Below are 58,877 nucleotides of genomic sequence, written 5' to 3' on the forward strand. Positions count from 1 at the left end.
TTGCGCAGTTATGGTCAAGACGCGTACGGAGGTAGGACCTATGGCCGGGAAGCCGAAAAAATGGAAACAGGGACGACGCAATCCACGGATTCGGCCTCGGGTGCCCGTCGAAATAAATTTCATAGCCTAAGAGAACAAAAGTCCTCTGTATGAACTAAGTACAGAAGAAGTGTTGAGTGCCTGTGATTCTAATCTGTGCCGCTGCAGGAAACGTCACCAGCGAGCAACTGCTGAGGCGCGCTTTTCCCGAAGCAACGTTTCAGGAGTTCGAAGACGAAGACAAGATGGTGGCCGAAATGACCACGCGCACCGACCTCATGGGCCTCGCGAACAACTACGGCGTGGTTTTCGGGCAGGTCGAGCGGGGCCGGCTCAGTTACAAGCTGCGCTTCCCGTCGTGGCAGGAGTTCTACACCAGGCACACCACGGTGCCCTCGGATAACAGCCTGCAGCGACCGCCGTGGCTAACCGGTAGGCTTGGGAAAATCTGTCCTGACATTGGTATTCACTGAAAATTTAGCTGTCAATTTTTTTTCGCTTGGCAACACTGTAAACGGCCACGGGCATGGCCGAAGCGCCATGGACATGGCCGAAGCGCCACTTTGCCCGCACGCCGCAGAAAAAAAAAAAAACACCGGCATGCGTCGTCTGCTCCATTTAAACAAGCTTGTCAACGGTGGCGTCAACAGAGATGTTATTACTCGTACTCACATTGGAGTCGAGGCATTACTTTGCGATCGGTGGGGTAGAGTTTGGAACGTCCAACACGCATCCTGTGCTTAGCGCGGTCAGGTACCGCCATCCCGCGGAGCCTGACGCAACCAAAGACGACGCACTCACATGGTTGCCTACATGCGTGCCTCGCCAGTGAATACAACCTATAGTTAGTTTAATCATGGCAGCTTAAATCCTCCCAGCTTAGACAATATCCAGCAACTGATACTACCCGTTAAGAAGTTCTAGGCCCATAACTTAACTATTGTAACTGATGATGGTGAGATTAATCTGTGGATTCGAGGTGGCGCTTTACACTGACTATGTCTGATGTATACACTCGGCGGAATATAGCCCAAAGACAAAAGCATGAACAGGAACTATTTTCGTGTAGGTGTGATAAAACAGGGCATCTTTATCGTGTTATTGCAGGACCCCAGTGTCTGCGCTTAATTTATGTGGCCAATCCACACCCTTATTTATACGTGTGCGGAACAAAATTACGAAATTCATGCGTCCAAGTTCACAATTTAGCACCCAAAATTTCTCAGGAGAAAATAGACAAGCAGTAAGACGAAGTCTAAACGGCTCGTCCAGGCAGCCACCATGTCTACGAATATATTTGAAGCAATTTAGCCAAGTCTAAGGCCTGGTATAAATCCGAGCCTCATCTCCCAGCACCCCCACCCCCCTTATAACCGTAACCTCGCCCACTTGCAGCCAAGCCGTGAAAATAACAAATGTCTCGGTCTGCCTTAAATGCCTTACACGTGCACGGTCAAAATTATTCGATGTTCAAGCTAGGTCATGGTATTTTTTTCCTGCATTTTATTTCTTTTTTAACTAAAAGGGCGGCGGTTGGCTTGTGGAGCTTAGCTCATAATTTGATGCCGTGGCTTAATAGTCGAATTGGTTCTCCATTTTGGATCGAAAGCAAAACACGGAACGTGCATTTTTAACGCGAAGGCCTAAAGTTCCCGACTGTGCGAAAAACCAGCGTTTATACCTGCGTTTTAAAAAAAACAACCTTTACAGAAAATGGCCGCCGCTGTGAAGAGTGAAAAAAAAAAAACACGTTTGAGTTCGACTGGGATTTAAACACGTCGGAGCGCAGTGCGTTGCCATTTCGCTATCTCCCCATGTTGCCGGTGGTAAAAGAACATGAACCACTACGAACCGCGTGACAAGTGCCCGTGACAGCACGTAAGCAGAACAGGCGTACACCTGCAGCACAGAACTATTATTCTGCGGAAGCTGTGGGTTGTGTCACGTACCAGTCCACTTGTTGAAGTATTTCGCGCCAAAAGACAAAGGAACGAAATTAAAGAGCTCGTTAAAAAGTATCCCCAGGCTTTCACCTTCAATTCACGCAGGCAGATTCAGGTTCCCTGAGTGATTTGTTCTTTCCTTTGACAGAACGAAAACATTGGTTTTATTATTCAAAGTTTTTTGTGACTCCTGTTAACTGGAGAATACTTGCTCGGGTCGCTTGCTCTCAAGTTGGGCAAATCCCGAAGGAATTCGGGAATGTGCTCGCGCTCAGCAATTCGCCACTGTCCGCATTTCGTTTCCTCGAAGACTGCGTACGTGTGCATTGGTGGCTCACTTCTGCTATTACTCTACTTTCCTTTTCAGGCATCCTGCTGCCGATGATCACCAGGCTGAACTTAGCCGCGGCTCAGGTTGGGGAAGTCGAAGGCGCATCCGGCGGCGCGGCGCGCCTGCCGCCCGTGTACTTCCGCACTCGCAGATTTCCGGCACCCAAGTCCTACGACACTTCTAGGCGCATCGGCAAGATTACGGACGTCTGCGTCATCTACGGGTTCATTGTGCTCGCCCCCGTCCTCGTGAAACGTATCGCAGAGGAGAAATCGGTCGGGATGAAGGTACTACGCGCCTTGCACGCACTCGCTGCCGTGTGCAGAACGCCAAACAAACCAAACAGTTTGTAGAATTTCCGGATAGCTGAGAGAGAGAGAGAGATAGAGAGAGAGAGAGAGAGAGAGAGAGAGAGAGAGAGAGAGAGAGAGAGAGAGAGAGAGAGAGAGAGAGAGAGAGAGAGAGAGAGAGAGAGAGAGAGAGAGAGAGAGAATATTTGCCGAAGCGTTTCGCGTACGGCTTACAACGATACTAAAGTCAGCCCGTCAATAAGTATTTCAATGATTTTAGTCTCCCTCTTTCCGCGCTTATATATTCTTCAGAACCTACGACACATCGACTATTTTCTATCCTGCCTTTGACCGAGCGCAGTAATTTTTCATCCCTGCCTTCTCATACGGGGACAAACATAAAATGCAATTGTGGTTTCTGTGCTAAAGTAGGAAGGCCATCGTATACGATGGGCTTCATACCCCAGCATACACCGAGATAGCAAAGAGTGAGTTTACGACGTCTTTAACGTGAGCCTGAAATCTCGCAGACATGGGGTTTTTCGTTGTTCGTCCCAAATTAGAAAAAAAAAGAAACAAACCCACGTACGTGTGCCTTCATCCTCGGTAGCGCAATGTCTTAACCACTTAGCCAAGGCGTCGGGTAAAGCAAAGCCACATCCCTCACGCGATTTGTGTACGAATCGACTTGGAGCTTGAAAATTGTAATATTTCGCGGCAGAAAAAAAAAAAAGTCAGGTTTAGCATTTGTAACCATAGTTATGACGAGCAAAATGTTTGTTTGGCTTAGTTTTGCAACGACTACACATGTACACAGCGTTTTATAAAAGTTAAGCTACTGGATGATTGAGTTCAACCTGTCGTTCGCGCTTAAGCGCATGCACAGACGGCCAAGTCTGCGCGCCATCCATGGCGAGACTGAGCGACCAAGCATTGCCGAAGCAGCCGTTAAACCCTCGCCCACATAACGTGGTACCGCAGCGGCGAGGCTCCGAAAGAGCCCCGCTGCGCCGCTCCTCAGCAGCTCATTACGTGGCGGGATGTCACACCTGACACACTTGCTTTCCGGCAACTCAAGGTCATTGGTACGAGATGAATGACCTTGTGAGACATGTTGCAGTAGAGCTTTAGCTCTAAAACCAGCAAGTATCTTCTAAGGGCCTTCAGGGTTTGCGGCAGCGTTAACAGAAGCGTCCTGCATGGCCGCCACCGAAGGCCGACACCACTTGGAACGATGCGCGTCCCCCGTCAGGAACTTCTGCGCATCGCGGGCGTTCCCGACTCCGTTTACTGGCTGTCGGCGTTCTTGGGCGGCCTGGTGGTGATGGCGGCGGTCGCGCTGATCATAACCTCCCTCCTCATGCTGCCGGTGTTCTGCAGCCCGGCCATCATGTCCGAAAGCGACTTCACCCTCGTCTTCGCTACGGTCATGGTGTACGCAGCGCACTGCGACCTTTTCTGCCTGCTCATCAGCTGCGTCGTCAAGACACGTGAGTTCGCCCGCGCTGCTCACTCGCTCTCGGCATCACTTCTACCCTGTCGTCGCATTTACTATAGCTTCGTCGGGGCCTCGTGCCTTCTCATTCGACAAATCGGTTAGGAAACCTTTTCGTGTTACCAGGCGACCTTATATTGCACAATTGAGCGGGCTCATCCTGCAAGGAAATGTCACTCTCCTCCCTCTCTCCTCTTTCTTCCCCCCCCCACCTCCCCTTTCCTGGACTGGGTTGTATGAGGGTGAACTCCCCATTGAGTTCTAAAATAATATCCCCAGTTCTTTTCTCTTCCTGAACTCCCCATTGAGTTCAAAAATATCCCCATTTCTTTTCTCTTCCCTTCCTAAATAAACCACCGACCCCCCCTCACCCACACGTGCCGTCTGTTCCGGGATCACTGATCTACCTGGAAACTGCGCTGGTCGTACAGCTGCCAAACCAACCAGCGTGAATTGGTACAGTCTTTAGTGGTCGAGCTTTCCGCCGCAACCGCTGCCCCAAAGCGGAATGAAACTTGGAACGGCTGCAGTTTCTCTAAGGTACCAAACATGGGGCTGTCCGTTTCCCTCCTGCGCCGTAGTAGTCTTACTGTCTGTGTAACCCACCAACCGATATCGCTCGACCACGGAGGAGAGCTGTCAGGTTGCATCGAACCGCGACACGTCCACGTTTAAATCTCCCTGCCTGCGCGTGCACCTGCCCGTGCGCGTGCACCTCTCCCTAAACACGCCTAAAATGGCAGCTTGGAGTGAGTTAGTCTTTTATTAACACAAGGAGGGCCCAGGGGCCAGAAGAGGGAGGAGGGGGGAAAGGGGAGGGGAGAGGTGGTCACGAGGTGATGTTCATTTGAAGATCCTGGAGAGGAATAGTCAGTTCCTGAATGCACAGATAGGGGTGGTAGACCCCGGCTAAACTACTTTTGCGAGGCCACTCTCGAGAGCGAAGCGCCCAAGGGCAGCAGGAAATCGGGGTCACTGAGTGTCGTGGGGGGTATCTCCCTTGGATTGGGTAGGGCATTATTGGTACGCAGAGCAGTGCCAAATAAGGTGGGTCAGGTTTGCTATTGTAGCTGTGTTGCAATATGGGCAGTAGGGCGGAGGATCGCCGGTGGGGCGATGCCATTTGCAGTATACACGACTCGGAAAAAAGGCGGTGGCGGTGGAGAGGAGTACAAAGAGAAGCTGTAACCACACTCCCTCCGTAGAAGGCCATGCTTCACTGCGAGGCTCACATTGTGGGACAACCAGCTTACGAAAACCGGGCTTACCAATTGATTTAAAGTCGGCTTCACCTCGAAGCGCGAATGCATTGCTGTTAAGACAATTTTTAGGTGCAATATAAGGCGTATCAAAATATTGCTACCCGCTACGCCATCACACGTGCACTCCGTACGAGCTGCGCTACCGATGTCGCCGATTTTTGCTTCACTGTTCCCTGACCGTGGCAGGTTAGTTGCTCACAGTTGCGTCAGTTGTTCGCAGTTCCGTCAATTGCTCACTAACCATGGTTGGTACTTTTTGTCACAGGTTGTCGACGGCCTTTTGCGCTCTTATGAAACAAAGCACAAACTGACAACCGCATACCACCCTCAAACAAATGACCTTACTGGGGAGCTCAACAAAACGCTCACTGACATGCCTGCAATGTACGTCTCCAACGACCACAGGGATTGGGTGTTACACTAACTCATGTCACATGTGCATATAGTAATTACTCTCGGCATAACACTGCTGGATATTCTCCGTTCTTCCTTCTCTTTGGCCGTGAGCCTATCTTACCGTTCGACACCACGCTGCCTGCTTCGACTCAGCCGACACTGCGCATGCTCGTGACGCCATCGCCCGCGCCCGGCTCTTGGCATGACAAGCATCCCAGAAGTCTTGATACGATGAGCGCCACCGCCCTGCAGACGTTGCTCCGGGCTCCTCGATTCTCTTGTGGACCGCTTCTCGCCGCATTGAACTCTCTGAGAAGCTCATGTCCTCATTCACTGGCCCTTACCGCACCGAGTGTGCCGTCACCCCCGTTACCTACGAAATCGGGCCTATGGCGCCTTCAACATCGCCCCTGCACTCAGCACCTCAGCTCGCCCACGTGAGCGGCCTCACCCGATGCTGGGCTTCCGCTCGCGGCTGGGAACGCAGGACGCGATGTTGCTGCTGCAGCGCGAGGTGCTGGCTCCGCCGACGAGACCGACCTCGGACAACCGCGCCATCCTGGGCCTGGACCTGCAGAGCGCCTTCGACAAGGTGAAGCACTCGGCGATCCTGGCCCAAGTGTCCCGGCTCGGCCTGGGACAGCGTTCCTACAATTACATCCGGACCTTCCTGACCGGTCGCACGGCCCGGCTGGAGGTGGGCCAAACTCAACTCGAGGAGCGAGAGCTGGGCAGCGTCGGCACGCCGCAGGGCTCGGTGATCTCGCCGCTGCTATTCAACTTGGTAATGATCGGCGTGGCCCGTCGCCTGGACGAGCTGCCCGATGTGCGCTACACCGTCTACGCCGACGACATCACGCTGTGGGTGCCGGGCGGCAGCGACGGCCACATCGAGTCGGTGCTGCAGGAGGCGGTGGACGGCATTGAGGAGAGCCTGCGCGGCACGGGTCTGCGGTGCGCCCCACAAAAGTCGCAGCTCCTGATCCTGCCCCCAACGGGACGTTACCGCAAGAAGACGTCGGCCGAAGCGGAGCGCAGCATCGTGGTGCGCGGGAGCGACGGCTTGGCGATTCCCGAAGCGACGAGCATCCGCGTCCTCGGCATGCACGTCGACGCGAGCCGCCGCTTCAACAACACCACGGTAGAACGACTGGTAACGAAGATGGGCATCGCCACGCGCCTCGTCAAGCGACTCGCAACGCGCGCGCGCGGCATGAGAGAGGCGAGCCTGCTGCGCCTGCTGCAGGCGTTCGTGGTAAGCCAGGTGGCCTACGTGGGAGCATTCCACGACTGGCGGACCCCGGAGCGAGCCAAGATCGACGCGGCGATCCGCAAGTCGTACCGGGCGGCCCTGGGCCTACTCAACAGCACGAGCAACGCGGCCCTCGCGTCTCTGGGAGTGCACAACACGCTCTCGGAGATCAGCGAGGCGCAGAGAACGTCGCAACTGGAACGCCTGGGGTCGACCCGGACGGGCAGAAGGCTGCTGCAGCGCGTGGGACTGAGCTGCCCCTTCGACGAGGAGGACGAGCTGGTCCCGCTGCGCGACGATATCGCCAACAGCTTGGTGGTGCCGCCGCTCCCGAAGAACGTCGCGCCGGGACGGAACCCGGAACGGAGAATGGCGCGGGCGTGCGCGCTCGCCAAAGAGTACAACGAGAGGAGCGACGCCGTGTACGTGGACGCTTCCAAACGTCGCGACAAGGAAGACACCTACGCGGTGGTGGCGGTGCGTGCCGCCACGGGAGAACTGCTGAGCTCGGGCAGCGTGCGCGCCAAGTCCGCCAGACAGGCGGAGGAGGCGGCGATCGCGCTGGCCCTGCTCCACCCCGGGACGAGGACGGTGTTCAGCGACTCCAAGTCAGCCATCGCCAACTTCGCCAGGGGCACGGTCTGCAGGACGACGATGCGCATCCTTTCCGGCATCGGGGAGGGAGCTCGCACGAACATCGCAACGACCGTACGGTGGTTCCCGGCCCACATGGGACGGGAGCTCCGCAACGGCCACCGAAACGTCAACGAGGCAGCCGACGCTGCGGCCCGTGATCTCGCCGCGTGCCGGGCCGCGCCAGCGACGGACGCCGACGACGACGAAGACTCGAGCAACGACGAAGAGGACAACGACGCAGAACCCCTGACTACGTACGGTGCGACGCTGTGCTGGTACAGGACAGAGAGGCAGGCCTACCCTCCGCCCCACCCGGGGCTCGTGAGGAGGGAGGCAGTGCTTCTACGACAGTTGCAAACCGGGACGGTGCTAACGCCGGCGCTCGCGCGCCACGTGTACCCGGACATGTACGAAGACGCGGTGTGCAGTGTTTGTGCGCGTGTGAATGCGGACTTGGCCCACTTGATGTGGGGATGCGACGAGCACGACCCGAGTGACGGGAGGCCGATCCTCCCTCCGGACGTTACGAACTCGATCCGCTCCTCGGAGCGCGAAAGCCAGCTGAGGGCCATCCAGCGGCTCGAGGCTGCCCTGGGCAAGCAACGGCGAAAGGGGAACCCGCACTCCTCTCGGCCTCCTCCCGCGGGAGCGAGGGCTAGGGGCGATCGCGGTGGCACTCCGAGTAGCCCGCGCCGACCGGACGCAGTCCTCGGGGTCGGCCCGACGCCGCGGTGAGCGGAGAAGACTACGGGACGGTGAAGCCCTGCGCGGCCTGATCCGTCCCCGACTGCAGGAATCTCAATAAAGTCCTTTCTCTCTCTCTCTCTCAAGCCGTACTACACACGAAATCCACCTACCGCTGCTCCGCCCTCATAACAGGCACCGGAGCGGTGCTACTGCGGATGAGAAGTTGTGTCACAGACAGTAACTGGAATCATTTTCTCATGACAGACGTCGGGCTGCCCACGAACAGCGCGAAACTTGTAAATCCAAGGAACCCAGAGCCTGGAAAGCTCATGCTCTACACATTGGCATAGAATAGCTACAAGTTTAAACGCATGCGCTCTCGCATTCGTCACTATAATCTTAATTATGTGACCTCTAACACTGAAGACAGGTGTAGATACTGCGTCATTAACACTTTGCTCGCATAGGTTGAGGGTGGGTGTCAGCCTTCACCATAACTCCAAAATGCAAAGCCTGTGCATAGGGAGAGCTGAATGTGCACCTTGTTAGACATAGGTGCTGACGTAAATATTGAAATACTGAACCGACTTTTCTCTTCCCTGCTTTACGCGTGCCTTATTCCAAGCGTAATTAATAACATGCACCAATCGTACAGAATGGGTGCACTGGTCGCGAAGTCTGGCCAGGTGTCGTAACAGTGATTCTACCCCTGTTCCGGCGCAGCGGTGTACGCGGTGTTTGCGACTGTGAGCGTATGGATGCTGACGTACGAGGTGCCCATCTTCTTCATGGACGTGCCAGGCTACCTCCCGTACGAAAATCTCTCTCTCGGCCAGAAGATACTGACGTCCATCTTTCCCAACATGGCTCTACACTGGATGTTCCGCATCATCAACTTGCACGAGGAAAACAGTTGAGTGTGTGCCCGCCTCTGGAGATCGTATACGAGGTTGCACGGCTTTCTCCCGCTTCCCTCGAACCTCTAAAGCAGGCTCTTATCTTATATATCAGTGAGATAATATGTTACGTTGATCGCAGTGACTGCGAACACAGCATATCAATGAAACTCTAAAACCATTGCCAGCAACGAATGCCATTTTATGTTTCCACAAGCTGACTTCGCCCTAAAGGGACAACATGCTTTGAAAAGGGCCTTTCCAATCATTTACACGTTGATGAGCGGTATGACCATGAGCTGGCTTGCCGTTGTAGCAGAGCCAAATGTGAGGACGCCCAGGCGCCTCACATTTGAGCGGGAAACATTATGGCCTGATCGGGAGTTTCCTACAGCTCTGCCTTAATACCCCAGTAAAATGAGGGGAAAAAATGTGCCCGGGCTCTCCTCCGATTTTACCAGTATATTTATTAATTTGATACACATTGAAACTAGGGCTGTGCATGCGCGTGAGCTTCAGTGCGTGATTCCGCGGAAAGCGTTTTTCAAGCGTGATCGCTCACAAAAGTTCTGAGCGTCAACGGGCGTGTCCAGCGAGTTTTTATCTTCCCCCAGACCAAGGGGCTCACTGGAGCAATCTGCATCTTACGGGGACGCCGTACGACAACGTCACCCTGGTGGGACTGATGAGCGTGGTGCTGTGCTACTGCCTGCTTTACGCGCTGCTCGTCTGGTACCTGGACAACGTGTGGCCCTGGCAGTACGGCATCCCCAAGGAGCCCCTGTTTTTCACCAAGGTGGGGAGCGCACTGAGCGGTGAGCCGGGTGTATCGGCCATATTGCTGACGAATTCCCAAAGAGAGCGGCTAGGACCGTTCGAATGATCATAGTAACCCGAGCTTTGAATCAGTAACGAGATTTGACTCAATATTTAAAATCCCGCCCGGTTTGGTTTCGAATCATAAGCATGCTGGGTAGGCGACATCGATGAAGTAAAGGGGTGAACCTGGTTTTTTGCTCATTGGGCTTCTCGGTAGGAGCCACCTGAGCAAGAAGGGTAGAAAACAAAAGTACGGGATTAATTTCTCTCACGACAAGAATGTGATGATGCCTGGCGGGGGGGGGGGAGAAAATTGCAGGCGGAATCGCATTATGTAATAAAATAACGTCACCACATCCGATGGACTTGCAATTTAAAACGGCCAGGTTCAGCTAAACCTGCATCAGGAATTCGCTCAAAGCTCCGCAGTTAACCGCCCTAGTATAAATTTTTGAATGCAACCTTGTCAGCGGCTTATTGCAGTGTCGCGAGCGCACTGGCCTCTTGACAATCTCAAAGTTGCTGAGACTGGCGAAAAGTGGAAACTTCGAAAACTAAATGTAGTTGTGCTCGACAGCCCAGCCAGCTACAAGTTCTAAGTGAACACTAATATCACGCTTGCTCAGAAACATCCGCTTTCATTGATGCTAATTTAGGTTCTTTAGCGTCGCTTTTGCCCACGAAACTGAAACACCACACCGTAGAGTTTTCATTACGTTAATGAGATGTCATAAGGGGTCGGTCAGCTTTCTCAATTAAGATTGCATTTTTTGTACACTTGTATGCACACTAAAGAGCGGATAATTAACGTGTAGTATCACGTAAAACTCCCGCTTTTGCTTTAGTGCCCACATCAAAATCTCAATTTTTTTTTTCACCGTGCGCCTTTTACACCGGCGTCAACAGCTGCCCACGTTGTGCTAAATTCACCCACACCATTTTCTTGCTTTTGTGATGCAGAGAAGCTACTGGAATCCCAAGGCAGCCAAGAACTTGGAAGAAAAAGTCCAGAATGCCGGTGAAGAGACCATTCCAATCGAAGGTGTCCGAGAAGGCGTCACTGCTGGCATAGTAATTGACAATGTCACAAAGGTTAGAGAAAAGGGAATACGTGACCTTGAAGTTTTGGTCGTTCTTTTACACCGCTGCTGTATTTGGCTCACTCCTCGGCATTGCGCATTGCGAATGCGCTGAAATCGCAAAGCCAAAATTTTCGCGAATGCGCTGCAGCTCTTCATCGAATGGAGAAAAATCATTCCGCAGTCAGCCGCGGAGACGACTATATTATTACGACGAGTTTAATTTGTTTAGAATAATTACTTCATTGTGCAGTTGTAAACAATTCTGAATAACCATCTTCTGTCAATATGTAGGCTGGTGGGGAAGGGTTGTACCTGGCTGTACCAGGGTTGTACCAGGGTTGTAACTGGCTGTACCTGGCATTTTATCGAAACTATCCAAACCCAATCTTTATTGCGCTGGACTGCCCGGACGACTACAGAACCATGATAATTTTCATCTTAGCAAATGTCAAGAATAACTTTCAGTCGTAGTAGTAGTACGAATGACACAAAGCCGCCGTTCCTGATCCATTCCAGCAACTTCACAAAGCCGCCGTGAAACGGACAGCCTCATATTCTAGAGCGTTTTAGCACTCCGTATGCTCCGGCTGCTCAGTGCTTACCGTGTTGACCGGGAACCGACTGCGCCTCCTGGGTGGATGATGGCCTAATTTTTTTATTATTGACGTGAATATTTTCAAGGTACTGACCAAGAGACTGGTATATGCGTTTTCTGTGGATGTCAACCTATTGTGAGGAGGGAAGGAAAACCCCCTCTGCAGGTTCTTGAGTAGGGTGTGTTCGGTGGCGACTGGGGCTAGCCACAGTCGCCAGTTAATCAGACGAGGGCGCTTTGAGGGGTTACAAAGAAAACATGTATTATAGAACAAAGCACAACGCAGACAATAATACTTAGACGAGAGACTACCAGAGAGCTAACGAAACCCCAAAAGGAATAACTATCCTACAAATGTGACACCAAGAAACCCAAAACTTCCAACTAATGTACAGAAAAGCCTATAGACCTAAACGCCAGAAAAATGTCACAGAAAAGTTCAGAAAGAGTTCACCATGGCGTGGCGTAGTACTCGGGGCGTCGGGGTGTCGCGTTGCGTTGCGCTGAGGGCTGCGTCGGGAAGTATTGCGTGCTGGGCCGTTGACGATGCAGCTCCGTCGCTGCTCTTCCAGGAACGGTACTTGCAGGAACGGTAGTGACCGGAACCTGGTCACCACCAGGCGCCACGTCACGGAAGGCCGAGGGCAGTCGGCACCCGGTAGCCGCCGGTAGACGATGATCTCCAGGCCGTGGTCGTTCAGGACCGGGGCACGCCGCAGCGCGTGTGCCTGCCACGGGCCAGGACACTGGGGGATAGGATGCTGGTCAGGGGAGGCCTTGGCGTCAGGTAGATCCCTCTGAGCTTGGGTCCCCGAGACCAGATGAGCTCTCGATCTGCGACTGGACGCCGCTCTCCTCGAACCGTGCTCTCGGAACTCCTCCACTGCAATCGCCGTCCTTCCTCGTTCCCGTCTGGCCCCGTCACCGCTGCGTTGTGGCCGGCTCTCATAGGCCACTCGCGTTCACCGTCATCGGCTCGTGTGGCCTGCCACTCCTTCTTTTTCGGCCGTGCCGAAACGAGGACAATCCCTTCACGGGCATGTGTCCGCGACGTCGTCGTCGTCGTCCCCGCCGACTGAGCGCTTCACCTCACATCTATCAATTTAGACCAACTTCGGTTTTGCCTTCAGTGTCCCTTTATTTCTACTAATATGTCTTTAACACGCGTTTGTTCCCTGACCCACTCCGCTCCCTTCTTGTCCCTTAACGTTACACCTATCCTCTCCCTTTTCATTGCTCGCTAAGTGGTCCTGAGTTTAAGTTGAACACTGTTAGTGAGCCTCCAAGTTTCTGCCCCGTAGGTGAGTACTGTTAAGATGCAGCTGCTATACACTTTCCTCTTCAGGGACAATGGTAGGCTGCCATTCATTATCTGAAGATGGCTGCCGAATGAACTTCACCCTGTCCTTATCCATCTAGTTATCTCTGCCGCATGGTTGGTATCGGGGTCACTACTTGGCCTAAGTAAATATATTCGCTTACCACTTCCACTGCATCGCCTATCATCTCAAATATGATAGATGTAACGTTGAGCAACAAGAAGAGAGCGGAGTGGGTCAGGGAACAAACGCGTGTTAAGGACATATTAGTAGAAATTAAGAAGAAGAAATGGACGTGGGCAGGACATGTAATGCGAAGGCAAGATAACCGTTGGTCACTAAGGGCAGCAGGTTGAATCCCTAGAGAAGGCAAGCGTGGCATGAAGGGACCGGCTGAAAGTCAGGTGGGCAGATGAGACCAAGAAGTTTGCACGGATAAATTGGTCGCAGTTAGCACAGGAGCGGGATAATTGGAGATCTACGGAAGAGGCCTTTGCCCTGCCGTGGGCGTAGACAGGCTGATGATGATGATAGTTGAATTCCTGTACCCATTCCTCAACCCATTCTTTGCGGCCTGAAATTTGGCAGAATAAAGAAAGAAATAGAATAAAAGCCAAGGCGAAATCACAGTGGTGTGTTAAGTTCTTACGGTGTGAAACTCCCTTCCTCTTTCAACCAGCTGCTACTCCGCGCATATATTTTCTATGGTGTTTGGTCCGCTTGTTTTGTCGAATCATGAGTGAGCAGAAGCTTTCCATTTCTTACGTGAAAACACACGGAGGATCACCTCCTTTCCGGGGGGTCTGCTGAGCAGGCATCCAAGAAATTAGCAAGTCCGCATTCATCAATTTACTTTGCGCGTTTATCTATACCCACCCCGCGAAAGGAAATATAACTGTTTGTACAACATAAAATACGGACAAAAATTTAGAACGGACTTCTTATAGGGTCACGCTTTGTGTGCTGACAAGTTATTGTTGCGACCAAAAGGTGCATTCACAAATTGCAACGTAATAAAGAGTTCCCGACCGTTCTTTCGCACACTTCAGTTGAACACTGGCGCCTATTGTAGAGCCCCCGGCCCTTGTAGCCAAATAGACATTGTACCACGTGGGTCCTGAAACACCTTTGTGTGGTTGTTGGTACTATCCGTTCCCTTCTCTAGACAATGGTTCGCGAGTCAAGTTCTATGGTAGCTCCAAATTGTTTTTGTGTAAGTGTATACCTTCTATCTTGCAGGCCCACTCAAACAAGAGTGTGGCCATCTTGAACGTCAGTCTCAAGGTTAAATACTCGTGGGTGCTGTTGAGTCCCCATGTCATCAAATAGACATTGCACCTCGTGAGATCCGAAATAACTGTGTGAGGGCGGCGGTATTCTTCGTTGATACCTCTGGACAGACACTTTCCCGAGTCAGGTTCTCACTAACCCAAAAAGGTGTTCGTGTAACTGTATTAACATTGCAGGTCTACCCGAACGAGACTGTGGCCCTCGTGAACGTCAGCCTCAAAGCGTTCCCCGGCGACGTGACCGTGCTGTTGGGCCGAAACGGGGCGGGAAAGACGACGCTTCTGCGTCTCATTACGGGCCTCGAGGAGGCCTCCAGGGGCAGCGTGTACGTTGCCGGCCGAAACGTCGCCCTCGACACGGACGCGGCGCGCCAGTCCATGGGCTTCTGTCCGCAGGAGAACATCCTCTTCCTCGGCCTCACTGTTCTCGAGCACCTGCAGTTCTTCGCAAGGGTGAGTCACTGTGCCCTCGCGTAGATGTACGCGGGCGGGGGAAGGGGGGGGGGGGGGGCGAGTATCGAGATTTCAGATGCAGTATCGCTTTTATCTCAAGCAGGATGGCCAATTTAGTCGCACCCGTAATAGAGTTCTATTTTAGGAACCTTCATTTTACCTATTCCGGCCTAAAGGTCCGGCAGAATTAAACTTTGGGGGCGCACAGAATGAATGACGCAAATCTAAAAACATACAGACATAAAAAAGGTAACAAAAGCAGTAGTAGTAGTAAACATTTAATGGAGCGAAAGGAAAGGGGACAGGGAGGTGGTGAAGCGTCCCTAGTCCAGAATGCCTCTTGACCGGACCAACTAGATGACCCGGGAAACCAAGGACCTCAGGCGGGCTGGGTCCGAGCTCGTCAGCTCAGTCTCCCACTACTCAGTGGTGGGGGAGGGGATTGGGTTAGTAGGGTGGGGACAGGAGTATACGAGGTGGAATGTGGTGAGTGGGGTGTCCCAGTGCTGACATTGAAGAGGGTAGATAGTTGGTGCGATCTGGTGGAGGGTAACAAAAGAATTGGAGAAAATAAGAGAAACACAAAGTACTGAAGGACAACAGCTTGGTGCAGGAACAACAGCTGATAGGGAACGATTTCAGTTTCCGGCAGTGCCCAATGTAATGTCCACCCACTGCGCACAATGCCCACTGTTAACGCGCCGGAGCTGTCATGCAGCCTGGGTAGAGTCGCCATATACGAGAACGCTCTGGCCCCGATCAGTGGTTAAGGCCCTGTGCTGCTGTGCCCAACTTAGCTAGATCGATTCCCGGCCGCGGCGGCCGCTTTTCTGATGGAGAGAAAAGCGAAAACACCCGTGTGTTCGAGATTTAGGCGCACGTTAAAGATCCCCAGGCAGTCAAAATTAGTCCGGAGCCCTCCACTGCGGCGCGCCTCATCACTTGTGAAGCGTCGGCGCGTTAAACCTCAAAATCAATCAACCTATCATTTACTTACTCACGTTCGGTACCCCCTCTACGGCCCATCGGGTAGACTCATAAGTCCACTCAGTTGTTCTTCTGGCTGTGCAGATCCGCACCGGCAGTTGGGCGACAGCGCACGAGGCGATCGAGGAAATCTTGGTGGCTTTCAATCTATCCGAAAAACGAAACACTGTTGCCAGCTCGCTGTCTTGGGGCACCAGACGAAAACTGCAGCTTGGTATCGCCATCGTCGGCAGTCCAAAGGTACGCAGGGAGTATATAGGCTCTTGAAAATTTCATACTTCCTGAAAAAGCCCGTAAGTATAAAAGAAAAGGGCATGGCCCAAGCAATTTTTTTTCACTTCACAGAACGCTCCCGCATTCTCATAGACTCACAATGAAAAAACTCTTTATGGCAAGTTTAATGTAACAGGCTTCAGTTTTGAGATGCTGTAATTTTCTTAGAATTGTTATAGATATTGCATTTTAGTCAAGCAAACAAGAAACATGGGTACAATACTTCCGATTAAGATATCGTTGCAGTTGATCGTTGCCCTTTTGAAACTCAGCTATATTTTTCGATATTTTGCTCCAGGAGTCACTGATTCCTTGCAGTCTTTGTCGACAGGAGTGTCTCATGGAGCGCAAATGTGTCTTTCTTCAAGGGGAAACTCGCACACAGTGCCCACATCTTCAAATTTCTGGGTCACGGGGGTGGAGGAACGTTGGTCAGAGCAATACTACCGCTGTGAAATATGCATTTCTTCGTCTTCTTTCCTTACAGTTGTATTGAGATCTCTAATACATGTCCGACTAACCTGGCAATTCAAAGCCTCCAAGCGAGGGCTTCGCGCACGTATCTTGGTTTGCGCAGCAGTGGGCGCTGAGAGAGGGAACTATTTGCTTTGCTAAAGACTACACAATAGCAGGTTATGTTGTTACTAAAGTAATGAAGGCAAATTTCCAAGAACCGGTAGCCCAGAACAGATTGTTGGGGAGATGTTTCCAAGGTTATCTGAACATAAGCTGTCGCGAGGAACATTGTTCAGGTCGTCAACCAGCCTCGCCTCCAACCGTACTCTCAGTAGTTGGAGCGAATGTTGCATGCCGAACACAAGCTCATAAAGTGTCGTGAATTTTGGGAGGTATCCTCTGCAGAACGAGCAAGTGATGGTGTCGGGTAGACCTCGGAAGCGGTGTGTGAGATATTCGGTGGGTAGTCTTTAAAGCCTGGCGGAGGACGGACTGCCGAGTCCCGCTTTCTATGTCCAGGATCGCCGACTTCAGCGCCCTCTGTAGTTTGCCCTCTCTCGACCTACTTTGTTGACAGCGGTTGGTTCAATTCTTGTTGAAAGTAGCCCTCATAAAGAAACACTCCTTCTACAATGGGATGTGAAACAGCATCTATAGCTACACCTATGGTAAAACATAGAGCCCGCGCACTCTGTCGTGTGTAATCCGCCGATTCAAGCAGACTGGACGATTGGACGATTGAACGTTCACGCCTACCGGGTCTTGCAACATTGCCCACGACCGTCTCTTTAACAGAAAGTGGCCAGAGCTCTTCTTCATTTTCTCAAAACTCAGGTCTCGAACGTTTGTGTAACTCAAAGATTAGGACTTTATACATGCCTCCGTTCCATTTCCCTCTCTTCCTCAAGAGTGGCCCTCAATCCCGGTCTCCCAGTCAGCAGGTGCACAGCGAACGGGGCTGCTCGCCTGTTTTCACTTGCTGCTTTGTATTCGCTCTCTACCTTTTTTGTGCTTTACTGCGGGCACCTTGCTTGTTTATAAGATCTTACAGAGCCAAAAGATGGCTGCTGTGTTATTTGTGATCAACTACAGCGTATTTTTTTCTGCCAAGCCCTCAGCGGCCTACTAATAATAATCCCGACCAATTGCTCTGCCCAGATCGTGGTTCTGGACGAGCCGACGTCTGGCGCGGACCCCGAGTGCAAGGGCGCCCTGTGGGAGTGCGTGCTGCGCTTCCACGAGGACAAGACCATGCTGCTCACCACGCACAGCATGGAGGAGGCCGACACCCTGGGCGACCGCATCGCCGTGCTGGCCGCCGGAAGGCTGCGCTGCTGCGGCTCGCCGCTCTTCCTGCGCCAACACTACGGTAACGTGCACACCGAGGCGCACACATATGCACAAAAAAACCAGTGCCATTCCAGTCTGACAGTGGATTACCAGCGGAGCCATTTGCGGGTTTTTGGTTGGCCTCAAACTTCCGCTCAAACCACGCCGTCGCGCCGGTAAAGCGTTCAGCGGGGACTGTGGCCACGCTGACGTCTTGCGTCTTCCGCTTCGCAGTGTTCGAGGTCCCGGCGGGCATCGCGCTTACGCTTGGCGTCCGCACCCCGATCGTCGTCGGTGGTCTCATTCCGCCGCGTTCGCGCCTTTTTCCGCCTACCTTAGGGGCAAAGCCCCTTAGGGGCTAAGGCTGTCGTCGTCGTAATCGTCGTCTCATGTAGTCACGGTACTAAAACACGAAGAAACTCGTTTACGCCTCGCGCTGGATCATAACGCGTACTAAAAAGCACCGGGACAACCGTTTACGCCTCGCGCTTAGAGAGCTTCGCGCTTCAAAGATATGAGACTTTTAAGCAAAGCTGTATACCTCTACCCCCAACGGCTTCATCTCCGTTGGTAAAAAAACCGAGCTGCCAAGAATACACTTATGCACTGCATGCTTCGATCCTCCAAGGTTTCACGTTAGTGGAGATTGCCCATGATTTTTTTTTCTTCGGTAGTAGCCTTCACTGCAGCATACGATGTGGGAAAGATAGCTTATAAAGAGCAAACTTACATGTATCTCGTTAAAGTCGGCTTCACTACTAAACACAAATGCTTCGCTGAGAAACAATTTTTCTAGCGCAATATACGCCATCTCATTTCAAAGTATGGAATGCCGGAAGTGAACAGGGGACCGAAAAGGAGAGGGTGTGCCGAAGTGAGGTGGAAGAGAGCTGCATTTCTTGGCCTACGCGTGCAAAAAACAGAAGCGTAAGCCCCCAACAGCTACTCTGTAAGAAAACCTGGTAAAGAGAGGAAGAGTAGTAAAGTTCGGAATAGCTCCCTGTTCTCAAGTAATTGACAAAACATCGAATCTTAATACAGTTACGGGTGTGCTCGTACACTATGAACGTACACAAACGCCCCTTCTCAATACCGAACGCGTGAGGAGCAATTGACACGCTACCCATAACGAGAGGGATTCCGCTCTGCATAGATGACCCCCCACTAGGGAGAGATGCCGCGAGGGACAGTAATGCGGTGTCTACGCTAACCATCCACCGCCGCCACCGCCACCACCGCCGCCGCAGGATTCCGTTTCTCGTTTCGCTCCGCACATTATGACGTCGTTTCACACTTAAGGACGAGCGAACTTAAGGACGAGCGAGCGAGTATACGGATGGGCCAACTTCTGCTTGGAAAAGAGTGTCTATATTGATAAGTACAAGCTGGCGTGGCTTACTGACTCAGTAGAGAGGGAGGGAGGGAGGGAGGGAGGGAGGGAGGGAGGGAGGGAGGGAGGGAGGGAGTGGGTGAGTGAGCGAGTGAGTGTGACTGAGCTAGTGTGAGTGAGTGAGTGAGTGAGTGAGTGAGTGAGTGAGTGAGTGAGTGAGTGAGTGAGTGAGTGAGTGAGTGAGTGAGTGAGTGAGTGAGTGAGTCTTTACAACTAGCCTACTCACTCTGCTCTTTTCCAGCCGCGAAAGACTTTTTTAAAGAGAAAATATAAAATATGTTAGGAGAGTTCCAAGTTTCGCGCTACACATCAAGAGGAACGTAAGGGGGGCGGGGGGGGGGGGGGGGCACGAAAACAGTTATCAGTGTGTTAACTCCACATTATCAGCCAACTGTTACTATCAGACATAATTAGAGACACTTTTGCCACCGCGCAGTAGTGTCTTGGCGGTTGCATTGATAGACGGCATCAGTCGCATGAAGAAGTCGCTGTGACGTCGTAATGGTGAGGAAAGACAGTAGTAGGAGTAGCATGAACTTTACTTTTCCCAAAAATTGTGGTAATTGTGTACCACTGAGTTCTTCACTCAGCCCTCTAGACAGCGGTTCTTCCGCTGTTTTGAGAGCTGGGTGTGTTCAGCCAACTGGGCGAGGGCTTCTTGCACGAGGGGAGCTGGGCTAGAGATGGCAGCCTCCCACATCTGTGGCTGGGGAGCCGCCACTGCTTCATAGTGCAAATTTAAAGCGCAACAAATTTAGACAGAAGACGAACGACACAAGGACCGTCTTCTGTCTAAATTTGTTGCTCTTTAAATTTGCACTATGGAGTACCAACTAGTTAGAACCCTCACGTTGTTAAGTCACTGCTTCGTCTGTTTGCCTTAACATCCAGTATAGTTGTTTGTAATTTGCGTTAAAATCGACGTAATTGTTATTTGGACAAAGGAGTCTTTTGAATGAACCGAACTTTCCTTCATGGCCACGTTCGGGTCAGCGCTTTTGCAGCACCAACTTGCGCCAATTGTTTTTATCCGCAGCCACGGGATACTGCATACGCGCGTCAATGAAGAAATCAGTGCCGACGAAAGGAGTAGCCCGGATAATACTGACGCACGTGCCTAAATCCCAGTTACAAGTAGACGACTTTGATACGCTGAGCGCCAACCTGGGAGACATCGACGTGCACACACTCATCAAGGTGAGCGTAAGCCGCTGCAGCTGTACGAAAGCGTTCCCTCACTTAGAATTCATAATATTGCAATGGACGACGTCATTGTTTTGGTAATAATGGTTTGATACGGTCGTCAACCTATGATATGAAATCCCGGTATTTCGAATTTTCATCACGATAAACTCTAAAATCGGAGAACAATTAAGTTCAGAAGTGTTCATAAGTTCAGAAATGTCTGTAAGAAGTATCACTTGACAATGTGTGTGCGTGCGTGCCTGCGTGCTTGTGTGCGCACGATTTTCAAACAGATACAGTTGGGAGTTCGTGATCCCGTTGATTACACGCAAAAAAGTAGCTTCTGCAAAAGGCATGCCTAAGTCGCATTCTATGATACATCCCGGGGAGGAGAAAGCTTTACTTAACAGTGAGATCGAGTTGGTTAGTGTGCGGGGTCCTCAGACTGTGACTCCGTTGGCGCGGCCTGCCCTCTTCGCCCTTTCAGTGAGCCAAGGCTGCTCACATTGGTCCGAGCTGGCAAGTTCACTCTTCCGCTGCTCGAATGCAGGAGAACGTTGTACTTTTCGTATTACAGATCCTCATGCGTCTCGTGATTTTGCCACAGAATTTGGTGCGTACTTCTTTGACTCTACGTGTATGCACGTATACTACGCATATCTGTAGGTCCCGAAGTTACTGCAGTGCGACGTTCTACACGGGAATCTGGCCTGTGAAACCCGCCGTGTACTGGAAGAGCAACTTCACTTGTTTGGTGTTTCTAGTACAAGCGGTTGTTTTTAATTCACAAAATCAATAAACGGTCCATGGAACGAAAAATCCGGCGTTGGCGTCGTCGTGGGAAGCCGGAAAATGGCTGACACGGGACTGCGAGGTGTGTCACACCCCGAGCTTCGTTCGCATTAATAAAAACACAAGTAAAGGACCGCGCTTCGAGGCAGCGTTTGGGCCTGCATGCGCAGAGCCAGCCAGCCAATCAATCAATCAATCAATCAATCAATCAATCAATCAATCAATCAATCAATCAATCAATCAATCAATCAATCAATCAATCAATCAATCAATCAATCAATCGATCGATCGATCGATCGATCGATCAATCAATCAATCAATCAATCAATCTTTATTTGGTACGTGGTAAGCGGGGAAGCGGGGAAATCGGGGAGCGAAGCTGTAGCTGTGAGCGCATTGTTCGGCTGGATATCAAAGACAGTTCCGCTGACCTAGCACAGCGGCGCAGCAGCTACAATTACCCGCAGCGCAAAACTGAAGGGAGCCCTCAGGGGCGTTCAGTTGGGGGCAATAGTCCTTTCGCATTTACAACTCATAAGTAGTTCACCGGTGTCCCCGAAATGTTGTTTTCTCACTGTTTAGTGAAAACAAAACACCTGCAGGCCCGCAACAGAACTTGTCAACTCGTGCTCAGCAACGCAGTGAGGCTCATCGGGAGGCACGATACCAGCTGCAGTTTCGTTGCCGCGCGCAGCTGCTGCACAAGCTGGAGGAGGACCGCGGGGAACTCGAGTGGCTGTCCGTGTACGCGGCGGCGCTGGAAGACGTGCTCCGCAAGGCTGAATGTGGTCTGCCCGAGTCGGCCGAGCAGCAGCCGAACCCGCCGGCCCAGTTATCGCCGGCCCATTCGGCTCCTGACGGGACGCCACCCTCGCAAGAGCACGCCGTGGAGCAGCACCTGTCCCTGGTCCAGGCAAACCGGACGTCGGCAGCCGGCATGCGGCCCAACGTCAAGCAGCAAGTGGGTGCACTGGTACTCAAGAAGCTGCAGTACGCACGCCGGGACTTCAAGCTGCCCGTGCTCATGCTCCTTCTGCCGCTGTCGGTGAGTTCTCTCACTCCCGGGAGGTGGAACTGGGGCGTCACATCGCTCAAGACGAAAAAAATGGAGGAAGCTCACACTAACGCGGAAGACTTGAAGGTAGCGAAGCTGTACACAACCTGCATGACCATCACGATGCTTTAAGTCCGCGATTGCAGCCTATTTGCTTCTTCTTCGCTGCCGCAACGACCTTTACTCCTCTTTGTTGGTGTAACGGTGAAGAAGATGGAAATCGAAGAGGCAGAACGAACGAACGGAACGCGCACATCTAAACTAGGCACCAGCAGGTGCAACGTGTACCCGATCACGTGTTCTGTGTCGAACAGGTGGCGTGATTGCTCTCCCCACAGTCACAGCCGAGTGAGTAAGCCATTTTACTGTAGGTATAACCTCACGGTCTTATATAGCTGAGTGGCAATGGAGAGTTATAGCAGAGCGGAGAAACGGTCCCGGTACGGTACCCGGTAGGCGACCGGCGCTACTGCGCGTGCGCAGAGGCGGAAAAAAATGGCTGTGCGCATGCGCGGGTGTACCGGGTATCGTACCGGGACACTGCTGTAACTCTCTAATAAAGAAAAAAGAAACGGTCGTAGCTGAGTGGGTAAGACGACTCTTTTTACCGATCAGATACAGGTTCGAATCCTGCCAGTGCCGGTGTTTCTTTTCTTTATATACTGTTATACTGGGTTTTGTGAAACGCCGGAATCAACGAATTTCGAAACAGCTTCACTGTTCAAAAGTAATGTGTTGCACCGGCTAGCGCGTCTGCATTAAAGTGGAAAGACACAGGTGACGAAAACGGGAGCGCCTGCGGTCAACGTTCGTTGCCTACGGTAGTACCGGCATGACAGTTAAATGTCGAATGTTTACTTGGGCCAGCATTATTTTCTTCGCACCGACGCACAGCGGTGCCAGTGCAGATGCGCCCCCGGTATAGAAGTTACGGGAAGTTATTAAACAAAGCAATAGTGAAGATGTATAAAGACAAGACGAGCTGTTTTGCTTCATTCATGCTCGTCACAGCTATTTCACTTAACCCCCAGGAGATCTTCGGCCTCACGAAAGAAATCGTTGTACAGTTGTTCCCGACAGCGTGACGTTGGTTGCACAATGTCCCAATAGAGATGGGACCTCGGCAGCCACCCGGCAGAATTGGCAACAGGTATATATAGTTACAAATTAAGCGAACATATTACGGAATTCTACCCAGTGTTTGTGCAACGTTCATATTCAAAAAGACCTTGCTGTATACGTACACTATCACGTTACTGAAATTCTACGAAATTTGGTTTGAGGGGTGAACGAAGTTGCTGAAGATGCTATGTTTTTGCCCCGTAGGGCAGTTTAAAACGTTCAAAACAAGAATTCACTTACTCTGAAATTCCAAGCATTAGACAAAGTCGCTGGTCGCAATCGTGGGCCAAGCAGTACCTGATTGAACTCTTTATTTACCCGTGAAATCTCAGCTTTAGCATCAGTTCCGCGCACCTCATATCATGGGCGTCGGAAGGATTTTGTCTTGAGGAAGAGGGGCAAAGTTGCATCGCGGGGTAGAGAAAGGGGGTGATGGGAGGGGGCGGGCGCTGGTGTGGCTTGTGGGGTAAGGGAACGTAAGTGCCCCTTTTGCACCCCCTGCCGACGCCCATGCCGTATGTTTTTACCGCGTACCATTCTTTGCCGAGCACCCCCACAATCAGTACAGACGTCCAGGAGGGGGCGGGCGGGCCTTCCAGGAGGGGGCGGGCCTTCAGCCGGTTACCTGCCACCACCATTTGGACTTCGATTCTCCTCGAGACACTTTCTCAAAATAGTCTCTCTCTCTCTCTCTCTCTCTCTCTCTCTCTCTCTCTCTCTCTCTCTCTCTCTCTCTCTCTCTCTCTCTCTCTCTCTCTCTCTCTCTCTCTCTCTCTCTCTCTCTCTCTCTCTCTCTCTCTCTCTCTCTCACACACACAAAAATGCAGATAACGCGGAAGTTCCACCTGTAACCGTTATAATAGGATAAATGGAGATAATTGGTCGGGCAGGACTTGGAAAAACAAAAAAATTGGCTGTAAAGAACTTACACTCAAGAGAAGCAGTTCTCTGAATTTCTGCAGAATTTTTTTCTCCCTCGCAATTGCTTCACGAGTGCGCACTACAGCGTACCGAACACCGTTGCAGGTCCTTCTGTTGTTTGTGTTCATCAACCAGACGCTCATCTCCCGGATTATGATCTACTCCGGCCCTCTGGAGTACTCGCTGCTCAAGATATTCGGCCACACAGTCGCCTTTTTCACCGCGGACGAGAACATGAAAGTCGATCAAGAATACAAGAGGTATACCCACGTGTAGCACAACGTCTGTCGGGAAACACTCCGATGGTGTTTATAACAAAATGCGTTACTCTTCCGATGATGGCTATACGCACAGGAAACTCAGCAGCTATACAAAGAGCCTCCCACAAATAATAAATACAATCCAGTGGTCTATACATAGGGATCCAGACGATGTTACTGCCAGAGTGTCAGAACCGGAACCGAACCGGAACCGAATTTGAACCGAAAACTGGGGTCTAATCGGTATTTGTAGTAGAACCGAACGAGACTTGAAGCGTTTTTTTTCCGCCTTGAATTTCTCAATGAAATACGCACAAGATTAAGTCACGCCACAAAGAGCCACGTTGAAAAAAAAAGTCGAGACCCGAGACAACACTCGCACGCACACGCGGTGGACTGATTGCGTTGGTTAGCCGCTGTCGGTTTTCGCCAAGGGTATACGCTTCGGCTGTAATGTAATTTTGTGCGTAGGAGCCCTGTGGCCCAAATGTGCGCGTGTGCCACCACCGCTTTTAGGTACCTGACCGAGGAGGAAGGTGCTGATGTGCGGGACCTGGGCAGTGACGATCCGAGCGAGTGGATGCAGGACGTGGCGCAGAGCAACTACCGGCGCTACCGGGCCCGCTACGTCATCGGGGCCGAGTTCCGCTCCATTACGAACGTCTCGCAGCTGCCTGCTGGCGCCGTCGTCCCTGCCGACCACACCATCGAGGATGGCGACGAGGTCACCGAGGTGCGCTCTCACTGCAGCCATTACGCACGCTACCGACGAATCACTGCGAGTTACGTTGTGCCTAGTTTTCACACCCTTCTTCGCGGAAGCCACCTTATAGAAGTGACTAACTACGTGACCAGCTACAGTTCATAATCAATTCCTTTCAGGACACCCACTCACTCTTAGCATCAACAGTGACGACCAATCAAGCCAGGCGACATCTGCTTACTCAGATTGTGCCAGCGTGGACGCACGCAGCCTCCCGATTTCAGGTGCCAGCCAGCTTTGTGCGTGCGGCGCAGGTGACCGCGTGGCACAGTGCGTATTCGCCCCACTCCATGGCGGTGTCCGTGGTGGCGGCGTCACGCGCCTTCCTCCCCGGGTGGCGGCTGCGCGTGGTGAACCACCCGCTGCCCAGGGAAAACCCCAAGCCGGAGCCGAACCCCGTGATCGTAATCATGACGCGCCTTATGTGCGCCGTCTTCATCCCCGTCGGACTCGCCTTCCTCGCGGCCACCTACGTGCTCTTCCCTGTGCAGGTGCGCGCACGCATGCCCCTTCTTCACCCCGCATGACATTGTTACACACCATGCTCTGCGAGCAACTACGCGTTTTCGAGTGCAAGCACAGCGCTCCTTTACGCCGGTTTCATAAATTGACGTCTGCTCCCTTTTTCTTTATTGAGCGGATTATGCTCTGCACGCCGTGGCACGTAACCACGGAAATAATTAGACACTAGTGGAATACAGTCACATTATTGTGAAACAAGTTTTGTACAGTGAAGTTTCCATGGAAAGGACCCAGCAGATCGTCTCCAGTGACAGACGAGGGTAGACGAACATTTTTAACGTATGAAAAACTTTATAAAGAACTCCAGAGCCCTTCGACCCAAAAAGAGGTACGTTCAGCGAAGCTGGCGCTCTGGTGGGACTTTCTATGTTGGGGTTTAGCAAGATTGGGGATTTGGTATGTTGAATTATGAGAACAGTGGCGCGATTTCTAGGTCACGGACAAAGGGCACGCACGATTGGTGGGTAGAGACAATGACGTTTTATTGTAGCGTGGCTACGCCAAACAGGGAGCAGGCTCTAGTGCGCCGGTCAGGTTCCCGCCGAAGAGCGCGCTGCATTGCGCAATTTCAGGGTGCAGAGAGAGGCCGCGCATAGAAAGGAGTACACTCGAATCGCGAAAAAGGATACAGGTGTCGACAGCCCTTGTCAGACAGTTTCGGGCACCTTACCTCCACCTACCCCTTCCCAAGAACCTCGTAGCACAGCATAGCGGCGGCGATGGAGAAAAATTCACGTGAATCATGACGAGTGGGCGAAGCACTGATGATCGTTCTTATCGTAAATCACCCGTGGCATTGCCCACTCGCGCATGTAAATGAGTGACAATGCGTGTGCACAGTATATACAATTCCAATGCAATCCAACCCTATACAATTCAATTTATTCCAATCCAAACCAATCCAATCCAATCTAATCCAAATCCAATCCAATCCATTTCAATCCATTCCATTTCAACCCAATCCAATCCAATCCAATCCAATGCTCCTCGCGCATGCGAAACACTGTGCCAAGACCCGGATAGAACGAGGTCCTAAGGTGCTTCACCCCTAAAAGTATGAAGTGGAGCTTAACCACCCTCCCTCTGTAGATGACTATGCTTCACCGTGCAACTTATAATGTGAAAAAGCCAACTTACAAAAACGAAGCTTTAAAAGTTGGCTCCACCTCTAAACACAAATGGGTGGCTCGAAAGACACTTCTCAGGGACAATATAGTAAGGTTGTTCATTTTCGGAATTTTTTTTTCTTTCAAAATCGGGGGGTAAAAATCAGGTGGTATTGTTCGAAATGATATTCGGGAAGAAATCGGGTTTTTTTGTCAAACCATTCCGAAATTCTGCTTTTTTCGGCTTAAATCGATGATGTACTAAGGTTGTTTTAATAACTCGGTTTATTTTAGGGGGTATCACGAGCTTTTTGACTCTAACGCGTTCAAATTGATGTTTATTTCAAGCTGGTAGTCGGAGTGACTTCACGGTTTTCTTCACAATTCTCTCGGAAATCTGGCCTTTGTTGGGAAATGAATAAATAGTGACAGTAAACAGCATCGATAACTTCCAACAAATGAAACATTCTATTCACGAAAACCTGCTCATCGATTGTTCCCCCATCCTTGTTTACATACATTATTGTGATCTGATTGCGCAACTTGCCGCTCTTCATTCGAGGCCTGTCCGATCGCTCAACGTATCTCAACTGGGAGAAGGTTCTCGAAACAACAGTTTCCTTTAGCAAGGCACAACGCTGGGCCCCCTCGATTATAAGTCCCGGATCGTCCGCGGACTGCCCGTTGCGCGATCCGGCGCTCGATTTTCCCATGTATTCCTATGGGGCTTCCGGTCCGACCGCAGTCCTCGGACTGCCCGCGGACCATCAAGGACTGGTAAATCGAGGATGCCCAATGTCAGGGTAGCATTTGTCAGCTTGAGGTTACGGGTGGTAGAGTCATTCCAATACTCAATGAGTTCGGAAGGTGTGTTTGTGGGGCTTGCTTCCAGCAGGTACTGGTGAGAACGGCGGAACGTCAAACCGCAATTGTGCAGATCGCTCCTTTGAAGAGGTCCATTCGGGGAGAAATTGGGTTTCTCCCGAATCTCCTTTAACATGTTCGGGGTGTAAAAACCGCGTAAAATCGTGTTTTACCCGAAAACGAACAACCTTAAATATAAGCCGCCTTGTGTCAAAATATGGAGGCCCTTTAGAGGCGCCGCGGGCCGCTGGTGCTATGCATAATTCGGGGAAAAGGCGGCGAGGGTGGACAGGGTTATAAAGTGGGGCTGAAGCATACTCCGTCCACAGATGGTCAAGCTTCACTGTGCAACCCTCAGTGAGGGAAAGCCTTCTTACGGGTACCAAACTCACACCTCGAGTTTTTTTTTTTTTTTTTTTTTTTGTGGTATAGTTGGTTTCACATCTAAACATTAATATTTTGCTAGAAAGACCAATTTCAGGGGCAACCTAAGCCTTTTTATGATCCCATCGTGCCCACGACTCTACGAGCAACCATTACGAATGCATATCCGCACGACGCCCATGTTCCCGGTGTGCGGGTCGGAAGCGTGTTGTCGCTGCTTTGGCCAACGCCGTGCAGGAGCGTGTGAGGAACGTGAAGCTCCTGCAGCTGCTGTCCGGCACGAGTCCGGCCGTCTTCTGGGGTACGTCGTTCGTGGTGGACTTGGCGCTGCAGGCGTTCTGCTCGCTCGTGCTGCTGCTGCCCTTCGTCCTGCTGGATCGGCACGGCCTTTACTCGGACTTCCCCACGCTCGGTGAACCGTCCCACTTGGCTATAGCATGCTTGCCTCGGACGCTGTTATGCAGTCCCGGCCGCGATCGAGTGTTTTCTTTACCATTGAATACGGCAAGAGTTTGTTGCCACGCATACAGTCTTTGTCAAAAGTTCCTAGGCCAGAGGGACTTTGGCCGCAGCAACTGGTGGTGGTGGCGTTGGTGGTGGTGATTTATTAAGAAAGGAGACTCAACGGGGAGTTCACCCTTATACAAACCAGTCCAGGGAAGAGGAGGGGGGTTTCAAAGGATGGGAAGAGAAGGAAGAGGAGAGAGGGAGGAGAACAACTGCGCCCCGCATACTGCGTCGCCTCTCTCGCCTTCCCTCGCACGCGCGCGCTAGTTCCAGGGGTAACGGGAAGAAGGGAACGTGCATCGCTCTCACTCTCCATCGTTGCTTGGAGATCTGCTTCGAATCACTTGTATCTGCCAATGGTGGATGTCAACTCTGGCGTGTACACTTGCCGCTGGAATGTTCTGAAAGCGCCTGGGATTTTGCACGGATGAATGAAGCACCGGAGTTAAAGCCTTTTTTTTTTTTCAGCGCAAAACCGAGGCAGTAGAGTACGTAGGTAGCATCTGTGACCTCCCTGTACAGGCTCCATCTTCACTCTGACGCTGAGCTACGGCTTCTCTTCAATACCCCTTGCCTACGTGGTCTCCCTTCTCTGCGACCAACCGTCGACAGGATACGTGACGATCGCCAGCATCAGCATTGTGGCCGGTAAGTTTGGTCACACTAGCAAGCAACGCGCGACACTGCTTGGGGTACGCGAAAGCTGAATGGTTTTGTGAGGAGCGTTAAGTTGTAAGCACGGTATATTCCTCCACCGTGGTTGTAAATCACATCTTTTTTTTTGCACCGCAGCCGCCAGTCTACGGCTTGTGCTAACGCAACAATAACTGCACGGAAGTGGACTAGATCTCGCGCAGTTTACCACAATCGAGAGTGTCAATTAAATTTAGATTTAAGTTGGGACACTTCATCAGGTGACATAACCTATAAATCGTTTAAATTAGTTTTCGTGTTACCTTTTCTTCTCTGCTATGGGTGCCTACCAGTCCACTCATCATGGAATGGCACATAAGACGGTCGATCGCAGCGTAAACAATCATTTACGGCATCGTTTATTCGGGTCAGTTTCGGTATCGACAAAACGAACGCCGAGAGGCCGCCATGACAGGGGGGCGCTCGTGACGTCACCATTCTTGTCGCACCTCTGCCGATCTGGACGCGCGCGCGAGCGAGAGCACGTGCGCTTTTAGACCAGCCAGCGCCTCGGCTACATCACGGGAGCCCCGACGTCGGCAGTTTGGGGCAAGTAGCAAATGATGTCATGCTGGCCCACTCTGTGCTTTCTCGTGCGGGCAAATATTAAAACGAATTTATAATATATTATACAGGACGGCTACTGTTGACACTTTCTGGGAGCTATCTCCTGATAAAAAGGAAGCATTTTACATAGTAATCTCAGCTTTGACATTTTGTGTCATTACTCCTTTAAGGCCCTGTATTTTAAGGCGGCTCCATTTATTGAGCTACCCCTGTTATTCTGCATCAGGGTTTTGGATCTTAAAGCCGGGCATGTAAAAAAAAAAAATAGAAAAAACTGGGATTCCTCTGGTCCTGCATTTTTACTGGTCCAAGTTCGGTAGGAAGAAAAGCAGAGGGCTTCAGTAGTTCAAAAGTGGTCAGCCTGAAGCCGGGTTGTCCCACCTTGATGAGGTCCGTTCCGACAACTTCTCCTGGGGGTGGCTCTAACGCCGACTGTGACGAGGACGTGGCCATCTCATTGCCATGCCCCACTTGAGTTGATGTGCGCCTTGTGCCCCTCTCCTGTTGAGCAGGCTACATGAGAGCACTTGGTGCGGAGTTACCCTTTCCTGCCAAGCCTACGCCTCGTGTGCCTGCCTTCTGCGGCCCGCCCCCCGGCCGTCCTCCATACTTCTTCGCATGGATGCAGGGTCCGCATCATGGCCCCGTGTTCCAATTTTTTAGCACCTGCCGCGGTGGCTCAGTGGCTAAGGCGTTGTGCTGCTGAGCACGAGGACGCGGGTTCCATTCCCGGCCGTGCAGGCCGCTTTTGTGATGGAGGCGAGAAGCAAGAACGCCCGTGTGTACGAGGTTTCGGCGCACGTCAAAGATCCCCAGGTGGTCAAAATTAATCCGGAGCCCTCCACAACGTAGCGCCTGATCGCCTGCGTTGCGTCGGCGCGTTAAACCCTACAATCAATCAATCAATCAATCAATCAATCAATCAATCAATCAATCAATCAATCAATCAATCAATCAATCAATCAATCAATCAATCAATCAATCAATCAATCAAATTTTTAGCGAATCTGGAGTGTATGTGTAATGTAGTTTTCTATGTGCTGGATAGCAAACTTCTTCAGTAAAAAAGGGGAAGTCTTTTAGGCCCCTACTTTTCACAGCAAGCCCAGCACTTATTCGTGTAAACAATGTAATACATTGCGATTCCACTGAAATCGCCATTGCGATTACATTCTTTCTCCAATGCGACCTCGCATCATATTCTTTCTCCAGTGTGCCCGTGCGCGTGTGTCCGCACTTCATGCGCACACACGCGCACGGTTAGGAAGTCATCTGCTTTCATCTCGAGCCTCTCAGAAATGCTGTCAACACAGACTAAGAGACAATCTACAAACCTGAAAATCGTAACTGGTGTTAGTTCAAGGGCGGTCTTGTCCCATCGTCAAGTGTTAAATCATTGAGGATGGAAGCGATACAGGTCCATATAAGCACATTCCAGACTTTCAAGACTCACTGGTTATCACGCAGGACAAAATATGTCTAATATAAAACAATAAGAGCTTTAAATATGACAGGAAGAAGGTAATGCGTGCTTTAAGACGATAACGCCGTACTCGTGTAGCGTCGTTACGTCAGCTAGTGAATAGTTTCCCAACTTCAATTTACGCCCCCAGATATGGCAAACTGCGCGACACCGAGTGCAGATGGTAATACCATTACCGAGTTTGTTTTTCCCGCCCCTGTACCACGCACGTGACGCCACGACTCTCGTGCCCACAGGTATGATACTGAACGTGAGCATGACACTGCTGTACCTGCTGCCGGTGTTGACTGACCCTCCGAGCAACGAGACCAGGGACACGTCGGGCTTGGACGCCGCGCTGTGGGTCTTTAGGGGCATACCCTGCTTCTCCCTCGCCTGGGGAGTCTCCAATTGCCTACAGGTGGGCGTGCGAGTGCGCCGCCGAGCCGAAGAGGCTTCACTAAAAAGAGTAAAAGCAAGGTGGCCTATAGCCGGCATTCATTGAAAAGTTTAGCTGTCAATTCCTTCGTTTGGCAACACTGAAATGGCCACGGACATGGCCGAAGCGCCACGGACATAGCGCGGCTTGCGCCACTCCGGCCGCATGTCGAAGAAAAATATAACACCGGCGTGCGTTGCCTGCTCCGTTTCAACCCGATTCTCAATGGTGGTGTCACCAGAGTTGCCATTAATCACACTCACATTGGAGTTGAGGCATTACTTTGCGTTCGGCGGGCTAGAGCTTGGAATGTCCAACCCATATCATGCGCTAAGCACGGACAAGTACCGCCATCTCGCGGAGCCCAACGTAACCTGTGACGGCGCACTCACATGGTTGCCTGCATGCGTGCCTCGCTATTGAATACAGACCCGCCACGGTGGCTCAGTGGCTAAGGCGTTGCACTGCTGAGCACGAGGTCGCGGGTTCGATTCCCGGCCGTGGCGGCCACTTTTCTGATGGAGGCGAAAAGCAAAAATGCCCGTGTGTACGAGATTTCGGCGCACGTTAAAGATCCCCAGGTGGTCAAAATTAATCCGGAGCCCTCCACTACGGCGCGCCTCATCGCCTGCGTTGCGTCGGCGCGTTACACCCTACGATCAATCAATCAGCTATTCAATACAGGCTATATTGGTAGATGAACACAAATATACCACTCGCAGCGGCAGATGTTGCTTATTTGCATAGAAAGTGCGAAAACTGCGAAAAGAGGTATCGATGCCCTATGCACTTTCTCTTTCTAGAATGTCTGCCCTTCATACGTTGACATTCGACCCCTTACGTAGCTACTGGTATGTGCCAGTGCTGAAAACAGAGGTTCCGTTGTGGAGCCCGCTTTAAAGGGGCCGTGAAGACAAAATAAAACGTTGTTCTGTTTGAAAGAACTAGAATTTGATGGCTCACTCAGATGCATTACATCTACGAAAGACGCTTTTTATAAAAAAAACGCAAGAAATATTGAACAACTTTCAAAGTTTGCGCCATAGTGACGTAATACGGGCAGGAGTGCGCGTTAGCGAACGCGCACTGCTGTCCGTATTACGCAACTCCTGTCCATATTACGTCAATGCTTGCATTGAAGTGATACGATATAACGGAACTAAAGACTAAACTACAATTTCCCAGCCATGTTTTTGGCGGTGGCCTAGGTTGGCGGCCGCTAATCACACGAACCAGATTTTGTGACGTCATAAAAAAATTCCCCGAAGGTGGCCAGGGATTCGCAACTGTTAAATATCTTTTCTTTAATATCTCGATTATTTGTTCGAAGTTGGCGATAAAATTCGTAGTGTTGTTATAGGTTACAAAACAGCCTTTTTAATAAACCGAACTTGTATTTGTCTTCATGGCTCCTTTAAGCCTGATTAATGCCCTTGTGATTATAAAGAATTGCGGAAAAGCTAGGTTTTCATCATGCAGAAAAGGGATACAAGTCTGTAAAGGAAAGTTTGGCATCCACCTAAATGCAGCCATACGGCTACAAAGGAAAGCTATACAGCTTTCTCAGCAACTTTCTCATAAACAGCTTTCTCACAAACTTTCCATTACAGAAACTTACTCCACCTTGGGGATTTCCCCTAAATCTGGTCGATTAACACCTGTCCTTCTCTTCGAGTTGTTGATGAATTCGCTTTCGCGCTACTAACGACTAGCCTCCTGGTTAGCTCAGTTGGTAGAGCGACTGCTCCGGTTAAGCAGTGGTCCCGGGCTCGAATCCTGGACCAGGACAAATTTTTTTTCAACTGCGAAGTTTCTGAGAAAGCTGTATAGCTTTCCTTTGTAGCCGTATGGCTGCATTTAGGTGCATGTCAAACTTTCCTTTACAGAAACTTACTCCACCTTGGGGATTTCCCCTAAATCTGGTCGATTAATACCGGGATACAAGTCTGGGGAAATTTTGGAGTGAGAGATATTTACGGTAAAACGACTGAAAAAGAAACATTAATAAGGGTCAATCTTTCGAAATACTTCTAGTACTGCGGTAATTAATATTTGTTGTTCGTTCTTGTGGCAAATATTTTTTTTTCTATTCTATTGATTGCGGCTACAACTGAAACTGAAACTCATCGATGCGTCCCAGTTTCCGCTTGTTTTGGAGGTTTGTTTCCATGCTTGTGAAATTTCCAGCGTGTTGAATGTCATACCAAAGTATCTAAACACCTGTTTCTCTTGCAGATTTCAGAAGAAACCATAATGTGCCGCTACATGTCTACTTTCGACCGTCTGGTGTTTTGCAAGAACCTTATATTGACAAAAATCCCGGATCACCTTAATCATTTTATTGAATGCTGCCCAGGTAAAGCCCCTAGCATCTATTCTTTCAATTCCCACATGCGACTTCGTTGGCTTCAGTTTGTGCGAAATGGGCACTCTGCTTGTCTTATCACCCTAACAGGAAAAATTACGCCCATCTTCCCGCGAGGGAACCCTGGTGTGATGCGACGCATCGGGGGGTTCAATTGGTGTTTCCGTTGGGTTGATTCTTTAAATCGGGTGAATCGTGTTGTGACGCGGAGTCGAACGAGAGGGAGCGCTGACTGAACCGCCGCAGCGCGCTACCCGCTTTATATTCACAGCGCCTGAAGGAGAGGAGACAGCTGAGGAGAGTCGCGCATGCGCGCACTTGCGCGACGGGAGCGGAGCGAAGCGAGCGAAGCGCGCGCACGCAGCTGTTGTTTATGATAATGAGACGGCGTGAGAGTGTTGCGCACAGCTGTCGGAGAGAAGAGCGGAGGAGAGTCGCGCATGCGCAGGTGGCGTGCGGACGCCGCCGACGCCGACGCCGACGCAGGAGGGACATGCCTCAGAGCAAGGGATGCGTCGCATCTAATAACGCCCCTCATTACCCCGTTATAATGTTAGGGAACGGGACAGTCATGCCTTGACCGGCGGATAGCGAAAGCTGCTCCATTTCCCTTTCAAGCACTCTCGACTATTATTCTTAAAAAGTTAAAGCTTAATCGTGATAGCATACGCTTTCGGGAGACAGAATCAAGTAATTGCGTGAGCAATAGATGGGACACGTAGGGCACGTCGGCAAAAGTTTCGCGGAGCTCTGTTCGTTTCCCCATCGCTCAGCCAATAGAGCGAGCGATGCAGGAGTGCGAACGGCTGAGTGGGGATATTGCGTCGAGAGATCTGCCTTCGCAGCACTGGTGACGTTACCATGGCAACAACAAAAGTCAAACTGCGGCTGCCAGCAGCCTGTGCCTTTATACGGGTCTTGCGACTCCCGCCACCACTTGCAGGCGTGGTAGAATCGGTTCTGCAGCCATTGCTCGCGGCAAAAGAGGAAGAATGAAAAGAAAAAGCCTATACTTGAGAGCAACAAAAAAATTGGCCGCGTATCTGCTCCTTTCGTTGCAAATGCCGTCAAAAGACGATAGTCTTTATCGGCTTTTGCGAAGTAAATGCCTCCCTTCGCTTTCCCGCTCACCTCTCATGTTGTTCCTCTTGCGTCGCGCTCCTCCCAAGGTAAAGACGCCAAAGGTTTGCTTAAATCATTTTAAATTTTCCGCGTTCCACTGCTCCAAACCGGGTGTCTCGATGCGAACGCTGCCGTACGGCGAAGACGTGCGTTAATCGAGGCGCCCTACTTCAGCGTTTATAGAACCGCGTTTCCCTACTCCACGGGCGTTGCAAGCAGAACGTGGAACCTATCTAGTGAACCTTGCGTAACTGTTGCCGGTTGATTTCTTAAAATGGCGCCAGAAGCTATAGTGGCGCGGGCGACAGCAGGCGATGGCGGAGGGAATTCTTTTTCTGCAGTTGATGAAGTATTTAATTTCGCAAATTCAAGCATGTTTGATTTTTTTTATAAAGGAACACTGCAAATATCACTTCTGTATTGATTTGTTGTCTCATAATTGCGTAATGTCTTGTTCTTCTTCAACAATGTTGACAAGTATGAACATTACACCGGACATAGACGGGTAGATTTAGCTGTGACTATATAAGACTATTGCGCAGGCATTGTTTTACTTTGGCCGGGTGGCTGAATCGGGTCACAGACAGACAGACGGACAGACAGACATACAGACAGACCAAAATTTCTGGGTTTAAGTAGCCCAAGAAAGACTATCGTCTTTAAAAACGAAAGGAAGCCAGTGCCGCCGTTATAGCGAGCAAACGCGGCCACTGAGATAGTTCGAGCGCTAAGGTGCGTGCGAGAAACGGCGCGTTGCGGACTTCTGAGCCAGAGCAAGGCGCGCGCATCAAGCCAGCCTCAATTTAACGAGGGAGAATGATGAGATGGTCATGCATCCTTTAATATCCACCAGTGGATCGTCTTGCTTGTTTTAATGCCAGAAACTGCCGGAAGTTTCACGCCATGCCCCTGTTTGCTGCGCCGGCATTACTTCCCTGCTCATAGCGCCCTCCCCCCCAACAAGCTAACCAGCCAGACACACCCGTTTACTCCTGATGCTTGAAGATTCTTTCAAAGAAATCTTAGGAGCAAGCATCCATTTAACAGTACAACCTGCAAAATGTTTTCTGTCTTTCGTGTGAAGGTACTATCACTAACAAGAATGTGAGGCTGAAGCTGACCCTTGACGTAAAAAGACCTAGTAGCTGGCTAGCTGGTTCATGATCGTCGAAAATAACACTTCAACTGCGCGATTAGACGGGGACAGAGACAGATGTCTCACAGTACAAGCACTGTACTGTTGCACTTCTGTCTCTGTCCTTGTCTAATCCAATCGCGCAGGTAAAGTGCCATTGACTTTGCGATATCAGAAAAACACTGCGTATTTGATCGATTTATTTATTTATTTATTTATTTATTTATTTATTTATTGATTGATTGATTGATTGATTGATTGATTGATTGATTGATCGATCGATTGATTGATTGATTGATTGATTGATTGATTGATTGATTGATTGATTGATTGATTGATTGATTGATTGATTGATTGATTGATTGATTGATTGTAGGGTTTAACGCGCCGACTTAACGCAGGCGATGAGGCGCGCCGTAGTGGAGAGCTTTGGATTAATTTTGACCACCTGGGAATCTTTAACGTGCGCCGAAATCTCGTACATACGGGCGTTTTTTGCTTTGCGCCTCCATCAGAAAAGTGGCCGCCGCGGCCGAGAAGCGGACCCACGTCCACTGCGTATTTGAGGAGGAGGAGGAGGAGATAGCCTTTATTACATTAGGGAGACGCTAGGTCAAGTGGGGGAAGCGTATTTGAGAAAACCATTGGCCTTCACTTGTAAATATGGACGAGCTTACCTGAACAGTTGGCAGTTATTCCGCAACCATTACACGAAACTCATTCTAGAATAATTTGTATGCGCAATATTTTGGAGCTAACGAATTAATTGCCAGCCCAGAACGCGATCCGTTTCCTAGAATTTATGGTCAAAGGTACATAAACTGGTGCAATAAAAACACCGCGAGAAATGCTTGTGTCGTTCTTTGAGTCCACCCCGGCGTCATAACTGAAGGTTTAAAGAAAGGAAAACGCGGACTGTCCAGTTCTCGTGCAGTGTTTTATAAGCAGCGAACTTTGTACTCCGTGAGTACCCTGCATCGATCACACGAGAGGATTGCATAAGAATCGCCAGGGCCGCAGTGTTGTTGTCGTTTTTCGATTTAGAAGGACACGGGCAAGGAAGGATGCATTGCGAATGCTATTGCGCCCGGTCATGGAATGCACCTGCATATGACGCAGTGCGGGTAAGAGAGTATGGGGGAGAGATAGAAGACAATAAAGGGGAGGTAGCTGGTCCGTAGGGCCGCCTTGGCGGTGCCCCTCTCCATAGTGCAAACGCAGCGCCACCAGGGGGCACATGCGAGCGAAGCGAGCCCCGCAAAGAGTGAGCCGCGTTTCAAAGATTCACGATCCCTTCCGCGAGAAAGTGGAGACAAGCGCGAGAGCTTTCTCACACCAAAGCTGCGTCACAGGTCCGTCAAAACCTTCCCGAAAAGTGCGTTCAAACTTCGCTGAAAGTGCACGTCCAATAGATCGTCTAACCTCCGAAGACCCCAAATCGCAAACGAAGAACGAACCCATGCTACAAGTTTTCGCACACTAAGTAAGCGCGTCTACAAGCGATCTAAATGCATACCGATTCGTGGTTTATGAAATAAAGGTATACTATCGCATACTCCTCCTTCATGGTCGATGGGTGTATTGTCCTATCTAGAACCGTTCCTTTTTGGAGATTTTCAAGTAACGGTTTTTGACGCAATAGAAGCCCGGTTTCAGTCAGGCACGCGCCGTGTGTCAAGAGCTTTTCGGTCGATCAACCGGTCTATGGAGAAATGAATTAGTTTTTTTGACAGGACACCATCGGTCCCATTAAGAAAGCTTTCGCTTTAAGGAAATAACTCATGCGGCCCACTTCGCTTCTAGATGAATCAGCGTGAAGATGCTGTCGTATCGTCACGCCTTCGAAACATGACACTTTCAGCGCAGTTCTACGGCAGTGCCCGTTCTCCTCTGATCCGAGTCCTCCATAATGTAACCTAAAGCTTTCAAGGACTGTCTTCAATTTCTTAAAAGAAGTAATCCACGGATTCAAGTTTTACTCTTTTTTTTTCTTTCCTTTCGTCAATTCATCGACCACTTTAGTGTTCATAACCAATGTAACGTCTGTGACTGGTTCAGATCTGCCAAAAAATTCTCTGTCCATTTCCGATTGTTTATTTCAAATGACTTGTTTTAAGAAAAGTTCATTGCTCCCAACTTGTATTAAGAAAAGGTCATTGCTCCCAAATAAATTACACAAATACCGAATGTTTAAGTGAAATTCAAAGCATTTCATCAGCGCTACTGTTGGAACTAATTGCTATTTACTATATTATTTTGCCACTATGGTCTGTCCTCTTAAAAATACAACCTTGTATTCCCATTCTATAGCTTGCTTTTGAATGTTTACTTTCTGTTATAGCGATTCTTAGTTACCCCCCCCCCCCCCCGCAAACACACACACACCTACAACAATGTCGATCTATAAAGCCTGTAAGTATAAATTAGCGATACGACCCAACAAATGACGACCCTTTTGGGCAGAGACGTGCCGCGACTGCATCTTGTCCAAGCGCTACCTCTCGTGGGACAAGATGAGCGCCGGCCGCGACGTCTGCGTCATGATGCTCGTCGGGTTCGCGCTCCTGTGCCTGGTCGTGCTGGTCGACTCCGGCAAGGCGTCCGTGGCGTACTGGCGAACACGCTGCGCCAAGAGCCCTGCAGGTGGAACGGGGACAAACGAAGAACGGGCACGCCTTGCCAGACTCCTTTCGGATGGTCGCACCGAACAGGTAAGACGGCCGTGCATGCCCACCAAACGCGTCGTCCAAATGATTCAGCCCCGCAAAATTCCCACCGATACTACTAAGACCACCCCTCGGAGCATAAGAGGCCGCAACTTCATGCCTTGTTTATTGGCGCAGAATTACTTTTTTCAAGGGCGGGTCAATGGCTTAAGTGCCGAAATGGCCAACACGCAGTGCTCAATGTGTTTCATATGATTTTAATTGAGACTTCTCTTCCTTTTACCTCGTCTCCCAATAATCACGCAGGGCTTCAGGTCTAGTTCGAAATAAAGCCATTCATTAATTCTTCTCTTTTAACGCGGGGCATTATTTTTGGGAAGGTCTATTTCTAGTTTCTAATGCAGCGTGAGCTGTGTTTTAGGGGCGAAGCACGTTAGGGGCTTGGGCTGTTGGCGGCTTCCGTGGTGGTGGTCGTCGTAATCGTCGTCTCATGTAGTCATGGCACTAAAACACCGGGAAACTCGTTTACGCCTCGCGTTAGAACGTAACGCGTAGTAAAAAAACACCGGGACACTCGTTTACACCTCGCGCTGGAGCGCTTCGTTCTAAGACAAGAGACTTTTACAGCAAAACTCACTGTATATATACCTCTATCCCCCAACGGTTTCATCTCCGTTGGTAAAAATGCCAAGGTACCAAACATACACTCATACACTGCATGCTTCACCCCTCTCCAGGTTTCACGTTAGTGAAGATGGCCTGGAATTTTTTATGTTAATAAATATGATTGTTTTGGTATGCTACAAATCATCAGGTATATTTATATGACAATTACGTTTAAAGTATTTTTACATTTGTTGCAAATCCATGTTAATAAGAAATATACGCCTTGCATACCTATATTATTAAAAATAATGATAAAAGCCCCGTATTTGCGTCTAGACGTTAAATGCGCAAACACGCGCTTCCTGCAGGCCTAGAAGCGGCGAAGGAGTAGTCTCTATATTGTTTAACGCCGGCCTGTTCTCAATGGAAGAGTCGCAGTTAATTAACCGCGTGTACTTTAATTATGGTGTTTGCGTGACTGTTTACAAGAAATATACTGTCGCCCCACAAAGTCAAGCCATATTTCGCGCGAAGGTGCTTTTTCTCATTTCTGCTGTCATTGATTACCTAATTTTTTCCTTGGCTTTGATACACGCGTGACGCGAATCTTCAACATTTGGGAATATAGGCTCACGTGTCAAAATGAAAGCCATGCGGTGATTGCGAGTGGTATCGCTCGATAGGGTTTGGTTACGCAGGGTAGCAGCCGACACGTTCCGAAGGCACTGCCTGCAGCGCCACACGCCGGCTATTCTGGGTGTGGCCTAGCAGGGTGTTCTCTTTCTCGCGCGGAATTTTCTCTCCCTATCACCTTGACTGCGAGGCTTCCAGCCCTGACCGAACGACGGTGCCTAGTAACGCTTGCCTAGAAACACCAACAACGTGCTGTAGACCGAGTGCGTCGCGTACGAAGCGCGCTCACTCGCTTGCTTCCTTGCTTTTAGGGGCAAAGCATTTTAGGGGCTCGGGCTGTCGACGTCTCCTGTCGTCTCATGTAGTCACGGTACTAAAACACTGGGGCACTCGTTTTCGAACACCTCTCTCTAGAACGCATGCTGCGGCGTGTGACACGAAGACAACTTACGGCCAGTCTGTCTCTCATTTAATTGCTTAAATACGGTTCAACGCAAGAGAGGGCGCCACCGCCTCAGCAAGCGCACGATTGCCCCTCCCACCGGCGCTTCTCCGGCGGCCAATCGGCGCGCTCCGTGTCAAGAGAGAGACTTACAATCCTTGAATACACTTATACACTGCGTGCTTAGTCCCTCCCCATGCTTCACGTTAGTGGAGATGGCCCGGCATTTTTTTTAAATGCAGAGCATTTCAGTAACTCACGATGTCACCCGCGTTGACGTCCGTAGTCCGCAGCGCAGAACCTCTCCCTACTATATAAAAAAATACTATCCGGCGCCCGGTTTCGATCCCTCGACCCTGCGGGCGGAACGCAATGTACATGGTGCTCTACCCACTGCGCCACAAAGCCGACAAAGAATGGGACACTACGAACGCGCCTTATATCGTTGACTCATTCAAATTACTGCTGACGAGCGCTCTCTCGTCAGCAGTTGCCACAAGTGCAACAACATTAACGTAACGTAAACTACTTAACGTCGTGCGCCCCCGGAAATGCTCTGCATTTGATCGTGCCCCTCGCGAGGGGGATGTTTCACTGCGTCTTCTCTCGGTCGCGGGACCCGTGGCGCCATCTGGCGGAGGCGCGGCACAACTCGTAGCACTTTCTTTGAAAAAGCGCCTCGAAAACGCGGCAATTTTTTTTTTCTTTCACGTACCATCAGCTTCGTACCCGCTCGCGCACTTTCCCCTCCAGACAATTGAACATTATCACGCTGTATGTAACAACAGGGGAAATGAATGAGCACCAATGTAGCAATGGTCTGTTGCTGCTGAAAGCGCGAGCGTAGTGCAAGCTGACCAAACGAAATGTCATTCTCGGCAGCGTGGAGAGGATATAAAACGACTTTTCCCTTGCCTAGCCGCGACTTTATTGGAGCAATCAGGCTGCAGGAGTGCTCCACTGCGCAACAGCGAAAGCCCACACCCGATGTGGGCAAACTTTTTGCATTTCATATTTTTGTTCAAAAGGTCCAACACCTGCAAATTGTTAATACTTGACAAGTGTGACCGCAGGAGCTGCTCAGTGGCTAAGCCGTTTGCTGCTGACCATAAGTAGCCTCAATCTCCCTTCCCCACGACCGTTTTTCTGAAGTACATGGAAATCGGGAACGTCCGTGTATCGAGATTTTGATCTACGTTTAATATCACCAGCTGGTTAAAATAAGTCTGCTAGCCTGCAACATAAGTTGCGCCTCGGAGCAGAGATATAGCACGGGGCATCAAATGCGCCAGTTTTTTTGTGTGTGTGTTTACACGGAAAACGACAAAAAATAAAAGGCGAATCACGTTGTTTTAAAACATTACGCAAAAAGTAAATAAAACCGAATAAGTAAAAATAAACACCAAAACGTGGATATTGCTCTATACTTTTCTTTGCCCTGCCTTTCACAACCAAACTTTCATCAATGCGAAGGAAGTGAGTTCCGTGGTTCATTTATAGGGCAGTACAGCGGACAAGTTCTGTTTTTTACAGATACAAATAACAACAGGTATGTCAGGAAAAACTGTTAAGGTACGCACTTAATCCCTTGGCAAGAAACTGCGATCCTCGACCTTGTCTTGGAAGCAGAAACAGTAATAAAGCAGATGACACATACAGAAAGGCAGTCCGGTACCTCACATTGTCCCATTCGTCGAGCGATCATTTTTTCTGCATGTTCTGCAGTTTTGTCTCTTTCAGATCTGCTTTTTTTTTTTTGCTTTATCCATTGGTGCGGACCGTTGTGCCCGCTCGCGTGACGCTCCTCGCTGTGCGGCTCCTTCATTTGGTGAATACTGTTCTCTCACTCACCGCGCATGTTTTTTTTCCATTGTTTTGTCATATTTCCATAGATTTTTTGCTTTCACTGGTAAGAGCCTGCCGGGTAGCCACATAGCGAAATATATTTTAACTTGCTGGTAATTATCTCCGAAGCTGCAACGAATTCCCCCAATTTTGCGCATTCCCGTGGCTTCAACCTGCTCATAAATCAGGCTACGGAGGCCTACTTAGAAGACAAGATGCGTTTGTGCGACGACGTAGGTGATGAGCATGCGCTGTTGGCTGTTATTCCCAACTTCATCGCGCCAACGAGGGTGACAATGAAGACGAAATGAACGCAGACTCTGCGTCCTCTATTTCTTCCTGACCTTATCTTTCGTTCTACAGTTATCTTTCAGTCTGAACGCTAGCCCTCATTGCAACCACGTTGACTTCACCCGTGGGAATTTTCGGAGGCTAATTGAACCATGTCGTTCTGCATATATTCCCTGGCAGTCGGTACACGAGAGCCAAGGTTCTCACTTGACGCACGCGTCAAGCACGTCAGGTTCGGAAGCCTGCCAAGATGCTGCATTGACGGCCGCCAATGAACGCAGGCCGCCCTGGTCGTGGACAATCTCAGCAAGCATTACGGCCGCCTGCAGGCCGTGCGCGGCATCTCGTTCACAGTGCGCAAGCACGAGTGCTTCGGCCTGCTGGGCATGAACGGCGCCGGCAAGACGACCACGTTCCGCATGCTGGCCGGAGACCTGGCGCCCACGGCCGGCAACGCCTACATCGACGACGTCGATCTCGTCGGCAATAAAGGAAAGGCAAGCGCCTGGAACTAAACCACTACCACAGACATCAATATGCATCAGCGTAAAAAGGAGTTATTTTTCTCGTTTGCTGGCCCAGGTGCAAACGTGTGTTGTTTTCTTGTTGAACCAGAAATTTCCTCCAGCTAGAAATATTCTAGCTAGAAATAGCAGTATTTTTAGCGGGAAATTCGGTTTCGAGTTCATTTCTGGCTGGATTGATATTTACTTCCAGCTAGCATTTGTCAGTCCAGCTAGAAGGAAAAAAAACCCCGCAGGCTGGAAATAATCGTCTCTAGCTAGACTAAGGATTTTTTAGTTATAAACTGCCGATTCCAGCTAGAATCTAGCAGTCTAGTCAGAAATGAAGCCGAAAATTTTCTTGCTAGAAATGCTCTTTCCTTTTTCAAAGGGGGGGAACAGATCGTGCTAAAACGTAACATTAATCTACTATGCGTAGTTCTTCTATGAGCTGAACTAAAGCCTGGCCGCCTTGGCACTTATCAAAGGTTTTGAAATCTGCATGCGTGTCTCAGTTCCGAGTGAGCAGCGGGAAGGAAAGTGCTACACTCGCTTACAGAAGACCCGCTTAGTGCTCAGTTCACTAGTGCCAGCGTCAGAACTGCGCGGGTCCAAATATCCAGGGTCAGAATTTTCAGATATGCACAGGACACCAAGCCTATTACTAAGATTTGTGATCAGAGGCTTCAGTTTAGTATAGAAGACAATGAATTTGCGGGACGTTGGCCACATCATGAAGGGCGTATGACCCCCTGTTATGGTGCAGTACCAGGCCCGGATTGGCTACTGCCCTCAGACTGACGTGGCCCTGGATTTCCTGACGGGCCGCGAGATGCTGGCGCTCTTCGGTCGGCTGCGGGGTATCAGCGAGAAAGACCTCGCTGATGTCATCGGCCGGACGCTGGAGTTTGTTGAAATGGCCAAATACGCTGACGTCACCGTCGGAAAATACAGGTACTGCACCGAGCTGCTCCTCGGAAGCTTTGTACATTTTGTGCCGAACTTAGCCCACGCCAGCTTTTATACCAATAAATATGGTTCCTATGATGATCGTGAACTGAAGCCGAGAAGGCTCTAACTTTGCATAATCATTTGATAAAAAGGTGCTATTGTTGACAGTCTCGCCGAACGTTCAATATGCTTGGAAACATTCGTTTTTTTTACAGCAATGATGTCTATGTCTACTATCTAGCAGACCGTCTACGAGGACAGATCGAGCGCGTTCCAACAATTTTCAACATAAACATTCATAGAAAAGTATCAGAGCCCTTAACGCTGTGGTGTGATGTGCTATGTTGGGGTTTAGCTACCGTGTTTGCACGATTATAACGGGCACCTTTTTTTCGCTAGAAGTAGACTTAATAATTCCGTGCGTGGTACAGTCCGGCTCAAAACCGAAATAGGCTTTAAATATTCTCTGATTTAGTTTTAATGCCCTCATTAACTGGATATGCAATTTTATGAATCCCAAGAAACTTTTAGTAGTACAATTACAAACGTGAAATAAAATGTCTTCTGCCAGATACGTTGTGTCATCTCCGTTATATCAGCGCGTTAAGATCGACTTCAAATTATTCTTTGAAATTTTCATAAGCAAACTAACGTGCGCTTTACAATGGCGGGCGCGCGTTAGAATGGAGCAGATACGGTTTATTGTGAATTTGCTGCATCGAATTGTGCGGACAGTGTCCCGGTGTCTACGTCGCGGAGGGCGCACACGATTGATTTGTAGCTACCATGACGTTTTATTATAGCGCGGCTACGCGAATCACGGCGCAGGTTTTAGTGCGCTTCTCAAGTGGCCGCTGAAGAGCGCGCAGCAGCATTGCGCAATGTCAGTAGGGGAGGGAGGGGGGTAAAGCCGGGCGTGACGGGGCGTATACGCCACTCGGGTAAGAGACGGCGGAGTAGAGATGTGTAAAAAGTGGGGCTGTAACCATACTCCCTCGTTAGATTTCCATGCTGCACTGTGCAATATACAATGTGGGAAATCCAGTTTAAAAAAACAAAGCTTACACAGATGGTTAAGGTCGGCTACACCTTTGAACAAAAGTACATTGCTAGAAAGACGTTTCTTTAGGGCAATATCAACCGCCTTTTATCAAAATATAAATGCCCAAGGATCGTTTTCTTCTTTTATAACCAACTTTTCCAAACGCTTCGCTCGTGACTGACGATCTGCTGATTCTAGGCATAAACCACTTCGCTGTATACTATCTGCTGTACCCACCATGCCAAGGGAATATGCAGCGAGCACTGGCGGCGGGGTTATTACCATGCTCTCTGTCAGGCTACGACTCGAACGTTTTCGCAGTTCCCGCGCAGCACCACGCCTATACAGTTCAATGGGCAGCTACTCACAGGTGTCTCACATCAGCGCAGCGAACTGAACTGCGCCATTAGGGCGGTGCTAGCTGTTCCGCATGCCCAACCACGTTCGATTTGAGAAAGGTAAAGCAGCCGCTGCTCCCACGCTCTTCCAGGTTTGACGTTTGAAGTACACTGTACCCTGGCATGTATTAACAGCTTTTCCTGCAAAAAAAAAAGGAAATTCTAGGGCACCAGCAGCTCTTATGAGTTGGGAGTGCGAAAGCGTTAGCGTCTCATTAGGCATCGCACGGAGCTCCTTACAGGTGTCGTGTTAACGTCGCAGCCAATTAAAATTGGTGAATCGGGAGTGACTTTCCGACGGTAGCTGCAGTCGTCACTTGCCAATCCATCTGAGTGGGTATGTTGCTATTCCTATATTCTGACTTTCCGTGTTGACCCCAAACTTAACGTTGACCCAACGATGAGCTGAAAGCAACGTCAAATTCATTGCCCGTAGAGCTGCACGTAACGGTTGTTAACATTTTCTAAGTCGAATGCCAGTGGGTCCACCGTTAGTAAGCTACAGCCATGGAGCAGTAGTTTTTTCGGGGATGAGTTCTAATAGACTCGCGTATCGTATTACCTGGGTTCGTTTACAATGTAGTCCCAAGTTCGCGTAATTTATTTCAACTCAAAAACTTTCTTTTCCTAGTCTCTCAGCGCCGTCTGCCGTTTTAGGACCATTTCACTGTTACAGACGCCGACGCCGGGCGGCTGTGGCCTTTGCGCTCAATGGGCCACTCGCGTAAAACTGTTTTGGACGAGTTGTCTCACGCGTCTCTTGGCCTTCCGATACACGCAGTAATGTATACAGGGTCTGGAGTATAAACCATTCGGACCATACAAGGTATGGTCCGAATGAACCAGTTGGTTCATCCGGACCATACAAAACAGCGCAAAACCACGAGGACTACGAGTAAAGGAAGCACAGATGAGTGCTGTGTATGCTTCCTTTACTCTTAGTCCTCGTGTTTTTGCGCGGTTTTGTATGTTCAGAATGTATACAGGTTCGTGATACAAGTTCCGGCAAACGTGTTTTGTAGCGAGAGCTACAATGGCCGTATTCTCGCCGTTTCGCTGTGGCCGCTGGTCAAACCACGAGCTGAGCGGTTGCTTAGCAGCCGCCGCAGCTGGCAGCGCCGCTCGCCGCGCCACCTGCCATGACATCAGAGGAGGAGCCGGTGAAACCGCGTTGCACCAACAGATGAGTAGCTAGCGTTGCATCGTATGTATAGAAGATGCGGCTCGGTGGGATTCGTCGTCAGATATGGAAAGTGAGTCGGAGAGACTGAAAGAAGCCAGGCTTCGTCGTCGGAACGAAACCAAGAGGAGGCAGTGAGCCGAGGAGACGGAGAAAGAACGAGCCGCACGCCTCGAGAAGCATCGTAACCGTACAGGAAACCAAGCTAAACAATAACATTAACCGTACCTCTCGCTACGCACACCCAGGCATGACTTAGTTAAGCCACAGCCAATTTTTTTAGACTGGTAAACAACCAATGACCTCGAGCATAGGCCCCTTGTCACGAAGTCCGTTACAGCGACCTCACGTGCACACGTTGAACGAAGCCAACCGGGCCCCTAACGGACTGTTTGATTCCAGCGGAGGCACCCGTCGCAAGCTGTCACTGGCCGTGGCGTTCATGGGCAGCCCCAGGGTGGTGCTCCTGGACGAGCCGACGGCAGCCGTCGACCCGTCGGCACGGAGGCACATTTGGAGTATCCTTCTCGCTGCCAAGCGCCACCTCGATCTCGCCATCTTGCTCTCTTCGCACTGGTAATTCACTCTAAAAAAAAGAGGTTGTGGCATTCACTAACGGAACACTGACAAGTTACTTGTCCCAGCATACACTAAGTACTTAGTAACTGGAGGTAGTAAATGCAGCACTAGTCAGGGTTTCTTAATGAAGCAGGCAGTAAGCACCACTACCTTCACTACTAAAGTCCGAGCGATAAACCCTTCTGAGCTACATGCGTTTACTAACTGGCCATGCATAACATAGTCATAAGCCCGACCTTACTCTAGTGTACACTACTTCCTACACCCCGTTAATTTCTTAACCATGTAGTTGCTCGTGGCAGAGTCTACCTCCCGTACCGCGGGGTAGAAAGGCTCGTAAGGAGTTAGTACACACGGCCGTTACTACCCTCTTACGACCTTTTTAGCACGAAAGTGTTTTATTCCCGGACACAGAAACATTTGAGTGACGTCATATCCGTCACGAAAGTGACGCCAGTTCAATGAAGCAAGCGGCCTGTAAAGGGTGCACCTTTGCACACAGAGTCTTCTTGCGGGGAAGCAACGACTAAAGTGTACGTTATACTTATGGTTGTTTGTTTTTGGGTTTTATATTTTAACACGAAAGTGTTTTATGCCGGCATACACCAAGATCTCACTGACGTCATATCCGTCACGGAAATGACGCCAGTTAACCTTTGCCGAAGCGACCCGCCAGCAGTACGTCGCTCACCAAGCACACCCACAAGAGAGCCGCCGGCCTGGAAATCATGCTCGGCTTCAGATTTCGCTGCATACTTCACTTTTGTGTTTTACCGATTCCTATGACAGAGGAATCAACCACAGTTTTTTTTATTAAGAGTGATTAAGCAATCTGCGCTGTGATCTAAAATTACCCGTGAGGGCTGTATGCGGCTCTAGGGGTGCTTACCTCAAAATGATACCGCACCTTGCCATATATGCGGCCTTTGCTACAGATCGATAAAACAAGAACATGGATGACACGTTAAGACACTCCTTGGTATGCAGCATGCGGGAGTGCGAGACCCTGTGTTCCCGGGTGGCCATTCTGCGCGAGGGTCGCTTCGCCTGCCTCGGTTCCACTTTGGAGCTCAAGAGAAACGTCGGCCGAGGAGCCTTGGTGCTCGTGCGCTGCGCCTCGACTGACGAAGGTATATAACCTCACTGGCGAAGGGCGTAGCACAGCGCTTGGTTGCGAAAGTGTAACACTGCAGGCTTTGAGGCAACCTACTACCGGTAGATACAGTCGCAATTTTCTTGGCGCCTTTTGGGCCCAATCGGGCTACGTAGGAACAAATGTTTACAGAGTGACGAGTCATCGCATATGCTAGTGAAGTCACGAACTATTTTTGCTGTGCAAAGCAGTGATGGGGAGCTATCAGTCAAAAGTTGGCCCAGGAATGTAACCCTTTCACATGGGCGGTCATGGTATGCGCAGATTCGGCTATGGAATACCTAGTCATTTTAAGGTGTACCTTAAAGGGACCCTGCAACACTTCTTTCAACTTTTTTTTTTAATCTTAAATGCTCGCATAACGTAGTCACCCAACACACCCAGTACTTATATTAAGGGGTCGCAAAGTACCTCCGTCAAAAATTACTCCTCTATGCCCATCAGATAACTTGGAAAATTGCTCAAAAGACTCTTCTCTCTTTCCCGGTCTTGACGTTCTTCGGCGGCTCGAATTACGTAACTAAAGCCATGTAGCGGCTGGTTTTCCTTCAGTTGCAGCAATGAACGCTTTTCGTTGGAAACTTTTTTAAAAAGCCGCAAAAACAAAGCAGAAACGGAAGGCGCTTCTGCTGTGACGAGCAAATCATCTATTCCTCTCTGTATAATGTACTTATCTTCTTGTATTTTGTGTACGCTTGTTTTTATCATTCATCTATCACGCTTACGTGTGTTTTCCACTTAATTTTTGTGCCTCTCCTGCTTGGTCTTTTTCAAGACCGCAGTATATTGTAAATAAAATCACGCAGTGCCGCTCCGTGCTGGCGATAACTATAGCTTTCGCAGTGGTTCCAGACGCGAACAAAAGAGTGAAAGCGCTTATCGAAAGTGTTGCAGGGTCCCTTTAAGGTATGTGGTTACGAGTAGATAGCTAAGCGTCGCCATTCGCTTATAAAAAAAGGAAGAAATGATAGGAGCGACTTGGCACAACTGCGTTTCACTGATTGCCTGGAGGAATATGATGTGGTAGCGCTTGGACCCTGTGGCCATTCCACTTTTGGAATAAGGATCAAGGCGAGGACGAAGGGTGTGCAGCGATGCGTCCTTAAGAAGCTGAACAAGTCAGATGAAGCCGCACAGGAACAGGTACAGAGGCAGGTACAGTTAGGGGGCCGCCGAAATTACCGGCTGAGTGGTTTGCGCGGAATTTTAGACATTACTCGCGGCGACTTATATAGACCACCAGTTTTGCGTACAGACAACAAATCATATTTATTTGTGTCAAAATAGTGCTGATTCCTCGTCGGGATTTCTGCAAGAAGGGCATGAAAAACAAACACAAAATAAAATTATTTGCAAAGTATGCATAATTTTGAATTCGCCTGACATGGTTGCTTTCCAAGTAATAAGAATACTTTGGCTCGCAATTTTGGGTTTTTCAATAATGTAAGCAGTACCTGGAAATGATTACAGGGCAAGAAGTGTCAGACAACACAACAATTTGAAACAATCGACTTTTGCAAAAATGACTTCACTTATGGAATATTAGCGTTGAGAACGTTACCCACCTCTGTGGCTCAGTGGCTAAGGCTCTAGGCTGCTGAGCCCAAGATCGCGGGTTCGATTCCCGGCCGCGGTGGCTGCTTTTCAGATGGAGGCGAAAAGCGGAAACGCCCGTGTGTTCGAATTTTCGGCGCACGTTAAAGATCCCCAGGTGGTCAAAATTAGTCTGGAGCCCTCCACTACGGCACGCCTTATAGCCCAGGTGTAGCTTGGGTGCGCTAAATCCCCAATCAATCAATCAATCAATCAACCAATCAATCAATCAATTAACCAATCAATCAATCAATCAATCAATCAATCAATCAATCAATCAATCAATCAATCAATCAATCGATCAATCTATCAATCGATCAATCAATCGACCAATCGATCAGACAGTCAGTCAGGGTTCAGAACGTCCTCAACGTAAGATGTAAATTTATTCAAAGAATGCAGCGGCACTTGGTTTTCCTCTTATAGGAGCGGTTTTGTACGCGTGCTGCATCGTCAGATAAACACGCCCCGCGCGCAGCTCCTCTGTCGAGCTGCCTGCAGGCCCACTTCCCGGGTAGCGAGCTCCGTCGCCGGCACCAGGGTGGCGCCCTTCTGCGCTTCTTCGTTCCGGCGCAGCCCTGGAGCCAGCTGTTCGCCGGCATGGAAGAGCTGCGCGAGCAGGGCCTTTTCTCCGAGTACATGGTCAGCGACGTGAGCCTCGGCGAGGTGTTCCTGCACTTCGCCCGCAGCCCCAGAGGTGTTGCCAAGACGCCTCCTCCCCTAGCGCCCAAGAAAGTCTAGCGCGCAATTCAAGCATGTTGGTGGAGGAACTACAGATTATACACGCTGTATATGATCACACGATATATTGCTACTAATATAGATATGTTTATTTTTTGCAGAATCAATAATTGCAAAAATCAAACTATAAAGGAAGCCTGAGTAGAAAACCAGTTAACAAATAAACCACTATATGCATTCACCCTAGCTGTCACGTCGCCATATATCTTCTCTTCGCAGTACTACAGACTCGAAGCGGTGAATAGATTAGGAAGATGCGGGGGATGCAACCGAGATGAATGCACGCTGGTTGTCACATCACTCGGTGCCATCGCGCCTACAGCAACGCCGAGACCGCATCTTGGTGCGTTCCGTTGTTTATCCTCTCTTCGCAGTATGTACTCAGAGAGTAGAATTATTGGAAAGGTGCAGGAAGACCGCGGAAATCAAAACACACCTCTCGGGTTATTTTGAATTTTGACATCACTATGCGTTACATCGGGCTGTAAGAGAAGATAAAAAACTGAACAGCACCAAGATGTGGTCTCGCGTTTACTGCAGGCGCAATGTCACTGAGTGATGTGACAACCAGCGTGGATTGCAGCGTGTATACGGAAATTGGCATACACTACACTAATACATACTATAATAGAGTACGCTTCAGCCATATGGAATCCTCGTCAAGCATACCTAATTAATGATTTAGGCGCCCTGCAAAACCGTGCTGCATGCTTCATCTATTCGGATTCTTCACTGCACACCAGTGTAACAGCACTAAAAAATCACGCTGAGCTTGAAGCTTTATTGCATCGTCTTTGTGTATCTCGTTTAACGCTATTTCACAAGCTTTACTGTCACGTGTACCTTATAATGACTTTATGCGTGAACCTTCAGCCATCTTTCCTCGTCATGTTCATCCGCGCAAAGTCAAACGCATCACGTGTCGTTCCCTCGCATTTGCTCAACCATTCATACTTCGAACCACAATAGAATGGAATGATCCCTCACATTTGCTCAATCATTCATACCTCGAACCACAATAGAATGTTGCAAAAAAGAAACCAGCGGCAAGAACACGCAGGACAAGAGAAGGAGGGACACAAACACAACGCTGGACTACCAACTGATTTAATCGGGAAAAAACGATACACTTATATGCAAAACCACGCGCACGCGCACACCTTGCAAGCATGAAGAAACAAGCGCAAGAGCCAACAGGACGTTCTGCGTGTGTTCTTTACCGCAAAGACACACAAGCCTGGGTTTCTGTTCAGAACGATTGTTACAGAAGACGGATCTTGGCAAAAAGTGGTGTCCAACTATTTGAAGAAATCGCTAGAGGGTCTTGTGCCTACAGATCCGTTTCTTGTGCGAAGTTCTTTGACTTTGGTTGAGTGTCTTCGGGGGGACTTTCCCAGTGCGAATGCTGCTTTCTCGGTAGACATTACGGACTTGTTTTACTCAGTCCCTCATGATGAACTTTTTAAGGCTGTGCGGGATCTAATTGAAGAAACGGGTGCAATTTCCTTTCAGAATAAGTCTGGAATCGCGGTGGATTCTTTCCTTCAACTTTTGAAAGTGTACCTGAATTCCACGATCGTTCAACATAATGATGGGTTTTTGTTCAACGGCGTGGCATATGAATTGGATCCTGCGTCGCGCCCGTGCTGTGTGACATATTTCTAGCCCAGTTTGACACAGTGCTACACAGCTCAATCCAAGACTCCCGCATTTTCAGGGTTAAGATATGTTGATGATTATTTAGTCTTCTTGCAGATAACAGATACGGACGAGCTCACTTGTGTAGCGGACCAGATTATAAACCTGTTTACTGCCTGTTCCCAGAACTCGGTTTTTACGCATGAAGTGCCATCTGGCAAAACCATCAGGTTTTTCGATTTAGAAATTAACTTCATGCCCGACCGGCATGTGTGTTGGAAGTATTGTCCAAGGTCTAAGAAGACAATTTGGCCGTACTGTTCGGCACACTCAAAGTTGGTAAAGCGAGGGATTGCTAACCTGTGTTTTCTGAACGCCCTGAACAAAAGTTGCCCGCATGTCATGCAGGGGAGCCTTGAAGAACAAGTAAAACGCCTGAAAGCGTCTGGTTTTCCCTCTCATATGTTACTGGCGGTTGGGGAATCTTTGAGTAGGAAATTAAACAAGCCTCCTGGAAAGTCTTGCTGCCCAGAGAAGAACGCGAGAAAAAAGGTGGAAGTGATTCCCTACTTCCACAGGACATCGCATGGACTGAAAAAAGTAGCGCAAAGATTTGGTGTCACCATGGTATTTTCAGCACCACGAAAACTTTCTGGGCTGTGTGCCCAAATTACAGGGGGCCATCTGAAAGGCGACCCTTGCAAGACTAACCACCAAACAAAGTTTACGTCGTGCGCGGTGGGTGTTGTTTACTCCGTCCCACTGGCCTGCGGAAAAATATATATTGGACAAACGGGCGGGTGCATTAATGAAAGATTGAGGCAGCACCGAGCAACTTTGAGTTCGGGCACGGGTAGCAGTTTAGCTTTACATACAAAAAGCTGCCAGGATTGTGTTCCGAAATTTCACCATGCCGTAACTGTGGGGAGGGGCAAATCAAGACGTGAGCGTGAGTTACTTGAGGCGTTTTTTATAAGAAAAAACAAGAAGACATGTGTCAGCGTTCCTTCGGTGGTTTTAACAGATAAAGAATTTCACTTCCTAGCTGTATAAAGTTGTTTCTTCATGCTGTCAAGGTGTGCGCGTGCGCGTGGTTTTGCATATAAGTGTATCGTTTTTTCCCGATTAAATCAGTTGGTAGTCCAGCGTTGTGTTTGTGTCCCTCCTTCTCTTGTCCTGTGTGTTCTTGCCGCTGGTTTCTTTTTTTGCAACATTATGAACCAACAAGCCCAGCATTTCACTCTCTTCACAATAGAATGGAATGAAATGGAATGGAATGGAAACGTCCTGAAATTTACAGCTGTACTACACAAAAACATGCAGACTTAATACCATTTCACTTCCTCACTTGTAACTTTATCTTTGACTTTTATTTTTATAGTTTTTTTTTCTTTCTTTTCTTTCCACCTGTAGTAAACGTCTTTGTGACGTCGTTAATTTGGACATGGTGTTCTGACAACTATTTTGTATATTCGCGTGTGTGCTTTTTACGTGGCACACTGTAATTTATTTTATTCCCATTTTGTTTTTGTGTTTCATTTACATTAGTGCACTGAACTGTGTTTCACCATTGCGATATGTAATGCCTATGTAATACGTTCCCCCGGAAGGTCTTCAGGTTATTGTGAAAAAACCATCTACCTGTAACGCCATCCTCTGGCTCATACCAACTTGTGCAGGATTGCCCAAGAATTAAAAAACTGTGGTTGATTCCTCTGTCATAGGAATCGGTAAAACACGAAAGTGAAATGCGCACCAACATCTGCAGCTGAGCATGATTTACTGGTCGGCGGCTGTCTTGTGAGTGTGCTTGGGTGAGCGACGTCCTGCTGGCGGGTCGCTTAGGCAAAGTTGTACTGGCGCCATTTCCGTGACGGATATGATGTCAGTGAAATCTTGGTGTATCTCGCTATAAAACACTTTCGTGTATAACGTACTCTTCACTACTAAAGGTGGCTTCCCCGCAAGAAGAGACTGTTTGCAGGGGTGCACCCTTTACAGGCCTCTTGCTTCGTTGTACTGGCGCCACTTCCGTAAGACGTAACTGAAATCTTCGTAAATCCCGCAATAAAATACTTTAGTCTTAAAATCCCACTGGAAAGTTAATCTTCATTATGGTCATTGAATGCGGAAGCACTACGGCTTTTCCCGGGGATATATCAAGGACTTCTTTGCACTTACATCATGTGTGCATCTTTCTTTTCTTTCCTCTGTCATTGCACACCCTTGGCTCCGTTCTCATCCCTGCCACGGTTTTAGATAACGGCCCCCGTGTTTTTTTACCCGAACGTGTTTTATGCCGAAGTCCACCAAGATCTGACTGACGTCATATCCGTCACGGAAGTTACACCGCCAGAGAAAGTTCCATTAATGCGGTTGCGCCAGGATTCGAGCCGGGAACTCCGTCGCCGTAACGGGAGGTGCCAGACGCTTTACCAACTGCTCTACGAGCTGAAGCGCAGACAGGTGTATGAACGCGCCATAAATCCTTCCTATAACCTCCTCCATTTAGATGGTGCTGCCGTCTAAGAGAAGTGAAGTGAAGTAGTGCATCACGATGCTCATGAGCGCCGACTTGGCGCCAGCTGACCAAGTCGCAATGCAACCATCTGCCGTACTCTCCACGGAGAAAAAACGCAGTGGTCGCACATTTGCCAAAGCGAAGCGCCAACAGATCGTCGCTCGCCAAGCACACCCACAAGACAGTCCCGCAAATCATGCTCTTTCGCTGCAGCGAACCGTGAGTTCTCCAAACGATTCGCTGGCAACCCGTTCGGTTTCGTTAGCATGGTTTGCGAGCGCGTGTGGTTTCATTCGGGTTTACGCAGTGCTCCGGCGCGTGTAATCCATGTCTAATGTTGATGTGTCTGACAGTGTCACACTGACGAAATATAAATAGCGATGTGCAAGTTCATATCGATGCAGAATAAACATTCAACTGATCATGTGAAGGCGCATTTCACTTTCGTGTTTTACCGATTCCTATGAAAGAGGGGTCAACCACATTTTTGCAGCCTCCGATGCTCACGACGCAAGTATTTTTCGCCTACACGGGATTTGGACACATCCACATTCAAGTCGTTGACGGAAAGGGCAGCCCACATCATGCTCACTCACGCAACATGGCCTTGTGGGGTATTTCTGGCCAAAAAAACAACAACAGATGTGCCAAACGATGTGCGCCATTGGATAGGGTATTTCCACCTTTGTTGGGCAGCAAGAAGGGAAATTGTAGTGTGATCACAACGCTTGGTTTTAGGGGCGGAGCACCTTAAAGGCTGGGGTTGTCGGCGTCTTCTGTCGTCTCATGTAGTCGCGGTATTAAAACACCGGTACACTCGTTTTCCAAAGCCTCGCGGTAGAACGTAACGCGTACTAAAAGAACACACCAGGACACACTTTTTCCAACACCTTGCGCTATTCCTTAGCATACTTCTTAGCATGCTGCGGCGTGTGACACGAAGACAACGTATCGCCAGTCTGTCTCTAATTTAATTGTTTAAGTCCGGTTCAACGCAAGAGACAGCGCCACCGCCTCAGCAAGCGCGTGTGATTGCTCCTCCCCCCGGATCTTCTCCGGCGCCCAATCAGCGCGCGCCGGGTGGCAAGAGAGATGCAATCTTTGAACACACTTATACACTGCGTGCTTTGCCCGTACCCAGGTTTCAAGTTAGTGGAGATGGCCCGGGATTTTTTAAAATTTCTGTCGCATAGCCAGTTGTACAAGATACACTTGCGGGAGATTGGGGAATTAATAAAAAAATAGCAGTAGCTTAGCTCGGCTATGCGAGGATATACGTAGCGGGAGCTAAGGTTGAGATGGTTATTCTTAGCTTTCCTGGTTGTCTAGGATAAGCTTTATTATCATGCTTACTGCTGCTTCAATGGCACACGCACGGTATACGCATTATGTGACACATGTATATTAAATGCAGAGCATTTCTTTAACTCACGATGTCACCCGGCGTTGTCGGCGTGCCTCGGCGTCCACAACTGCCGTTCAAGGTGCGCCCTCTCCCCCACTCCTCCTCTCCCGCATCACGCTACCCTCCTCGCTCTCAACAACAGGTCCGCACCCCTCCCCCTACACTATATAAAAAATAATACTTACCGGCGCCTGGTTTCCATCCCACGACCCTGCGGGCGGAACGCAAGGTACATGGTGCTCTACCCACTGCGCCACAAAGCCGACACAGAATGGAAGGCTACGAACGCGCCTTATATCCTTGACTCATTCAAACTACGTCAAGAAGCTGCTGATACAACGCATTCACTACCTGTGGGCGGAACGCGAGGTACATGGTGCTCTTCCCACTGCGCCACAAAACCGACAAAGAATGGGAGGCTACGAACGCGCCTTGTATCCTTGACTCATTCAAACTACGTCAAGAAGCTGCTGATACAACGCATTCACTACCACCAACTCCCCAAACACTAAACGTTAACGCAATACACCCACCCCCTATGCGACGCATTTACTCGAGTCCCCCTCGCGGGGAGATGGGCCCTTTCTTTTTTATCAATCGGCTCCGGCGCAGCATCACCAATCACCCCAGAGTTAAGCTGGTTCCACAGGCGCACGCCGGTCTTGCTGCGAAGCACGAGCCATCGGTTCCACACCCGGCCACCCCTCGCATGATCATCAAGTGGGCCGCCGGGCCGCCACGTGCGGAACGGAGGTTGGCGAAGACGCTCGGCGCGTTTGATGTGCGACAGGCGCCAGGCAGCGAGCAACGTTCTGTGCACTGTGTGACGTCACTGCTCCTCGCTCATGCGCAGCACGGCTCTCCAGGAGCCACGCGAAACTGCTCAACCTCAGCCAGTGTAGCTCACGCTACAATAAAGGCCCCACGTCCCAGGATGCCGTCTTAAGCCCGATATTATTCGACATCCTGACGGCTGACCTTCCCAGGGTGCCTTGAAGGTTCCGTGGCTGAGATTTACTATTTATGCCGATGACGTGATGCTCTGGACGACAAATTGTTATGTCATAACTACAGACCAGAACTTTAGGCACGAAATATCATGGCTTTAGGCACCTATAATAGGCACTGAGAAATGCTATTTAGGCAAATATAGACAACAAATACCGTCGTTTATGCACGTATAGGCTCAATTCGTATTTACTTCAGCAGCGTATTTTACGACAAATTTTTTGCTTGTAGTAAAAACAGCGGCCAAGTCTTGTGCTTTGGGAAAGTAATTATATTATCTTCTAAAAAATAGTCCACACAACAGGTGCTATGTTAACAGATTTAAGTGAAATGCAGTGCGATTCGGCAACAAAATAAAGGCTTTTATTAAAAGCCATGACAAACTGGACCCATCTCAATGATTTGCTGCTTGAAGTTGCTCCTCATTTCAGTCGATAATTGTGTGGGAAAAGACAACGCTCCACGTCCACTTAAGTTCGGGACGCTCTGTGCGACGGAAAAGCACGTTTATTTGAGCGCACAAAAATAAGTAAAAGAAAAGTGGGTGACGTTTTCTTAGTTCAAAAATCCGCGAGCGACTGCTGCTGCTCTAGCCCAGGAGATCCCGTTGCTGTGAAAGCAGCATCCCCGTTTCCAGCGCATGCTGACATTATCATCATCAGTGTGTAAATAGAATTCATGGTTCCCTCTGCACGTCCCGGCCCTTTGTCTTCTGGTTTTCCGCAAAATTGGTGCAAGAAACCCGGAAATGAAACCCCCTCGACGACTCGGAAGTCTTCGACCTTGGGTTCAAGAACGATGGAGGCCAAAGACCCCACCGATGCTGACGGACGTGCCTGCATACTGAAGGGCCCATGAGCGCACGCTGCGAAATCTCGGTGAGTGAATTGAGAGCCGAAGTGGATGGCTCGCCTGGTCGATCCAGACCTTGGACACCAGGAAGAACTGGTCAAGAGGGCCTGGACGGCTAGTCGCAGCCTGGGTATCCCGGAATAAGGATGCCCTCCACCGGGCGAGTGCCCTGCCATCAGCACTTATGCTCAATAAATGTTTATTCTCCTCTCTTCGCTTTGGAAAAATACGTTGGCTGACACGGAAAAAGAGGTCAGTGTTCTGAAGCTTCGTGCTGTGAAAGTCTCTACCAATAACGGAAGACACTTCGTGCCTTAATACGAAAAATACGAGACGAAGACCTTACCG

General features: G+C 49.7%; 2 protein-coding genes across 2 annotated transcripts; both read left to right on the top strand.

The window, feature by feature from the left end:
- The first annotated feature begins 208 nt into the window (after positions 1–208).
- On the top strand, positions 209–43,493 carry LOC144173979 (phospholipid-transporting ATPase ABCA3-like). Its single transcript, XM_077702371.1, has 20 exons — positions 209–471; positions 2,350–2,600; positions 3,856–4,093; positions 9,055–9,243; positions 9,842–10,023; positions 11,007–11,138; positions 14,509–14,784; positions 15,856–16,011; positions 17,659–17,869; positions 20,256–20,416; positions 21,891–22,241; positions 24,399–24,553; positions 25,070–25,286; positions 25,571–25,807; positions 28,430–28,604; positions 29,222–29,347; positions 31,679–31,842; positions 34,096–34,216; positions 38,946–39,193; positions 43,247–43,493. Exons 1-20 carry the CDS (start codon positions 285–287, stop codon positions 43,478–43,480), a joined length of 4,011 nt encoding a protein of 1,336 aa, XP_077558497.1. The 5' UTR covers positions 209–284; the 3' UTR covers positions 43,481–43,493.
- A 444-nt stretch (positions 43,494–43,937) lies between these two features.
- Positions 43,938–51,911, top strand: LOC144173980 (phospholipid-transporting ATPase ABCA3-like). Its single transcript, XM_077702372.1, has 4 exons — positions 43,938–44,422; positions 47,442–47,615; positions 48,606–48,748; positions 50,843–51,911. The coding sequence occupies exons 1-4, from the start codon at positions 44,226–44,228 to the stop codon at positions 51,103–51,105; spliced, it is 777 nt and encodes a 258-aa protein (XP_077558498.1). The 5' UTR covers positions 43,938–44,225; the 3' UTR covers positions 51,106–51,911.
- Positions 51,912–58,877: the final 6,966 nt, after the last annotated feature.

This window comes from Haemaphysalis longicornis, unplaced genomic scaffold (assembly GCF_048455015.1).
Source record: "Haemaphysalis longicornis isolate Haplotype H1 unplaced genomic scaffold, Haemaphysalis longicornis Haplotype H1 scaffold_3, whole genome shotgun sequence".
In the NCBI taxonomy this organism is placed as follows: domain Eukaryota; kingdom Metazoa; phylum Arthropoda; class Arachnida; order Ixodida; family Ixodidae; genus Haemaphysalis; species Haemaphysalis longicornis.

Excerpts from the sequence above, each read along its gene's own strand:
- LOC144173979 (XM_077702371.1), top strand. The coding sequence starts at position 285 with ATGGTGGCCGAAATGACCACGCGCACCGACCTCATGGGCCTCGCGAAC. Across the intron at positions 4,094-9,054 it reads CAGCTGCGTCGTCAAGACAC|CGGTGTACGCGGTGTTTGCG; the intron begins GTGAGTTCGCCC and ends GTTCCGGCGCAG. Across the intron at positions 31,843-34,095 it reads GAGTCTCCAATTGCCTACAG|ATTTCAGAAGAAACCATAAT; the intron begins GTGGGCGTGCGA and ends TTTCTCTTGCAG.
- LOC144173980 (XM_077702372.1), top strand. The coding sequence starts at position 44,226 with ATGGTGCAGTACCAGGCCCGGATTGGCTACTGCCCTCAGACTGACGTG. Across the intron at positions 44,423-47,441 it reads GTCACCGTCGGAAAATACAG|CGGAGGCACCCGTCGCAAGC; the intron begins GTACTGCACCGA and ends GTTTGATTCCAG. Across the intron at positions 47,616-48,605 it reads ATCTTGCTCTCTTCGCACTG|CATGCGGGAGTGCGAGACCC; the intron begins GTAATTCACTCT and ends CTTGGTATGCAG.